Source organism: Solanum lycopersicum, chromosome 12 (genome assembly GCF_036512215.1).
Source record: "Solanum lycopersicum chromosome 12, SLM_r2.1".
In the NCBI taxonomy this organism is placed as follows: Eukaryota; Viridiplantae; Streptophyta; class Magnoliopsida; order Solanales; family Solanaceae; genus Solanum; species Solanum lycopersicum.
Genome location: NC_090811.1, coordinates 59,135,994 through 59,196,941, shown reverse-complemented (window position 1 = coordinate 59,196,941; position 60,948 = coordinate 59,135,994). Strand labels below are relative to the sequence as shown.

At 37.9% G+C, this 60,948-nt stretch overlaps 1 protein-coding gene and 1 pseudogene across 1 annotated transcript; both read left to right on the top strand.

Moving 5' to 3' along the window:
* Nucleotides 1-979: 979 nt before the first annotated feature.
* On the top strand, nucleotides 980-25,511 carry LOC101250871 (ADP-ribosylation factor GTPase-activating protein AGD3-like; annotated as a pseudogene).
* A 34,514-nt stretch (nucleotides 25,512-60,025) lies between these two features.
* Nucleotides 60,026-60,655, top strand: LOC138340469 (uncharacterized). The gene has a single exon (XM_069292194.1). The coding sequence runs from the start codon at nucleotides 60,026-60,028 to the stop codon at nucleotides 60,653-60,655; it is 630 nt and encodes a 209-aa protein (XP_069148295.1).
* The last annotated feature ends 293 nt before the right edge of the window (nucleotides 60,656-60,948 follow it).

The window sequence follows — 60,948 nt, the reverse complement described above, 5'->3', positions numbered from 1 at the left end:
ATCCTATCGTTTTGTTCACAAAGTGGGAGTACCAAGGGAAAAATGGGGAGACTACGTCTCGACCCACGACCCCCACCTACGGGGTGTGGGTCCACCCACGATTCGTGGGTGCCCATTATGGAGCATGATGCCTTTTGACAGCTTCTAGGGCCTTCTCTTGGGTCCTCCTCAAGGACCCATGGTTAATCCTTGAGGTCTTCCCTTGACGTCTAAACCCAAAAACAACTATATTAAGCACACGTGGCGTATTTATGACTCTAATCATTAGATTAACCCCATATAGGTCACTAGTTTGTTAGATTCTAGTTTAAGCTTACTAGTTTTTACTGGCTGTTACAAAAATTCTTTCTTCTCCTAGTTAAACGAAGATCCTTTTCAATTTTGATTCAAAATTGTTAAAAATTTTGAGATTCAAAATTCTTCTCCTCGTTTATTGAAGATCCATTCAATTTTGATTCAAAATTATAGAAAAATTTGAGAAGATACATCATGAATATCTTTGTTACTTAACATTTTACTATTTATGTATCTTATTTAAATTTGATAAGTATTGTATTTATATTAGATATATTAAATAAATAAATATTGCTCACAACATGTTAGAATTGAGATTGATACATTATTGTGTGGTAACTGCTATGTTATTAATACATTTAGTATAAATTTAAATTTACATATCATGTCTAAAAAATTAGTGCATGATACAATACTATTTAAGTATCTCGTTATTCTAAAAAAATAAAGTGAAACTTAACTATGCAACGTAATATTAAAATAACAATAATAGAAATATAACATTAGATTTTATATATACTTTTAACTTATAAAGCTAATAAACTTAAATAGTTATAAATATAAAGGTTAATAAATAAAATAGATTTGTATAGGATAAAAAAAAAGAAAATAATTATTGAGTTTAATTTTTAAACCAAAATTGTGGTTGTAAATGATTTCACCTTATAAACCAAAATCGAAAGAAGAAAATAAAGTGAAGAAAGCGCATGGCGCGCATTGGGTTTCATATTGAATGCATTAAAAATCAAAACCAAACCCCAAATGATGATAGATAGCGATGTGGATGACAACCATGAAATATCGCACATTGGTCCCCAATTGCTCTCCAAAATTTGCCTCCTTCATTTTCGTGAACATTCCTCAAAACACTAATCTCACTTTCCGTTTTCAATTTTTCCTTCTCTCTCTCTTTTTTGAATTCAACATATCATACAAAGGGTGTAATTTTTTTTTTTGGCGGAATCATGTATTTGATTGATTTGTAGTTCGAATGTGGGTCAAGAAATTAATAGTGGGTATAGTTTTTCAGTGGTTAGAATAAGTGATATTGGTTTGGCTAAGATGCAGGGTGGAATGATGTTTGCCAGGCTTGATGATTCGCCCATGTTTCGTCAGCAGGTTAAAGAAAGATTCAATTTTTAAAGTTTAGCATATTGTGTGTACCAAAGCCAGTTGCTGTCTTTGGTAATGATGATGATTTAGTGTGCTTAATGAACCAGTAGTAATCAATGATTGATTAAACACCCTTTTTAGGTTTACAATATGATGTAGATGAAGGATGAGTACTCTTTATTTTATGTCATTATATCTTTAACTCATATTTATGCACACTGAAACTGGTACATGACAATTTGAATACTACCTGGTGTTACGTGTATTATGCCACTTCATAACTTTATCGAGTTGTACACACTCAAAATTGAATGACATAAACATAGAATAAGACCAAGTTAATGCCTTATTTATTTGGGGAAACTTTTGACATTTTGAGGTTTATGCTTGTCAATATCAATACAAATAGTTTGGTTCTTAAATTATGTAGGCACTTCTTTGTTTCCTTTTTAGTTTAAACTGTTTACGAGTTCAGGGATTGTATGCTGAGAAAGTTATGTAATTATAATTGGGCACTGTAACGGGCGTTTTTTTCTCTCTCTCTCTCTCTGTACATATAAATGAGCATCAGTGGATGCTAATCAAACAAATTGATTTACCTTTTCCAAAAACTGATGCTATGGACACTATCGAGAGCCTTGTCTTTGTTGGAGTGCATTTGCTGACACTGTTTTTTCTGATGTGATATAAGAAGTTATATATCACAATTAAGGTGTTTTTGAAGAGGGATCCAAGATCCAAGAATTCGTGGGCTATAGAACATGAATTTTGCGAGGATGATCTTCGCTTTAGTGGATATTCTTCTTTGTAACTGAGAAATCTTGACAGATTGGCACACTTGTTTTCCTTGTTACCAGCATGAAAACATATCGTCCAAGGTTCAAATGCAATGTATTATACATGGGATAGATTGGATTGGTATTCTATGTGAGAAATAGCATGTGAGCACCTTTAAGTAAAATGAGTCGTGCATACTATAGAAGTAGTAGTAGCAGTTTGATGTGTCTTCTGCAATAGAAGTTTGGAAGCCTTTTCCATGGCTAAGAAGTATGCTAATCTATTCTTACTTTTCTCTGACCACAAGTGTGGGTCCTTAAGTTTGTACTTGTCTGAACAGATCCAAGCTTTTGAGGAAGATGCTGAAACATTGAGGGATAAATGTCTCAAGTTTTACAAAGGATGCCGAAAGTACACGTAAGTCTCTTCATCTTCCTCTATCTACTTGTCTTCATATTTTATGTTTCATGGAACACTTCATTATTAAGTCATTCCATGTAAAGAGGGATCAACAGAGAAAGAGGACAACAATTGGAAAAGAGGAGGACATGTATATGATAACAAGAAACTAGAAAATAAAGTTCTAGCAAATAAAAATATTATAACTTTTTCGCACATATTTTATGGCTTTTTGTTGACAACACATACTTAATCTTTAGATTATAAGATCACATACACCTTGAGGGACTACATTAAAAAAAAAAAGAGAAATGAAAGGATTTTCCACGTAGAGACATGACCTGAATGGAGGTTCTTCTGAGTGGATGATTTTGTTGTGATTAGGTATTGATGAGGGGAATAAATAGCTCAATTATATAGTAAAAGAAAATGGATAATCATGGATCCCAAGGGTGTGGCCTAGTGATGAATGAAGTGTTTGAGAGTCATGAGGTTTCAGGTTCGAATTTCAGCAAAGACCAAAATACTAGGTGATTTGTCCTACCCTTGGTAGACAGAGATACCTTGTACTTGTTGCTGGTGGGAGGTGACAAATATCTCGTGAAATTAATTGAGGTGCGCAAAAGCTGATCCAAACATCATGACCATGATTTCTTTTTATAAAAATGGATAGTCGTGGAAGTGCAACAGAGAAGGTTTGATCCCAAAGCCACACTTCATCATCTCCTACGATTCCCATTATGTTTGATGTTTATCAATCTGTATGTTACTCATCTTCTTTTAATAGTTTTGAAATATTCACCGTAATAAATTCAGTTAATGTTAAGTCTCATGCAGTTACACTATCTAGTTATATCAATGTTGCATTCCTTAAATAATTTTTTATAACATGAGGTGAATAGCTATTGCATAACTGTCATATGTTTTTTTCTATTCATCCTGCAAAGCATATCATGGCATATCCTGCCTGTATTCATTTGACAGTGCTTTTACTCTATCTTTATATATTCTCCTCACTTATGCTATGTTGTTCGTTGTCGTCGCGGTTTTCCTTGTTTCTTTTGGCAAGTGATCTTTTACTTCCTTTTCTAAGTGTCTATCTGTCTACCTTTGGCTCTTTTAACTATTTAAGCTTAAAATTAAATATTGCAGTGTGTTCCACTTTACGAGTAGAAAAGATAAGTTGTGCCATTATTTGCTATGCTTAATCTTAATAGTTATACAGTCTTCTTTCAAGGATGTATGATTTTATTCCACAGATAATCGTTTAACTCTTGCACAAGTATTGTGCTATTTGTAATACTCATTCATTCCTTTTTTATTTTTATAGAGAAGGGCTTGGGGAAGCATATGATAAAAACATAGCTTTTGCCAGTTCTCTTGAAACTTTTGGAGGAGGGCACAATGATCCTGTTGCTGTTTCATTTGGAGGTTCTGTTTTCGCTTGATCTTTTCAGACAACTAGTCATATAATTGATATGTTCTTTTGAATACATTAAATCATTAAGCATGAACAAATAAACACAAGCATCAAGAGAAAGTTTAATCTTATACTTACAGAGCTTGAAGTTGTGGAGACATCATTACAAGCATCATCTAGAGTACACTTTTGACCAACAGAAATAACATTTTTCATCAAACGTATTTTGTTAGGACGTACAACTACTTATGCACAAAAAGTGTGTATGGATTTTCAAATTCTAAGTCATGAATCTATCTTAATCAAGTTCTGGTGTCTCTTCCCTAAAAATAAAAAGGGGAATGGAACAGATTTACATCTTCTGCTACCCTTATCAAGCTCAATTAACTTTTATTACAAACATAGTATTCAATTCCCTCAGAAAGTTGTACTTACTACGTAACAAGAATTTAGTGTCAGATTCCTCAGCCATTGTATACTGATACACATAAATTTCCTTCTTAGGCCCTGATATGGTACAATTTGCTATCGCTCTGAGAGAAATTGGAACATACAAAGAAGTTCTTCGATCACAGGTAGCAGTTGCATTTCTATGTTTTCTGTAGTTTAGCTCTTATGCTATTTACCAAAATGTTAGTAGTGGTTTAGAGTCTTCTTTCCTGCTAGGTCATGTTCAATTCCCAAATTTCTATGCATAAATTTTTGGTTAACATGCTGCATTACTTGAAGTATCTCGACTTTCTTATGTGAATCTGACTTTAGAAGTGTATTTTATTCTAGAATTTTGAAGTCTAGCTTACTTTTTCTTGTGACACGGTCTAAGTTACTATTGTGTGACTTCTGAAATATCATTGTCTGCTTGCGATCTTCTGCTGACATCGTCAATTTTTTTTCTTAGGTAGAGCAAATATTAAATGATCGATTACTACATATGGCTAGCATTGATCATCAAGTACAGGTATCACTCATATCTTTTGCTTCAAATCTTCTATCTACGGCTAGTTGGCATTGACAAGAAAATTGATTCCATTGAAATTTTCTTTACTCTCACTAGAGATCTTTTGTTGGGGCCTACTTGTTTTTGAATCATTTTTACCTGATATAATCAGAAAACACATACAATTTTAGAAAAGGATTTTAATGAAAACTTGTTATCTAGAATAGAGTGTAAAAAGTCCCATTATAATAAAAGTAAAAAAGTCGACTTTTATTTTCTTAAATTTGAAGGACATTTGTTCATTCTCGATAATTAGCTGTCTCTCTAGAAGATTTTAGCTTATTGGGTCTCTTAAGGAGTTTCATTAGGCTATTTTGGAGTTTTTTGTTTTCCTGATTTGTTTTAAATGAATAACAATCAACTAGTCTCAACAGACAAATCATTTTCATTTTCCTGAGGCATTCCATTTTCTTGGTTAATAGGTTTTCTTATTTATTGAATGGTGCACATTGGGATAAATGTGAATTTAATTAAAAAATACATACATTTCGATGAAAACCTGAATCATCTAGAATAGATCATGTAAAATGTCCCGTTATATAAAAAAAGTAAAATATCGACCTTTATTTTTCTAAAATTTGATGCACATTATTCCTTCTTGATAACTAGATGTCACTCTAAAATATATTATCTTCTTGGGTCCCTTAAGGAGTTTCATCAGGCTACTTCTCTATATATAATTAGGTTTAATTTTTGAATGAATACTAATTTTAACGGACAAATTATTTTCATATTTCAGAGCTATTGCCTACTTTTTCTTGGTTAATAGTTCTCTTTATTTACTGAATGACATAATGGATTAAAAGTGATTTAGAACAGTGCATTTAGAATGGAAGTTAATTATCAGTGGGTTGAATTGAATCCATTTTACCCACCTATAACATTTAACGAGTTCGTTTCTTATGCAGTCTATATTTTATAATTCCGATCTAATCATAAATTTTCCCCATATCATCCGTAAATCCCCAATTTCTTTATACATCTTCTTTTGCATTTCTCCCGCGCTGACCTTGCACAATACATATATACATGCATCTTTAGCTTGATGTTGCATGGATTTCCAATACTTTCAGGAAGCTCGGAAGCGTTTTGACAAAGCTGATGTAGCTTATGACCAGGTGAATATATCATTCCTTAAGTCACATTGTATATTTGTCTTGTCTCGACTCGCATGTTTTTGTGATAATAACCCATTCAATTTGGCAAATGCAAAATCTTATAACATAGTGATTTCCTATTGAAACTAAATGTAATTGTTGCCTAATTTGATACATGATCTTTTCCTTTGAAATTGGGGACTTAACTAGCACCCAAAAATACCATTGTTAAAAGGATAGTGGGTGGCACCCAAGGCCTAGCTCGAGTGGCAAAAGGTGGAGGATTCGTGACTTAAGTCACAAGTTCAAGCCCCACACCATGCAAAGCGAAAGCTAGTATTTAAGTGGAGAAGGGTAGAGGGGCGGGCCCATTATTCACCGAGTTTAGAAGGCTGTGATTGGTCTGAAGGGCGGGTCACAGGCAGATTTCTCGGTTATCAAAAAATAAAGATAGTGGGTGCGAAGTAATAGAGTTGGTTTTGCTGTTCGTTAGAAAAGAATCCTTTTTAACATTGACATTTTGTCCTCATTATCAGACATTTACAGGATTCGATCTAGTAAATTATCCTTTCATAATGGAGGTTTTCAAGAAAATGGATCTTTGGTATTTGCTTTCTGCAATTATGTTCAAGGTCCTAATATCCTTGGTTACAAGGATCCAGCACAAGAGGATCGCTTTTCCCCTTATTACTTCCATGTCTAAACATTTATAAATATCTTTATATTTTTTTACAACCTACTGAAAAATGAAAATCACCCTGTACTGTGTAACATTCCCTTTGTTCAGGTCCGCGAGAAGTTTCTATCATTGAAGAAAAATACTAAACTGGATATAGTTGTAGCCATTGAAGAGGTACACACATCCGTTCTTATAATTGAAGATCAGTTTCCCTATTTGTGTTGTTGATTGACCAGTTTTACTGTTAAAAGTTTGTCATTTTAATTTGCTGGAGATCTGTTATAGGAACTTCATTATGCAAGGTCGACTTTTGAGCATACCCGCTTTAATCTGGTAAACTAAGTTAATTTGCAATCATTCAATTCCCTCCCTTCTCCCACAAACCAAACACACACATATACAAATATCTATACATGTTCTTAGGGACTCAGTAACTAAATAGTGATTCAATAACAAATAGCAATGATATAATATTTGCAATATATCAAACATAAGATCAGGTTGGAGCTCTTTCTTCCATTGAGGCCAAAAAGAAGTATGAATTCTTGGAATCAGTTAGCTTGACAATGGATGCTCATCTTCAGTATTTCAAACAGGTCATGTTCTGTTTTCTTTCGAGTGTCAAACAGGTCTTGAAGTAATTGAATATAAGAGTTATTCATACAATGGAGTGCATCATGTCTGAATCTGAGATACTATGTCGTTTTACAGGGGTATGAACTGTTGCATCAGATGGAGCCTTATATCAATCAGGTTACTCTCTAGTTCTAATACTAGTTCTGATATAATGTTTTTTGTTACATATATGGTAACAAATCATAGAGTGATTGCAGAATATCACAAAATAATAAGAGTTATTGTAGAATATTTTCTTTTATTTGTTTTAATTGATTTCTTTTTATAGAATTCCTGGAATTGTATAAATACCTTGTATATTCATGAATAGAACTACAACTTCTTTCATTAGATTACATGGTAGCAGAGCCTAGGCTAAAATTTATTTAAAAGTTCGACTCTTTTCCTGGTAGCCTAAGAAAGGGTTGGGTCACTCATTAGGAGTGACAAATTTATCTCACCAGCACCATAAGAAGAGACAGAGGGAGATTTTTTGGTCGGAAAGGACATCTAGTCTAAGTGGCAGCAAGTGAACCTCACGCACTACCTGCACCTCATTTCTGTCTTCCACTCGCTGGCGTTTGGTCCAGCATATCTGTTTTTGGCTTACTGCTTCGGCATCTTCTCATCAATCAGGACACATTCTGGTATTCTTAGCGTTGAATCTCTATTTGAAGGTTTGTACTTCGTTTTCCCTTTTGGTATTCGTCTTTTGTTGCTGCTGAGACTCAGAAATCTGGTTCGGAAATTGGTTATAAAACCGTTGATCAGTCAAATTTAGACATTTCTAGTTATAGATCTTCTGTTGCTCGTATCAGCTCTCTCACATGGTTGAATATTGTTTGGTTTGCTGCCCCGTACTTCTAGTTTGCTAATTTTACAACACATTGTGTGTTTGTTCAATCTGGTACACTTGTTTGAGAGGAACTGGTGGATTAGACTTGCTGAACTCCTTTTGTTTTCTGTCAAGACTTACACTAGATATATTTGCGAGAAAAATGATTAAGAAGATTTTCTTGTTTCGACTGATGAGTATGCAAAATACTCTCATTTTCAAAAATCACTTAAAGAATCCATTTCAGTTACTACATTTGCAGAGTCAAGGAAAACATGTCTTTTATCCTCATGGAATAAATGGGTGATTGATTCAGGTGCCACAAATCACATGACATGTAATTCTATTATGTTTTCTAGCTTTCGATCACATAAAACACTTTCTCCTGTGACGCTAGCTGATGGTTCAACTTGTAACATTGTGGGATCAGGGACCGTTAAACCAACCTCCACTATCACCTTGTCATATGTATTAAGTCTACCAATGTTGGCCTTTAATTTGATCTCTGTTGTAGAATTACCATAGACATTAATTGTTATATCTCATTCTTTCCCGATCATTGTTTGCTTCGTGATCTTACGATAAGTCAAGTAATAGGTAAGGGGCATATTATCCGATGATCTCTATATTCTTGATGAATGAGAGCCTCGATTGGGTGCTTACTCCTGTGATGTGTCTTCATTCAAAGCACATTGTCAGTGTGGACATCCTTTATTACCTATGTTAAAGAAGCTTTGTCCCCAATTTCAAAATGTTTCTTCCTTTGATTGTGAGTCATGTCAATTTACAAAACACTATCGCATCTCGGTAGGTCCAAGGGTTAATAAACAGGTTGGGTAAGCTTTTGAATTAGTTCAATATGATGTTTGGGGACAATGTTGCTTCCAAAACTGGCATAAGTATTTTGTTACTTTTGTGGATGATTTCTCTCGAATGACTTGGATTTATATTACGAAGAGTTGTTCTGAAGTGTTCACTCACTTTTGTGCTTTCCACGCTAAAGTCAAAACTCCATTCAGTGCTTTGGTACGTATTCTAAGGAGTGATAATGACAAAGAATGCATGCCAGAATTGTTTCGGTTATTCATGAGATAACACGATATTCTCCATTTGTCTTCATGTGTTGACACACTATCTCAAAATGGAGTTGCTTTGAGGAAGAATAGACATTTACTTGAGACAACTCGATCCCTTCTATTCCACAATTCTGGGCAAATGCAGTCTCTACAACTTGTTTTTTGATTAACAGGATGCCATCTAGTGTGCTTGTTGGTAACATGACTTATAGTGTTCTTTTCCCGAATAAGTCTCTCTTTCCGGTGGAACCTAAGATTTTTGGTAGTACATGTAATGTTCGAGATGTTTGACCATCTTACCAAGTTGGATCCCAAAGCATTGAAATATGCTTTCCTTAGCTGTTCTCACTTCAGAAGGGATATTGTTGTTATTCTACTGAACTTGGAAAATATTTGGTGTCAATCGATGTCATATTTTCAGAGAGTACCCCATTTTTCTATGCACCTCCTGTTTCTACTAGTCAGGAAAATGAAGATGAGTGCTTAGTCTATCAAGTTACCCATGCTTTGAAAGAACAGTTAAATGATGTTCCTCCATCTCCCAGTTCTTCTATTGAACACCAATCAACTATTGTGCCTTCAGAGTCAGCTCCGTCTGTACTAACAAAACCTCCAATTGTTCAAGTTTACTCGAGGAAGAGAGAGACCAATGAAACATGTTCTGTGCCAATTCCTTCATCATCATATCTTTCGCCATCTGATTCTTCAGAAAACCTTGACCTCCCTATTGCTCTTCGCAAAGGTACACGTACTTGCAAATCCACATATCACATTGCTAAAGTTGTTTCCTATGACCACTTATCCTCTACGTCTAGATCTTTGACTATCTCTCTAGACTCTATCTCTGTGCTTTGCATCATCTTGGATGATCTAAGGCAATACTCGAGAAAATACATGCCTTAGAGGAAAATCACACGTGGGATATGGTGGATTTACCGAAGGGAAAGAAATCAGTGGATGTAAGTGGGTCTTCATAGTTAAAGTCAATTGAGATGGTTCTGTGGCCAGACTTAAGGCAAACTTGTGGCTAAAGGTTATGCTCAAACTTATGGGGTGGATTATTTAGACATCTCTCTGGTGGCCAAACTCACTTCTGTCCGGCTATTCATTTCCCTAGTCTTCTGAGAATTGGCCTTTACATTAGTTGGATATCAAGAATGCATTTCTTCATGGTGATGTCCAAGAGGAAGTGTATATGGAGCTACCATCCAGTTTTGTTGCTGGGCGGGGGTGTACTAAAGTTTGTTACTTGAAGAAGTCTTTGTATGGCTTGAAGTAGAGTCCTCGAGCTTGGTTTGGCATGTTTAGTGAGGTAGTTCAGGAGTTCGAACTAAAAATGAGCAAATGTGATCATTCTGTATTCCACCGACACTCCATAGCTGGCACTATCCTGCTTATTGTATATGTTGATGACATTGTCATCATAGGAAGTGATTATACGGGAATTTCTTCTCTCAAGTCTTTCTTGCATACTATATTTCATACAAAGGACTTGGGTCAGTTGAAGTACTTCTTAGGAGTATAAGTAAATAGAAGCAAGAAGGGAATTTTTCTATCTCAGTGAAAGTATATTCTTGACCTGCTTGTAGACACTGGAAAGTTGGCTGCCAAACCTTGCACTACTCAAATGGTCCCCAATGTGTATCTTATGAAAGATGATGGCGATCCTTTTGATGATCCCGAGAGATACATGAGGTTAGTTGGGAAGTTAAACTACTCACAGTGACTCGTCCGAATATTGCCTTGCAGGAAGTATTGTTAGCCAGTTTATGTCAATGCCTATAGTCAAATATTGGGAAGCTTTAGAACAAATTCTTCGTTACTTGAAAGGAACTATTGGACGTGGCCTATTGTATGGCAATCATGGTCATACTTGTGTAGAGTATTTTGTTGATGCTGATTAGGCAGGATCCAAAATTGATTAGAAGATCTACAATAGGCTATTGTGTTTTTGTTGGAGAGAACCTAGTATCATTGGAAAAGTAAGAAACTGTGTTGAATCCAAATATAGAGCTATGTCACAATGTACGTGTGATATTATGTGGACTAGGGTGTCAAAATGAACCCAAATATAGGTAACCCGGGCTCAAGATAGTTTGAATTGGGTTCTATCTCAACCCATTCAAGCCTAACCCATTTTAAGAGAATCCTCAGTTGAACCCAATTAAATCTCCAATTTCAACCCGTTTTAAAACTAGATATATTCCTATATTAAAGGTAAAAATTATTATATATTTAACATCTTTTAGAATTTATCTATCCATTTATTATTTATTTTTAAAAAAATATCTTGAGCGGAAATTCAATTGTGATTATAAAAGTTAAATATCAGTGTGTTAAAATTATTGAAATTAATCAGGTCAAATTGGCGGGTCAAGACCCAACCCGATTTCTATCTCAACCTAATTTAATATCTCCAATTTCAACCCAACCCGCTCATTTGACACCCCTAATGTGGACACATCATCTATTATTTGAAATTTGAAGTGAAGCATTATAGACCAACAAAACTTGGGTGTGACAATCAGGCTGCTCTTCATATAGCCTCAAATCCGGTGTACCATGAAAGGACTAAACTCATTGAGGTTGACTGCCATTTTATTCGTGAGAAGATTTAGGAAAATTTGATTTCCATAGGCTACCTGAAAACCGGGAAGAGCAATTAGCTGATTTGTTCACCATGGCATTGAATGGAGCTCGAGTTAGTTATCTTTGTGACAAGCTGGCATGATCAAATATCTATTCTCCAGCTTGAGGGGGTATTACAGAATATGGTAACAAGCAAATCACAGAGTGATTGTAGAATATTACATAATAATAAGAGTTATTATAGAATATTTTCTTTTAGTTGTTTTGATTGATTTCCTTTATAGGATTTCCTGTAATTGTATAATACCTTGTATATTCATGAATAGAACTACAACTTCTTTCATTAGATTACATTTGTGCACTCTCCTTTTTCAATGAGGGCATTCCACCTTTTTAGATTGGCGGGGACGGTAACTGGTGCACCTTCATTATATTAATGCAATAGAAGGCTTAGATGATATGCTGAAAACTCTTCAAGAAAAACTCTGGAATAAGGGCTTCAACGTATGAAATAGTCAGGGCTGATATAGAGATAACACACCTTCAGTATGCCGATGATACGCTGGTCTTTTGTGATGACTGTAGAGGTTAACTTAAGATACTCAGGGTGATCTTTGTTCTCTTTAGAACAATCTCTGGGTTACACATTAACTGGAATAAAAGCTTCCTACATTGGCTCAATCTGCTTTGATTTGCTTGAGCGGAAGATCTTTCAGAAACAACCTCACTACCTAGAAGAGGTATTGGTAAGGTATGCGTACACTTTACGCTACTCAGGCCCCACTTTATGGGATTTCATTGAATCAGGTTAATGAGGCTACTGATATAACTTCATTGGCTAGGACTTTGGGGGGAGGATTGGTGAACACCAGTTGTATACTTGGGCATGCCCCCCCCCCCCCCCCCCCCCCCCATAAAGCTGATCCATAGGTATATGGAATGGGGTGGGAGAGAAATGTGAAAGAAGACTAGTGATTTGAAGATCCATTACCTTTCATTAGGGGGAAGATTAACTCTCATTAGTTGTGTTTTGGATGTCATGTACACTTTCATGATGTCCCTTTTTCCTCTACTTGATAGTGTTATTGAGAGGCTTGATGTTTTGAGAAGGAATTTTCTCTGGCAAGGCAAGAGTGACTCTAAAAAAAATTCATTTTCTCTGGCAAGGCAAGAGTGACTCTAAAAAAAATTCACCTGGTCATATGGGATGCACCATTAGAATAGGCACGGGGTCTAGGAATAAGGAACCTTAAAAACAATAATCAATGCCTCATGATGAAATGACTTTGGAGACTTGCATTCGTGAGCAGACTTTATGGAAAGAGGTGATCAAATTAAAGTATGAAATGAATGGTAATTGGACAACCAGAATGGCACAAACACCTATGGAGAGCTCCTGAATGTCTGGGAGATCTAGAGATCAGTAGATTTCTTCAAAATTTTGGGACAATTTAAAGGGTCATCTGAGTTAGAAGAGTGTCTTGTATGGCAGATCACAAGCATGGCAGATTCAATGTAAAGGAGGCTTACAAGAAATTCAATATTTTCAACAATCAAATTGATTGTCGGCCATGGAAGCTAATGTGGAAACAAAAAATCCCTTGTAAAGTTTCATGTTTTACTTGGCTACTTGCTAAACAGGGGGTGTTGACTTTGGAAAATATGAAAATGGGCTTCCATTTGTGTTCAAGATGTTTTCTATGTGGAGAGGAGGCAGAGTTAGTCACCTCTTTCATCACTGTAGGATTACTAGCCAATTATGGAAAACCATCATCAATATGAAAGGATTGAATTGGGTGATGCCAACATGCCAAGGATGATTATATTGACTCGTAAAGTTTGAAGTAGCTATGATAACATGAAGATGAATTACATAGTTTTGTTTCATTTTCGGTGTAAACAAGAGTATATGAAAGATTTAGAATAAGTTATGGATGTCCTAGAAAAGAAATACTTTTTTCTTATAGGGCTAATGCTCTTCCTATACTCTCTTACCATCTGCAACAAGGTTGAGGATTTGCATATTGAAGTGAAAAAGTCAAATTGATCAAACCATTTCCTCTTTTGAATTTCCTCTATTTGGTAGTGCAGGGAATCTCATGTTTTGGAGAAGTTTGACGGTTAATATATTCCAATTAATTGAGCTTAAGGATGCATAGACACACTAGTGAGGAGGTGCGAGAGGTTGATTCTAGGGGGTCCGAGGAGAGGCAGAGGTAGGCTGAAGAAGCATTGGGGAAAGGTGATAAGACATGATATGACACAACCGGAGGTTATCGAGGATATGACCCTAGATAAGAGGGTGAAGAGGACATGTATTAGGGTATAAGGTTAGAAGGTAGTGTAATGTTGTCTTGTTTAGGGTGGCTAGGGTTTGCGATGGTACTAGTTGTATCATTGTAGTTCTTGTTTCTTTTTTTTTTTTGAGAAGGTAACAGTCTTGTATTATATTCCAAAAAATCAAACCTGCCACAACTTGTTACAGGTTAACTAATTACAAATGAGTATCAGGAAGATCTTCAATCCTAAATTAAAAATTACAAGGTGCCTAAAGCATTCATTACTGATTTTAGATCTTCCATATACTCCTGTTTGGACCAAAAATGAAATTAAACCAAGCAATTCATCTTGATCTTCTGGATGCTGTTACTTTTGTTCTGGAAGCGTATGAGGTTCCTCTCTTTCCACACAGACCACCAGATACAGGTGGGGATGATCTTCCATCTTTCTTTGTGACCATAAATGTAGGCAAAGCTACTCCATATCTTCAGGGCCTGGACAATATTTCTTGGCATCACCCAAAGTAGGTTCTTCGAATTGATGAAAATGCTCCACAAAATATTAGTGATCCTACAGTGAAGAAAGAGGTGGTTGACTGTTTCAGCCTCTTCTCCACACAGGAAACACCTAGGACTCAGTTGGATACCCCTTTTCATGAGGTTCTCCTAAGTTAAGACAGCCTGCTTCGCTAGTAGCCAAGTGAAGCAGGACACTTTAGGAGGTATTTTAACTTTCCAAATAAGTTTCCATGGCCAGCTAGTAACCTGATGGGTGAAAGAGTTGAACTTTTTGTAAGCTTCCTTCACTCTAAAATTTCCGTTACAGTTATGATTCCAAAACAATCTATCTTGGGAGGTGGAGGTTCCTTTGAATTGTTCAAGGATTCCAAAGAAATCTACTAGCCTTTGGATCTCCCAATCATTTAGGGGTCTTCTACAACTCAAATTCCATCCTTGATTTGACCAAACTTCTGCCATAGTGCCTTGTTGTTGTTGGTTCAGAATGTAGATTCTGGGAAGAGGGTTTGTAGGGAGTCTTGTTCTAACCAGTTGTCCTCCCAGAAGAAGACCTTCATGCCATTTCCTACTCTAATGATGCAATTTTCTCTTAATTTTGGCCAAAGGTTTCTGTTGGCCCTCCAGTTCCATAAGTACTAGTGACCATTTTGGTACACGTCTTCTTGATAAGTTTTTTCCATAATGCTTGTTCACTAGATGCTAGTCTCCATAGCCATTTCATCATAAGGTTTTGGTCCTGAATCTTCAAATTCCTTACCCTAAGCCCTCCTTTCTGTTTGCTCCCAATCAATTCATCCCACTTAACCAAGTGGAATTTCTTAGTGTCACTATTTCCTTTCCATCTCTGTCAATGACCCCACCTGGGATAGGAAAGATAGACATCATGTAGGTAGGTATGGAGTCGAGAACACTATTGATGAGAGTGAGTCTCCCGCCAAGGGAGAGATATTGACTCTTCCAGTTGACCAATCTTCTTTCACACTTCTCGACCACCTCATTCCAGATTCCTGGAGGACTTGCTTTCTGCTCCTAGTGGCATACCCAAATATACGATTGGTAAGTCACCAGTCCTTCCCCCAAGTGTACCAGCCAGAGAGATTAGATTGGTGACGTTATTCACTGGGTATAGGAAGCTTTTTTCCTAATTGATATGTAGTCCTGATATGGCTTCAAATAGCACAAATATAACTCTGAGAACCATCAGTTGATTTCTGTTGGCATCACAGAAAACCAGAGTATCATCAACATATTGTAAGTGTGTGGTCTCCATGTCACAATCCACCCTATTTGATACTCTGAAGCCCCTTAACCATAGTTTCTCTTGAGCAATCTTCAACATATCATTGAGTCCCTCCATAGCTATAATGAATAAGAAAGGAGACAGGGGATCTCCCTGTCTTAATCCTCTTCGTGAATAGATGAAACCTGTAGGAGAGCCATTGATGAGAACAGAATATTTCACAGTACTGATACAAAACTTTTTCCATCTCATCCATCTACCTCCAAAACCTCTTTTAGATAAGGTCTCCAACAAAAAATTCCAGTTGAGATGGTCATATGCTTTCCGAATGTCCAGCTTGCATAAAATGCCTGGCACCTTGCTTCTAATCCTAGAATCCACACATCATTAGCCATCAAAATAGCATCCATGATCTGTCTTCCTTTAATGAAAGCAAGTTGTTGTGTGTCCACTAGCTTGTGCATAACCTTTTTAAGCCTCTCAGTTAACACCTTGGAGATTATTTTATACACACTACCAATTAAGCTAATGGGTTTAAAATCTGTGAGTTTCTTTGCACCCATTTTTTTGGGAATGAACGTCACGTAGGTGGAGTTGAAGCTTTCTCAAAGAAACATCTCTCCTGGAAATTTTTTGCTGCAGCAATGACTTCCTCCCCAACAACCTCCCAACAGTGGGTATAGAAGGCCAAGATGTAACCATCAGGGCCTGGAGCTTTATCTCCAGCACAAAGCTTTACACACTCCCATATCTCTTGGTTCTCAAATCCCCCTGTAGCATCCTATTGTCTTCTTCAGAAATTTTGTGCCCTTCCCTGCAGCTACCTGAGGGTCTCCATGTCTCAGTTTCAGAATATAGCTTCTGGTAGAAGTCTATGATTTCTTTTTTTATTAACTCTGGATCTTTGATTGCTTCACCATCCACATTTAATTCGTCAATGTTATTGTATCTCCGGTGAGAGTTAGCCGTTTTGTGAAAGAACTCTGTGTTCTTATCTCCCTGCTTCAACCAATTAACCCTAGATCTTTGTCGCCAAGATATCTCCTCAAATTTTGCTAAATTTTCAAACTCTATAAGGAGATCAGCCTTCAGTTGAATCTCATCTTCATGAAGAGCTCTTTGATCTTGCACATTTTTATCATTGTTGATTATTTGCTTATGGTGTTTCAATTATCACATGATTTTATTGTTGTTTTGGCTCCTCTTTGGCAGACTTTTGCTCTGTTTCCTTGTCATTTGCTATATTCTTTTCTTTTCATTATCTCCTACTTTATACTGGGATTTGTTGCACTTGAGCCGAGGGTCTTTCGGGAATAGTCTCTCTACCTCCATGAGGTAGTGGTAAGGTCTGCATACATTCTACCTCCAGACCGCACTTGTAGGATTTCACTGGGTATGTTGTTGTTGTTGTTGTATCCTAGGGATGTTATTATTTTCTCTCCAAAAAGTTTAAAAGATATAAAAAATAAAAATAGTCAACAGGGTTCAACACATACACTAAAATCTCATGAATTGATCTTTGTTAAATTGATTTTGCAACCACATAACTTCTTTCAAATACTTGTCTGTCTGTGGTTATACTAGGTCCTGACCTTTGCACAACGGGCTAGAGAGAGTTCGACACATGAGCAGGTAGTTCTCAATGAAAAAATGCAAGAGTATAAGAAGGAAGTTGATCAACAAAGCAGGCGGTCATTAAATAGTCCTCACAATTCTTCAACTGCTGAAATCACACAACATTCTTCCAGAAGTTCCCAGAAAGTGATAGAGGCAGTAATGCAGTCAGCTGCAGAAGGAAAGGTGCATGCTTTGAGGCTTCACCCCTACTAGCAAATACTCCCTCTGTCCCAATTTATATGAGGTAGTTTGACTTGACACGAAGTTTAAGAAATAAAGACGAACTTTTGAAACTTGTGGTCTAAAATAAGTCATTGATATATGTGTGGCTATAAATCATCTCATTAAAGGTAAAACATGCATTTTAAGGTTAAATTATTACTAAATATAGAAAAGGTTATTCATTTTGGGACTGATAAAAAGGAAAGTGAGTGGTATAAATTGGGACATAGGGAGTACCATTCTGGCTGTTTTTGAGATTCTTGTTATTACTTGCAAGAGCTCTTCTGATTACTATTTCTACAGCTAAGATTTCAAATAGTGTAGGTAGAAACTATAAAACAAGGGTATCTCTCAAAGCGTTCCTCTAATTTAAGAGGTGACTGGAAGAGAAGATTCTTTGTTCTAGATAGCAGAGGAATGTTGTACTATTATCGAACACTAAGGAGCAGGTCCTCTGTAAGTTATCAGATGAAATATTTATTGGTATACTGCATAAATGTGCCCTTTAGCTTGACTTTAGCTATCATGTACGCCCTCCAACTTTGGGTGTGCATAAGTAGACACCATATAAAGTTGAAAGTAGACACACATTTCCTATGTGGCATAATATATGTAGGATGCGAATTGTCACATGGATGCATGTGTTTACTTGTTCAACTTTTAAGTTCCTACTTGTGCACATCCAAAGTTAGAAGGACATGAATGTCGGCCGAATCCAAGATAAATGACACATTTTGTATTATGCCATGTTTGTTTGGCAAGTTCTTCTGGTCACTATTTATGCTTGCTCAAATGTGGATGATGCAGTTTCAGGGATCTTCCAATCCACTCTCTTCACATTACCATGGAGGTGTACATGATGAAAAACCTGTTGCACATCGCACGGTGAACCTACTGACATCAACAATAAAAGCAGATGCAGAGCAATCGGATTTGAGATTTTGCTTCAGAATAATTTCACCAACAAAGAGCTATACTTTGCAGGTGAACTAAGCAAGAACTGTATTGAGAGAACTTGTTTTCAACATAATATGTCGTTAACAGTTCTCAGTAAAGTTTTATCTTTTGGCATTTAGGCAGAGAGCATAGCAGAACAAATGGTGTGGATAGAAAAAATAACAGGAGTTATTACCTCGTTACTGAGTTCTCAGACACCTGAAAGGGTAAAATATTAACATTGATATTGTTAATCCAGTTCCGGTTTTGTTGTTTCCTAATGATACTGGTTCATGTTGTCAGCATTTTTCTGAGTCCCTCTACCAAAAGTAGATCCATAGGAAGTCCCATGAGTCAGGATCAAAGAACAATTGAAGAATGCACATCTGGGAGGGATTTCATTGCTAAGAGTTCCATACGTCAATCCAAAAGTGTATCACACCTCCCGAGCATGAAAGTAGAGAAACCAACTGATGCACTGAAGAGGATACCTGGGAATGATAAATGTGCTGATTGTGGTGCTCCTGATCCAGACTGGGCTTCTTTAAATCTTGGTATTCTTATATGCATTGAATGTTCTGGCATTCACCGTAAATTTGGTGTACATATATCAAAGGCAAGTCAACTTTCTTCCTTGTACAACCAAGCTTCTTACTTTTGTAGTATAATCTTACTTTTAAGTTTCTCTACTTTGTCTTATGTTTGGGGCAGGAAGCCTTACTAAACTTCTCCCTAGTGAAAGTACTCGCCTTCATGTCAAACCCCACATGTTTCCTGATATGCATCATCAGATTATGTGTTCGTGTAGTGTTTCTATTCTATAATTGTTGATTGATTGATTAGCAATTTCCTAACTTAATTATAGGAGCAGATTGGTATTGTAATTATAAAAAAAAGAATTGTTTTTGGATTGGTAGGCTGGCTACCTCCAAAAAGTTACAAGCTAAATCCATAATTACATAGATCCTAGGAAATCTACCAACTGTGCTACTTCTTCTATACCATCTTCTTTACACCAAAAAAAACATGTTAATGCAATTTTCTTTAACTTTCTGAAAAGTGTTAGTAATATTCTCATGACACCTGAGGTTTCTTTCTCTCCAATTAGCCCACCAGAAGCAAGTAGGTACTATAGACCACCATCATTTTTGGCTCATCCAGCAGCTCAAAAGATTGGTAGTATGTTCTGGGTGTCTCTTGAGAAATGCTGAGAACCATATGCCACACCTGAACGGTAACCCTACAGTTTAGGAATAAGTTTCTTCGTTCTCATGACGAAAAAGAACATCTGGAAGCCTCTTTTCTTGAGTTTTTCCTGAGTGAGACATGCCCTTCTGGTGACCAACCAGGTGAGGCATTTCACCTTGGTTGGGGTGTTGCCCTTCCATATTTGTTTCCATGGACCACAAATTCCCCCTGAGTGAGTCATAATCTCTCTCTTATTATACAGTCTATTATAAGTATTGATTGTGTTATTTTGCCTTTCTTCTTTGTCAAGAAGTATTGTATTTTCTTATATAGTTTAAAGACTCATTGTATAAATACTCATTCTATTGGATGTAAATTCATCAAGAAATATATAGAAGCTTATTCTTCTTCTTGAAATCCTCATGTATCAGAGCCATTGCTGCCTTTTTGAGGTGACTTATCTCCCTTTGCAACACACTAGGGTCCTGTTCATATCAAAGTGATCAAACTTTTTCTCCTCCTCGTGGTTGTCCGGTTACTCAGAGACCCTTTTAGTCAGTTTTCTAAAATAACAACTCTGCCACGAGCTTCCTCTACCTCCGACGACTAAACCCCAGTCAGCAGCTCCATTAAAGACCTCGTCATGCGCCCCACACGCCACGCTCCAGCCACGTGTTAGGAACTCGTATCGCTACCTAGACAGGCTAAAGGTTAGGTGAGAGTGGGATATGATCGTTAAGATACTATAGTTTATACAATTATATTCAATCTCATTATGTTTGAACTTATGGAAGGGGTTGTCCACTTGATCATTCCTAGGTTAATTGTCATTGTTCTACTGTTTCCTAGTTTAAAATTTTGAGATTTTTTCTATGTTGTTTCTTTCTCTATTCTCCAAAACCTTACACATTTCCAAGGAATAATGTTCCGACCAGTTGTCCTTAGCTTCAAATAAGTCCAGATCTACATGGCCTTTAATTTTAATATAAATGGTGATTATTGGAAAGATTGAGACAGGTAATTGGAAGTGGAAAAAATGAAAGAGCTTAGTCGTAAATTTTGGAGTATCTATTCAATAAAAACCTAATGTAAGTTGGATTGCAAAGTCCTTCATCCATTTCCCTTTTCTAGTTTGGATGGACTATACTTACACTGCTTCATTATGCACTGTGGACTTGCTCAGAACATTGCTTTTTTGTATGATTACACAAAAGTTGAAGTGTTTCTTACAGTTCAACTTCAACTTTGTAATTAGGTAAGATCCTTGGCACTTGATGTTAAAGTGTGGGAGCCTTCTGTCATAATCTTATTCCAAGCACTTGGTAATGTGTTTGTGAATTCTATTTGGGAGGGTTTGTTGCATCCAAGAAGAAATTTCCAGGCAGATGAAATACCGATGCGGTAACTTTGAAAATTCATTACTATGTGAATTATTTTCGTTATTGTTCCTTAATGGAAAGTGTCAACTGACTGGTGTAGGTCTTTGGAGTCCCATAAGCACAAGCAGTTTTCTTGCAAACCGAGTGAGGATGATCATATTTCAGTGAAGGAGAAGTTTATCCATGGAAAGGTACCACTAAATATAGCTAACATGTTCTGCAAGCCGCTTCTCTGTCTTAACGGAATAGCTTCACATCTTATATAATACTTCTGTTCCATGGCAATATTTCTTTCTTGTCAGTTCCAGAAAGAATGACAGCTTTCTAGATTCAGAAATATTACCTTAACTTCTCATTTATCCCTAACAACAAGCTTTTATAGCCATAAATGTTGTGGAATGCTTACGACAAGTTCCAAAGTCTTATAGCCACACAAATGTTACGGAATGTTCTTTACCACTAGTCTCAGAAGTGTTCATTTCTTTGTTGAACTCTGTAGTATTCAAACTTTGCCTCTTATATTGAAATGGAAGAAGTATTTGTTTTCCCTATTGTCATTATTTTTGTTTATCCCTCCAGTTCAGTCATTTGATTAGCCGTTAATGTCATCAGATTGGTGGATATTGCACATTATGCTCCTCCTGTTGACTCACTATTTATGTAGGCATTCTATCAGTACTTATTCTCTCCCACTTCTACATCATACTGTAACTCATGAGCCTTCTGCTGTACGGCTGCCGCAGCTGATCAGTGAACTAGCACTGCACATTCTGCCCATGTGAGCAAACGTGCATAGGTCTTATCTGGGACTTAATTCTTACCTACCTAAAATTCTTAGCATAGCACATGGAGCCTTCTATGGTATGGCTGCTACAATTTTCAGCACCGTTGGGCCAGGGTTTGGTTTGAGTTGAACAATTGATCAAAATATTCTCTCCGTCTCTCCTTGATTTCATTATCTTCTGTCAATGCTTAATTAGAATCATCTTTAATACACTTCACCTGGTTTAACTCTTTACCGTTCTTCTTTGCTTGCTGAGTCTTCTTATGGCTGCAGTATGCAGAAAAAAAATTTGTTCACAAAGTGGAAGACAGTGAGCATCTGCTTTCTGTTGCACAACAGCTATGGGAAGGTGTGCGTAAAAATGACAAGAAAACTGTATACCGTCTCATTGTTGTTTATCAAGCAGATGTTAATGCAGTTCACGGGCAAGCATCACTTGGTACGTCTTTATCTAGTGAGTTATTGAGATTGCATTGACTTGAAAAACCTGATCATAACTTTGGTTTCTTAGGCAGTGATTGTGCGAACTCTTTGAACCCACGAGGTGGAAGTGCAGACCTTTCCTCTGATGGATTTTTTGATGGCTGTTCCCTGCTTCACCTAGCCTGCCAAACTGCTGATATTGGCATGGTGGAGCTGCTTCTGCAGCATGGCGCTAACATAAATGCTTGTGATTTGCGTGGTCAGATCCCACTGCATCATAGTTTCTTAAGAGGAAGAACTGAAATTGCCAAACTATTACTTTCAAGGTAATGGTTTGTTTCTAAGAACAGTGGAGTTCCTTAGTTTCTTAATTGTATCCAGTCTGGTAATATAGTTCTTGCAGTAAGGCTGATGCCCGGCATGTGCATTTGGATAAATGTTTCTAAGGAGCTTGACAATATAGGTTAACATGCCTTGTATATATATATAGTTTAAACCATTGGGAGGTCCACACTTATTGTGCTTACATTCAGATCTAGCAGAGAAAGAGGTGCTTTTACTGGGTAATGCCACATATCTTGTTGGTCGTAGTAAACTAGTAATTATTGGCGACATGCAGTTGTGAGAGCGAGAGGCATACAAAAGCCACATTTGCAGATGGCTGCTAAATAATAGAATAGCAGAAGATAATAGAATAACTACAGAGATTGAAGCCAAGTAGTTATTGAAATTTAAATACAAGCATATTATAGGGAATCCTATAAAGCAGTATGGGTAGCTTCTGCACTTTTGATTGGTTTTAGGACAGAGAACTAGTTAGATCAAAGCTATGAGTGCATGATCATCAATCTCCAGCTGAATTTCCAGGCACAACAACGATGTTTATGCTTTTCAGAATCAGAGGGAAATTATTGACTTTCTATAAAGGTGTCTGACGCTTAACATTCATATATCTCAAAGGAGTTTGGAATTATTGAATGTTTCCTACAATCAATCACTCAACCGTAATGTTTCCAGCGTGGGAAAGACTTCATAAACAAGCAAACAAACAGCAACTGTGTCTCAATCCTAACTAATTGGGGTCAGCTATATGAGTCCTCTTACTACCCCATTTGCACATGTTTCATTCCACTATTCAATATATGTATATGATTAGACTAGTTAAGTTAGGATTCTCTATGTGTATCCTTACACTGTCATATATCTCTAAGTCAACTTAAAAGACTCATGTAGAATACCAGGTTAATGTTAGTGTGTCAATAAGGATTGACCTTGATCCATATTGGTTGACATCACCTATATATGATACTTGCTTCCATTGTATTCTTCTCTTGCTAAATCTGCATTGATCGAGAAATTAAAGGTCTTACAAGTTTCATCCTCCTGATATTAGATCTACCCTAGTTTCTTTTAACACCTTCAATCAATGGTGTTCCACCTACATACTAATGCATTTGGAGGTCTACAGAGAATATGACTGACAATCTTAAGCTACCTTCTTTCCTTTTTTTCATCTACATTTCTTACCTTGCACCTTTCTGTTGTATGTGACCATTTCTAATCTTGTCTAAACTCGTAGACCATGCATCCATGTTAACATCTGTATAACGCTGATGGTCTAATAACTATTCTATAGAATTTGTGTTTCACTGTTAAAACAAAGAACTGTTTATTGATGCTAATGTTTTGTTATCTTCTTAGTTTTACAAGGGATAAACTTAAAGGTTTTAGTTCAGTGTAGTACAAGATGAGGAACTGAAACCTGTCCTCGAGGAATTATAGAGTATATTAAACAGTTTTACCACGCACAAATTGTCATACCAAGCTAGGGTATAACAAATCTGTCTGAAATTTTGAAACTGCTCCAATGAATCTGATTAAGGCCCAACAAATGGTAGTTGAATACTGTTTTACTTCATCAGATAGCAGGAGAGTAGCCAACTTAACAGATAAGTTCTATCCCTTGACTTAGCTAGAGGATTCTGCTCTTTGTAAAGATGAATGACATTCAAGTTGTATATCTTGAATCAAAACTTTCTACTGCTCCCGTGCTCTTTCAATTTTTTGTGGCCTCAGATTTAGAGGAGAATTGATGTTTTCAAATGATAATTAGTTAGTTCTTATATTAATCAATTAAGTAATGTTGAAGATTAGTAATGCCACTGAAATTGAGAAAGGACAATTTTAATCATTTTCATAATGCTGCTGAAATTGAGAGCTTACTTTTATAATAAGTTGTATAACTTCTATGTTGTTTAACCAATATGATTTCTTGCAAATAGGGGGGCCAATCCACAAGCTGTCGATAAGGAAGGCAAGACTCCTTTCCACCTTGTCCAGGAATCAGCTCTCGATGATGTGGAGATCATTGCCCTGCTGAAAGTTGCCATAGGATAGCACCACAACAAAGATCAAACTGAGGTAGACAACTTAGTATTGCATCCCAGTAAAAATATTTTATCTTCAAGAACGAAGTTTGGAGTTATACGGAAGTGCTAAAGCTTGCTCAAATCCTTAGCTTCATTCTCCCAGCAGAAATTCTGTTAAGGCTTTTGAAATGAAAGATCCAGAGAAGTGCTTTTTCTCCGCGAATCTCAGAGGTTAGGAATTACATATCAAGTACAACATGGCTTCATGCATGTCATTTGTACAAAATGCAGTAATTTTCAGTGCGATGCATCAGGCTGCTTCTGTTGTGTTTTTCATTATTAATTCTTTTGCCACTTTGGTTTCTTTTGTCATCCAAGTTGTGCAGATGTTGAAAGTAGGCAGTGGAGCAGTTGTACATGTATTTTGAATTGACTGTGAAACAGAATTAGCTAAGTAGAACTATATTTAAGTGGGAAATTGGCTCAGTGATGAAGCTGAAAGAAATTGGGGAGACGTGATGAATGAGGCTATTTATTATGGTTTCATTTTAGAGGAGTAAGAAAGAATGTTTATCACCAATAGGCAATATATAGATTTCTTGTATTTGAAAACTATTTGTATTGCAATAAGAATTGTAAATATAAACTAGAGAACACAGTCAAATACCCTCTCAATTTATTATCCGATTCTCAACTACACACTTATACTTCACGGGAGTCCTATTACCCCCTAAAGTATTTTAAACACATATATTGACACTCTTAAAATGTCACCCCCAAAACTTTGTTGGAGAGTGATAGACACCTATTTTTTTTAGAATAATTTTTTTATAAAAAAAAATCATTACCAAAATACATCAATTTTGATGTCATTTTTCTCTCTACCATTTCATTCATCTTCCTAAATCATCCCAATTTTTCTCCATTGTTTCCCAATGTCGAATCTCGTCTAATTCACCTCCAGCCCCATTACACCCATCATTCTTCATCTTTCTTCTATTTTTCGATCATTTATTTGCACAAAATCTAGTTGCCATTATTGAATTCAATAAATTGGACATGAATATTGAATCTTTTTATTATGATTGTTGTCTTGTTCTACATCTGTTGGTTTTTCCGTTATTTTTTTTTAGATTAGAAGATGAAATTTTCTTGGCCAGATATCAAATTCTAATACCCGCTTTCAATTCCAATCAAGAAACTCACAAATTTCAAATTTTAAAACCCACCTTCAGTTTCAATTTGAAGGGGTTGGTCATGAAAAGTTTATTGTGAATTAAAAGTGAAAAAAAAAATTGAAAAAATAAAATACTGTATAGGTGCTTGCCATGGCAGCCATGTTAATATTTAAGCACCGAGGTGTAATTTTTAAGGGAAACTTTTACATATGGCCACTTAAAAACAAATAAATTATTTTTCATAACTATAGTTTGATAATTACAATTTGAAGCTACATGTCATATGGAGGAGAGAGGCGAGCGAGACTGGGAGAGAGAGGAGAGAGGCGAGAGAGAGGGGAAAAAGAGTGGGAGAAAGATGAATTGTATATGTATATTCGTTAGATAATTGTATATTATACATATGTAATTGTATATAGGGAAAGAGAGATTGGGAGGAGGAGAGAGGCGAGCGAGACTGGGAGAGACAAGAGGGACGCGAGCAAGATCTCGAGAGAGAGAGAGAGGCGAGCCAGAGAGGGCAGAGAGTGGGAGAGATGTGAATTGTATATGTATATAGTTGTATATAACTGTATATTATACATATACATTTGTATAAATGGCAAGCGAGATCGGGAGATGGAGGAGAGAGGCGAGCGATATTGAGAGAGGAGGAGAGAGGCGAGCAAGAGGGGGCAGACAGTGCGAGAGAGGTGAATTGTATATGTATATAGGCTAAAAAACTGTATACTATACATATTTATTTGCATATCCTGGCGAATTATACATATACAGACATGACTAATTACACAAACTCGAAGTCAGCCCACGTAATTAATGTATAATGTTAGTCGCGAATGGTAATTATAGCAAACTATAGCTATGATGAGTAATTAAATAATATAAGTTTCCTTATCCGCATAATTTTTTCAACTTTTAAAGGAGAGGAATGGTTAGAGAGAGAATGTAATTGTAATTAATTAAATTTATTTATTAATTATATTGAATTCAATTAAGAAATGATAGATTTCAAATCATTTATTTTGGCCTATTTATTTGCCTTACAATATCCTTCAAGAAAGTGAACACATTTGCTGTGCCACATCAACACTTAAGGGTGTCAATCTATCTGTTTAAAATATTTTAAGGGGGTAATAGGACATTTATAAAGTATTAATGTGCCGTCTAGAATTGGTAATTGGTTAAGGGGGCATTTGACTATTTTCTCTATAAACTACTATCCTCAATTTTAATTTATGTGACAACATTTTTTTAAATTCAAAAAACAGATAAAAAAAAGGTAGTTTTCTAAATATAGAAACAATTTAATTTGATTTCATTCATATTGATTAACTTTACCTCTTAATGATAGTTTTTTTCTAGCCCCAGATAAAAAAGTATTGTGACTGTATATAACACTGTAAGTTGTAAAAAATCTTAATCTTGTAGCAATTGGTTTAAGGGGCGTGTTAAGGGGAATTTCACGGGTTCATATGAATTTATGCTTTTCGGTATGCTCAAATTATATATTTTTGTTCAAATATACTCCTCCTGCCTCTAATTATTTGTCCACTTTTCTTTTTCTAGTTGTTTTTAATCACTTGTCCATTTTGACAAATCAAGAAAGGACAAAATAATTTTATCTATTGTATCCTTAATTAATTACTTTTAAAAATGTAGAATTTCTTGAAAATCTTAAATTTTTAATCCATCCACTTCATATTTAATAGGGTATAATGATAAACTTACTGTGTCAATAATTATTTTTTTAACTAGGTAAATTACCCTTGCTTCGCAAGTGATTGAACTATGTTATTAAGCTTTCATTGATCATTTGGTAATATTCGAATTTAAGATATACAAACTACATTGTCAAGATCATTTTATCTTAAGGTAAAAGACAATTCAAAATCTTAAAAGTGCTATATTTTTTAAAATTTTAATGTTTTATACAAAAATTATGAGTCATAGAGATACTCTAAGTATAAGAAATAAGTCTAAGAAATATCCATGGAAATAGTTGGTCAGAAAGTTGAGATTTTCTAAATTTCAAGAGCTTATAAAGAACAACATCAGATGTTAAAAAAAGACCAAAAAATCTCGAACAACAACACTCCCAAGCAAAGTGGAACATCACGTTCATACAAGAACATAATTAACTAACTCAAATGGAGGACCTTCGACTCCTTTCTTCTGATCCTAAAATTGTTAGTATTCATAATTGTTTTTTCTCATCGTCTCAGAAAGTCATTACTATTGCTTAGGTTTCATATCACCAGCCCAACTTATTGGAATTGAACCATACTTATTGTTATGGTTATATTATGCAGTTACAAAGAATTAATGTTATCATCAATCAAACAGTAGGCAAAATCATTCATAACTGGATATTTTTAATCAAATTTTTTACACATAACATATTAAAATCTCAACGCATAATTTTCTGAGTGTTTGAACTCTCAAAATATATCCACAAAAAATAATAAAGGCAACTTTACTTTCCTAACAATCAAGAATAAAAACGCATGTTGCTTAACATATTTTTCAAAAAGATAGCCTTTCAGTGTGTATTCGAGTTTACAGTTCACAAATTTAATTAAAAGAAGCCAAAAGAAAGGGTTATTACTTCTTTATAAAAAAAACTTTATGAATAAAAAGAGTTATCACTACGACAAAAATGATCTTTAGCGACAATTATAAGTGTCCCTAGAAAAAGTCCATAGCAACATTAAATCTAATGACAATTAATTAATGTAGGAAAAGACTCTAGCGCTCTTTGTTACTGTGCATATTCATTGCCGATAAAAATATTTTTGTTATAGTGTATTTTGAACATTTGTTAAAAAACTTGATTTGTTATTATGCCTAAAAAGAATAGATGAAGAAATATGACAATTAGTTAACTTGTGCTAAAAGAAGTGAACTAATTGTCTCTATACTAATATTCTAGGAAGGGTGCAATGACATATAAAATGTTTGTACCTAAGAATGAGCAATCAAAATAATATACTAATTGTGGCAAAGAAGAGAGCAATCTGTTTGGTTCTTTTAAATAAAAATAACACCATATACACATTTAAAGCTTTATATATCGAGTTATAAACATATTTTTGAAAGATAAATCACTTATAGTAAATTATTATCGAGTTATAGCATATCAATTAAAAATAAACTATAAGTAAATATTTAAATACTAATTAATAGGTTTAAATATTTATTTTTATTTTCACAGTAACCTTTTCTAAAACATTCTTTAAATTTTTAAACATATTATAAGTATTAATAGTTGACATTTACCTTTTGTAAAATAAATAATAAATTAATATTAATAGTATAGTTACCTTTTTAAATCAAAAATTAAATTTTAGAGATTATTTTAATCAACTTCCTACTTTACCATTGCCCAATAATAACCCACCCCCATCATAGCCTATACACGATCACTATTCATCTTCTCCAACACGCCTCACTCATCACCCATGACGCCTCACAAATCACTTTCTTTTCCAAACCCATAACTCAAAGATCCACAATTACTCTTCCACAACACGATTCAACAATATTGTACGTTTTTACGACCTTCATAAAGTATTTTAGTTAAGTTCATATATAATGTGAAGAAAATTAGTGGAACACCCCGTAAAAGTTGAAGATTGGTTGAGAAGTCATCATCTGATGATTTTCATGTTCCTTCGTTTAATATTTTGACTCAAACTCCACCGCAGGAATCCACTGAAAAAGAGTCGGGTAGTTCTGCTAAATCGAAGCTTAAAAAAAACGAGTCAAAGAAAAGAGGGTCTCTAAAGAAAGGGAAGAAGAGGAAAGGAAAAGCTATTCGGATATCTTCAAAATCAGATTCTGGCTTTGTTGATGAAATAAAAAATAAAAAATCAAAAAAATCAACAAATGTATATGAGTTTAATTTTTGATTTTGTTTGACAATTATATTTTGTATGAGTTATGTATGAATTGATTTTGTATGCGTACACTTTATGAGTTTCATAGTCACAGTGTTGAATTTTGACAATTATAATATGTACTATCATTGTGTAATTTATGTATGATTTTGATGTATGAATTGATGTATTAGTCCTGTATGAGTATCATTTTGTAGTTTGAAAGTCACAGATTTTTTTTTTAATAATTGTAATATACATTAATCTTGTATGAATTCTGATGGATTGATGTATTAGTTTGTATGACTTGTGTATAAATGTTGTATGAATTGATATATACATTGATGTATTACTGTATGATTTGTGTATGAAAGTACCTTAGAATTTCATTTCATGCTTTGTGTATAAATTGATTTGGTTGCCCATTTATATGACAATGTTTAAATGATGTTTGAATTGATATATAAATTGATGTATTATTGTTGTATGATTTGTATATGAAAATACCTTAGAATTTTATTTCATACTTTCTGTATGAATGTCACGACCCAAATGGGGTCGCGACTGGCACCCACACTTACCCTCCTATGTGAGCGAACCAACCAATCTAAACCTTAACATTTCAATATAATATCAACAGAAGTAATGCGGAAGACTTAAACTCATTAATAAAACCCAATTCAATAACTTCTAAAAACTCAACAACTATTATTATTATCCCCAAAATCTAGAAGTCATCACCACAAGAACATCTATGATCAAATTACTAAACTAAGAGTATTCTAAAAAGCTAAAACAAGTAAAAGCTAGTCCATGCCAGAACTTCAAGGCATCAAGACATGAAGAGGAAGACCAAGTCCAAGCTAGAAGCATTAGCTCACCCTGAAATTCGGTGTGATTGAAGACTGGCTAGAATTATGGTTGAGTTGAAGACGACGACACGTTTGCTGCACTCCACAAATAACAAAGAAGAAAACATAAAAGTAGGGGGTCAGTACAAACACAAGTACTGAGTAGGTATCATCGGCCAACTCCAAATAGAAAACAATATATATCAAGTAATATCATAAATCAACTACAATACTCTACATGTAGCAACAACAAGCACTATAATCATTACCAAGTACCGCCAAGTTCACACATGAGGTCTCAAGCCTCAATACCATACTCATTTGGGAATTAGGTTCATTAGATTGAGTATATTAACATCTTTCGAGATTCATTATGTTTATTCCTCTTGTGTCGGTACGTGACACTCCGATCCCCTAAATCTACGTGTCGGTTCGTGACACCCGATCTCCTAATTCTACGTGTCGGTTTGTGACACCCGATCCCCTAATTCTACGTGTCGGTTCGTGACACCCGATCCCCTAATTCTACGTGTCGGTTCGTGACACCCGATCCCCTAATTCTACGTGTTGGTTTGTGACACCCGATCCCCTAATTCTACGTGTCGGTTCGTGACACCCGATCCCCTAATTCTCATTCTATTAATTCATCAAGCCTTCTCTTATACCAATGCATCATCATCTCATTACTTTAGTTCATCAAGCCTTCTCTTATACCAAGGCATCATCAATAACAAGAGATTTTCAAGATTTGGGATTCAATAGCTTCATCATGCTTATTTCATCACAATTATATAATCACATTCATGCAAGCATACAATTAAGCATATAGAAGACTTTACAATACAACCCAACACATATCATTCGGTATTAAGAGTTAACTACGAATAGTATAAAAACCATAACCTACCTCCACCGAAGATTCGTGATCAAGCAAGAAATTTCCCAAGCCTTTTCGTTTTCCTCTTCTCGTTCGATCCTCTCTTTCTCTTTGTTCTTTCTATTTTCTTTATTCAAACCCTCTTTCTTTTACCCTAATTAGCATATAATTAAGAATAAAAGATGGCAATAATAACCCACTAATTTACTCAAGGTTACCTCTTTTAACCCCCAAGTAATTAGACTTATTAACATTAACCCACTAACTTTATAATTAAAGCCGGAATAGTCAAAAACGTCCCTTAAAACCTTAAAGAAATCCGACTCCGCCTGGGATTACGCAGCCTGTGACGGACCGTCGTGCCTGCAACGGTCCGTCCTGCTGCTCCGTCACAGAGTTCAGAGACTTAATTCTCTGAAGAGTCTGTGACGGTCCGTCACGCCTGTGACGGTCCGTCCTGCCATTCCGTTACGAAGTTCAGAGAGTCGATTTCAGTACCCATTTTTCAGAATTTCTAAGTGTTTTGAAACGAGACCCCTCGACGGTCCGTCGTGCCCATGATGGTCCGTCGTGGGTTCCATCGTCTCAGCCTGTTTTTCTAGAAATAAAATCTGCTGCTCAAAACGACTAAATAGGTCGTTACAATAGATACCAATTTACCCATCGTTCGTCCCCGAACGATCACAAGAAGGAAAACAAGGGCGAAAGGAGTACCTGAATCTGTAAACAGGTGTGGGTATCTTTCTCGCATATCAGCCTCTTTCTCCCAAGTGGCTTCTTCGACTGGTCGATTCTTCCATTGAATTTTGATGGATGCAATCTCCCTTGATCTCAACTTGCGAATTTCTTTATCTAGAATGGCAACAGGCTCCTCCTCATAAGTCAAATTTTCATCAAGCAAGACTGAATCACAACGAATAATATAGTTTCCATCCCATGGTATCTTTTCAACATAGACACATGGAATACCGGATGCACTTCGGACAGCCCTGGAGGCAAGGCTAACTCATAAGCCACCTCCCCTATGCGCTTCAGAAACTCGAAGGGACCAATATACCCTGGGCTTAGTTTACCCCTTTTTCCAAACCGCATCACCCCTTTCATGGGCGAAACTTTCAGTAAGACTTGTTCACCCTCCATAAACTCCAAGTCTCTAACCTTTCGATCTGCATACTCCTTCTGTCTACTTTGCGCCACTAGAAGCTTTTCTTGAATAGATTTCACTTTATCTAACGATTCCCTCAGAAGGTCAGTACCCCAAGGTCTAAATTCAAATGCATCAAACCACCCAATGGGAGACCTACATCTTCTCCCATATAGTGCCTCAAATGGGGCCATATCAATGCTTTGAGTGATAGCTATTGTTGTAGGAGAACTCTGCTAAGGGTAAGAAGTTATCCCACTGACCACCAAATTCTATCACACATGCACGAAGCATATCCTCCAACACTTGAATTGTTCGCTCAGACTGACCATCGGTCTGAGGGTGAAATGCAGTAATAAGGTCCAACCTAGTACCTAATTCAGCATGCAATGTTCTCCAAAACTTAGAAGTAAACTGCGTACCTCTATCTGATACGATGGAGAGTGGAACCCCATGCAACCGAACAATTTCTGAGATATAGATTTTGGCTAACTTCTCTGCGTTGTAAGTCACCTTGACCGGAATGAAGTGGGCAGACTTCGTTAACCTATCAACGATTACCCAAATAGAGTCAAACTTCCCCAATGTCCTTGGAAGACCAACCACGAAGTCCATTGCAATTCTTTTCCACTTCCATTCAGGAATGGGTATTCTCTGAAGTGTTCCTCCGGGCCTCTGGTGTTCATACTTTACTTGCTGACAATTTGGACATTTGGCAACAAAATCAACAATGTCGTGTTTCATTCTACTCCACCAAAAGTGTTGCTTTAGGTCACGGTACATCTTGGTTGCACTAGGATGTATAGAATATCCGGAACTATGAGCCTCTGTAAGAATGGTGTGGATCAAATCATCAACACGGGGCACACATACCCTTCCCTTAATTCTCAAAACACCTTCCTCATCCATTACTGCTTCTTTAGCCTCTCCTCGCAACACTTTATCTCGGATCCGGATCAATTTCTCATCATTAAACTGCTTTCCCTTAATCTTGTCAAGAAAAGAAGATCTTGCCTCCACACAGGACAACAATCCTCCCTTCTCATTTACTTCTAACCTCATAAGGTCGTTAGCCAGAGTCTGAACCTCTCTAGCCAATGGACATTTAGAAACTTGCAAGTGAGCTAGACTTCCCATGTTCCCTGGCTTTCTACTTAAGGCGTCTGCCACAACATTAGCGTTTCCCAGATGATACAAGATGGTAACATCATAATCCTTTAGTAGTTCCATCCATCTCCTCTGTCTCAAGTTCAAATCTTTCTGAGTAAAGACATACTGTAGGTTACGATGATCCGTGTATACTTCACACTTAACCCCATATAGATAGTGTCTCCATTGCTTTAAGGCAAACACTACCGCAGCCAATTCCAAATCATGGGTTGGATAATTACGTTCGTGCACCTTTAGTTGCCTTGAAGCATAAGCAATTACGTTCTTCTCTTGCATTAACACTGCACCCAACCCCGAATAGGATGCATCACAATAGACAATGGAATTCTTACCTTCCACTGGCAAGGTAAGGATTGGTGCGGTAGTCAACAAAGTCTTGAGCTTCTGAAAGCTTTCTTCACACTCGTCCGACCATACAAATGGAACATTCTGTTTAGTCAAGTTCGTCAATTGGGAAGCAATGGAAGAGAATCCCTTGAAAAATCGGCGGTAATAGCTAGCTAAACCAACAAAGCTCCTTATTTCTGACACATTAGTAGGTCTTACCCAATTCTTCACTGTCTCAATCTTAGAAGGATCTACCATCACCCCATCCTTCGAAACCACATGCCCCTAGAAGGACACTGCATCTAGCCAAAACTCACACTTGGAGAATTTGGCATAAAGCTTTTTCTCCCTCAACATTTCCAATACCATTCTCAAATGCTCTTCATGTTCCTTCTTGCTCTTTGAGTATACCAATATATCATCAATGAATACGATCACAAAGAGATCCAGATATGGCTTAAAAATCCTGTTCATCAAGCTCATGAAAGCAGCAGGGGCATTCGTAAGACCAAAAGACATTACTACAAATTCGTAATGCCCATACCTAGTTCGAAAAGCAGTCTTTGGCACATCCGTTGCCCGTATCTTCAATTGATGATAACCGGATCTCAAGTCAATCTTAGAGAAGACACAAGCACCTTGTAACTGATCGAACAAATCATCAATGCGAGGAAGAGGATACTTGTTCTTAACCGTTACCTTATTTAGTTGTCTGTAGTCTATGCACATTCGAAAGCTGCCATCCTTTTTCTTCACAAATAATACCGGAGCACCCCAAGGAGATGCACTTGGTCTAATAAAGCCTTTGCTTAGCAACTCTTGAAGTTGTGCCTTTAACTCTCTTAACTCTGCGAGAGCCATTCTATAAGGGGGTATAGAAATGGGGCGAGTACCCGGTTCAAGATCGATGCAGAAGTCAATATCTCTATCCGGTGGCATGCCAGGAAGGTCTGCGGGAAACACATCTAAAAACTGACGAACTATCGAGACCGACTCAATTGGAGGTACTTGGGTAGTATCATCCCTGAGATGTGCCAAGAACGCTAAACAACCCTTACTAACCATTTTATTAGCACGAAGAAAGGAGATGATACGAACCGGATTAGAAGTGTAGTCACCCTCCCACACTAGCGGATCTGTCCCAGGCTTGGATAATGTCACAGTTTTAGCATTACAATCCAAGATTGCAAAATTTGGAGAAAGCCAAGTCATACCCAGAATTACATCGAAGTCAACCATTTCTAAGATAACCAAGTCTACATGAGTATTGCTCCCCATAAAAGTTACAAGACAAGACCTATGCACCTTTTCAACTATCACAGACTCACCCACCGGAGTAGAAACACGAATAGGCATGTCAAGCAATTCACAATGTAAATTAAGACCATTAGCAAATGCGGAAGATACATATGAAAATGTAGAGCCAGGGTCAAATAATACAGAAGCCATACAATCACAAACCAAAAGATTACCTGTGATAACAGCATCTGATGTCTCCGCTTTTGACCGCCCAGGGAAAGCGTAACAATGGGCCCTATCCCTGTCTGCCCATTTCCCCTACCATGTGGTGCTGTAGTGGCTCTAGTTTGCCCGTCACCCCGGCCGTTTTGGTGACCACCATTACCTCGGCCACCACGTCCCCCAGAATAACGGCCTCTGCCATGACCACCTCTACCTCTAGCTATTGGGGGTCTATAACTCTGGTTTGGACAATTCCTGCTAATATGTCCAGTCTCCCCACATCCATAACACTCTCTGGAGTCAAGCATAGGTCTCTCAGAGAAGTGTTGACCGGTCTGAGGTGGACCTCCAACTGCAGTCTGTAGTGAAGACTGAATTGGTCGGACTGAGTAACCTCCTGAACCCTGTCCTCTAGAGTAAGAACCATTAAACTCACCCCCCTTTCAAAACCTCTTTGCTGTCGTTGCCATAGTGAAGTCATCTGGCTTCACTCCCTCTACCTCTATCACGAAGTCTACCACTTCTTGAAAAGATTTTGCCGTAGCTGCTACCTGCAAGGCTGAAATCCGCAATTCTGATCTCAACCCCTTCACAAAGCGGCGAATCCGCTCTTGTGGACTGAAACAAAGTTGGGTGGCATACCGGGATAATGCACGAAACTTAGCCTCATATGCAGTAACCGACATCCTACCTTGCTCTAGGCTCAAAAATTCATCTCTTTTCCTATCCCTCAAGGTCCGGGGGATATACTTCTCCATAAACAAGCTAGAGAATGATGCCCAAGTCATAGGTGGTGCCTCGGTTGGTTGACACTCAACATGTGACCGCCACCACATTTTGGCGTTCCCTTGAAACTGATAAGTCACAAACTCAACACCAAACCGTTCTACTATACCCATCTTGTGTAGTAGCTCGTGACAGTCAACCAGAAAATCATAAGCATCCTCCGATTCAGCGCCCTTGAAGACTGGAGGTTTCAATTTCAAGAACTTACTGAAAAGTTCATGCTGATCATTTGTCATTACAGGCCCCGTAGTTAGACGAGGAAATGTGCCTATTTCCAATGAGGCATCCATGCGGGGAGCCACAGTAGCCGCATGTTGTACCTCCGGAGCCTGAGGTGCTGGTGCAGAAAACACTGGAGGTGCTTGGCCTTGATCAGATAACCCGCTAAGATAAGCAAGAACCTGATTGATCATCTCTGGGGTAGGTTAGGGTGGTAATTCCTCATTCTGTACTTTTTCATTTTCCCCACCCTCCCCTTGTTCATTTTCCTCAGTCGGTGGAGGAGTAACCGCCCTAGTATCAGATGGGCTAGGTGCTCGTCCTCTTCCTCTAGAGGACGTCCTCGCACGACCTCTTCCACGGCCTCTTGCCGCTACTCTTCCTCTAGCTGCAGCCCCAGTGGCTGGTTCAGACGCACCCTGTCCCGCTGGTGCTGGTGTTGGCGTAGTTGTTGCTCTAGTTCTAACCATCTGCGAAATAGAGTGAAGATGGTCAGATACCAATTTGTATCACCTAGATACCAATTGGACCCAAGTAATAGCACGAAAGAAAGAAAGAATGGAATTTTCCTAAAGTCTTATAGCCTTTCAAAGAAAAGTAAAGGCGTCCCCCTACCGTTCCTTAAGACTCTACTAGACTCGTTCTTGTGTGATGAGACCAACGAACCTAAAGCTCTGATACCAGGTTTGTCACGATCCAAATCGGGTCGCGACTGGCACCCACACTTACCCTCCTATGTGAGCGAACCAACCAATCTAAACCTTAACATTTCAATATAATATCAACAGAAGTAATGCGGAAGGCTTAAACTCATTAATAAAACCCAATTCAATAACTTCTAAAAACTCAACAACTATTATTATTATCCCCAAAATCTGGAAGTCATCACCACAAGAACATCTATGATCAAATTACTAAACTAAGAGTATTCTAAAAAGCTAAAACAAGTAAAAGCTAGTCCATGCCGGAACTTCAAGGCATCAAGACATGAAGAGGAAGACCCAGTCCAAGCTAGAAGAATTAGCTCACCCTGAAACCGGTGTGATTGAAGACTGACTAGAATTACGGTTGAGTTGAAGATGACGGCACGTTTGCTGCACTCCACAAATAACAAAGAAGAAAACATAAAAGTAGGGGGTCAGTACAAACACAAGTACTGAGTAGGTATCATCGGCCAACTCCAAATAGAAAATAATATATATCAAGTAATATCATAAATCAACTACAATACTCTACATGTAGCAACAAAAAGCACTATAATCATTACCAAGTACCGCCAAGTTCACACATGAGGTCTCAAGCCTCAATACCATACTCCTTTGGGAATTAGGTTCATTAGATTGAGTATATTAACATATTTCGAGATTCATTATCTTTATTCCTCTTGTGTCGGTACGTAACACTCCGATCCCCTAAATCTACGTGTCGGTTCGTGACACTTGATTTCCTTATTCTACGTGTCGGTTCGTGACACCCGATCCCCTAATTCTACGTGTCGGTTCGTGACACCCGATCCCCTAATTCTACGTGTCGGTTCGTGACACTCGATCCCCTAATTCTCATTCTATTAATTCATCAAGCCTTCTCTTATACCAAGGCATCATCATCTCATTACTTTAGTTCATCAAGCCTTCTCTTATACCAAGGCATCATCATCTCATTACTTTAGTTCATCAAGCCTTCTCTTATACCAAGGCATCATCAATAACAAGAGATTTTCAAGATTTGGGATTCAATAGCTTCATCATGCTTATTTCATCACAATTATATAATCACATTCATGCAAGCATACAATTAAGCATATAGAAGACTTTACAATACAACCCAACACATATCATTCGGTATTAAGAGTTAACTACGAATAGTATAAAAACCATAACCTACCTCCACCGAAGATTCGTGATCAAGCAAGAAATTTCCCAAGCCTTTTCGTTTTCCTCTTCTCGTTCGATCCTCTCTCTCTCTTTGTTCTTTCTATTTTATTTATTCAAACCCTCTTTCTTTTACCCTAATTAGCATATAATTAAGAATAAAAGATGGCAATAATAACCCACCAATTTACTCAAGGTTACCTCTTTTAACCCCCAAGTAATTAGAGTTATTAACATTAACCCACTAACTTTATAATTAAAGCCAGAATAATCAAAAACGTCCCTTAAAACCTTAAAGAAATCCGACTCCGCCTAGGATTACGCAGCCTGTGACGGGACGTCGTGCCTGCGACGGTCCGTCCTGCTGCTCCGTCACATAGTTCAGAGACTTAATTCTCTGAAGAGTCTGTGACGGTCCGTCACGCCTGTGACTGTCCGTCACGCCTGTGACGGTCCGTCACGCCTTTGACGGTCCGTCCTGCCATTCCGTTACGAAGTTCAGAGAGTCGATTTCAGTACACATTTTCAGAATTTCTAAGTTTTTTTGAAATGAGACCCCTCGACGGTCCGTCGTGCCCATGATGGTCCGTCGTGGGTTCCGTCGTCTCAGCCTGTTTTTCCAGAAATAAAATCTGCTGCTCAAAACGACTAAACAGGTCGTAACAATGAATTGATTTGTCTGTCCATTCATATGGCAGTGTATAAATGATGTTTCTATGAAATTATATATCCCATTAAACGTTTAATTAATATAAATACAATATTGTCCATCACAACAAATCACATTTTTTCAACAGCAAAATATCTTCAATCACTAAAATAATGAAAATGCAATCTGCAAACAAGAGATAGAAACACGATATCTGGAAAAAAAGTTAGATTTTAATGTGATTTCGTTTATTTGAGCGTCTTAAGGAATCAAATTACAATTTAATTTGGTTTCAACTAAATTGATCTTTTTATGGTAACTAATAATCTGATTTTTTAAAAATTTCTTAATAGGCGCTAATCAGTTATTATATTTATTAAATGTAATTATTTAAACTAATGAAACTTGATATTTTCCATTTAAAAATTGATTCGTTATTTTTCTTTATTTCTTTTTTTTTAATAAAACAAATGTTTTAAATTATTTAGAATCAACCTTTAATTGATATAATATGCTATAACTTTATATATTAAGTGTTATATACTGAAAGACAAACTCTAATGCTATAGCTTGAGAATATTACTATAAAAAATGCGATGTAGCTAATTTTCACTTTAAAAAAATCACCAAAATAGATAAAAGAAATTATAATACATACACGAATTACTAGGACTTACATTAAAAGATTAAGCTTCATTAAAAAGGAGGGCAAAAATTTTGAGGGATGAAATACACTTCACAAGAAGCCTAATTAGTGTATTCAAATTGGCTCCCTATTGCGAAAAAAAATCTACAAGTAATAGTGACAGAAATAAAAGTTTAATTTGTTATTAAAGAACCTAATATAACGAATTGAACCATTTCATCAGCTTTATGAGTTGTGGACTGAGAGGTGCAAGATTAGTAATGGACATTGCGACTAAAATCATTTTTCTTTGTTTATATGAAGAAACCTATAGGAAAGGAAGAAAGAGAAGATCGATTTTTAATATCCTTGCTGAAATTTTTAACAGAGTTTTAAAAAGGTCACCAAAATAGTAAAAAGAAATTGTCATAGTTACATGAAGAATCATGACTTATAGTAAAGATTAATCTCCATGAAGTAGGACGAAGAAAACATTATGGAATGAAACAAACTCCATAAAAAGCATAATTAATGTATTTGCATTTGACTACCCGATAACGAAAAAAAACATACAAATAATAGTGGCAGACATTTCTCTATTTATATTATACAAAGTGTAGGTCGCAACTCTTTGGAAAAGTTACAGTCCGTTCGAAAAGGTCACAACCTTACATAAAAATCGCAACTCTTCGTAAAAGTCGCAACTCTTCATAAAAGTTCTAACTCTTCCTAAAGGTCGCAACTTTTCATAACGTCACAACTTTTCATTAAAAGTCACAACTATTCACGAAAGTGGAAGACTAGTTTTGGTAATAGATAAATTTAAAGGGGAATCCTTGTTCGTATATATATATATGTCAATTCAAAAGTACACAAGTAGGGACAGAGGCAGTAGAACCTAATATGGTTAGAGTTGAATCACACATAGAATATGGTGTGAATATAACTCTTAGTTGTAAGAATTAATCAATGGTACGCAAAACAATTGTGGAAAATAAAATTTTAAAAAAAATATCGTGTTATCAATTAGTGACAAAAAACTTAGTTGTTTATCAATAAGAGTGTGAAACTAAGGTTGTGCACTCTTATTTAAGGTTACAACGTTGCTCTAGTTGCTTTTATGAAACTCTAGTTAAGTAATCCTATGTGTAAAATGGTTACTTTTTTAAGTACAACTAGTCCATCTGAAAGATATCACTTTAAGTCCTAGCGACAGTTGGGGTGTTATCTTAACAACTGTTATGAAGTTTGAAGTAGATTATCACCGCTAGGTATCAAATCATTAGATTGAACACGATTCTCAAATCTCTGTTCTCAGTTATTTTCTTTCTTTTTTCTAATCTTAACTTGTTTTTCAATCAAATAAAGAATATAGCCTGATTCTTATGTAGGACTTCATTAACATTCATACAAAACAAAAGAACTAATCATATACACTAAGAATTGTCGTCTAGAATTTCTATGTACACAACTATTTCGATGTTACTTTCCTTTTAGGGCCCCCACGAGCTATAGAGTTAGTTACCCATAAAAGGTAGAGAAACAGAACTGTAAATAAAATAAGACATACTTGCGATGGGTGAAGAGGAAGAACGAAAAGATCAACTTCAATAATCGACAATGTTCTCTATCCCAAAACATATTATTTTTGCACAAAATGCGCCAAGACTAAATAGAAAAGTCAGTGTTCTGAATCTCATGATGAAAATAATCCTAAAATTAGGTACTTATAATTATTAAAAATACCAAATAAAAATCTAAATAACAATAAACTTTCATCTTTTCCCAGAGCAATATATATATATATATATATATATATATATATATATATATATATACACGACCGTCAGATGTGTTTTTTGCCATTTTTTCCTATATATTCCTAATAAAATAAACAAAAGTAAAATTGAAAATTAGAAGAATATATAAAGAAATATACCAATGTACTTGAGAACTCAAGAACAAGCGAGCACACAGTAAAGCATGTTTGGCCAACCTTTTGAAATGTATTTATTAAAAAAGAAAATATTTAATTTGTTATAAATATGTGTTTGACCAAGATTTGGTGTAAAAACAAATATTTTGGAGTACTAGTAGAAACATTTAAGTAGAGTTGAAAAGAATGATGAAATTTAATAAATATTTTGACTCAATCCTGATAAAGACAAAATATCAGTCAATTAGAAATAAAATATATTGAGATAGATGAGATCGAAGTAAATGTTTTTAGCTATTTTTATGTAAAATATCATGTACTTATAAATCAGGAAAATTTTATTAAATAGATAGATACTAACATTAAGTAGAACTGAAAAAATTATGAAATTTAATAAAGACTTCGATTCAGTCCTGATAAAGACAAATAGGTCAATTCAAAACAACATGTATTAAAAGAAATGAGGTCAAAGTAAATGTTTTTAGCTATTTTTAGGTAAAATGTCATGTATTTATATATTAGGAAAATTTTATTATATAGGTTTTAACATTTTTTTATTTTCTATCCAACTGCTAAAACAAATAATGATTTCCATGATATTTTAACAAAATCGTTGATTGTATGCAGAAAAATATTTGGGATAACTCGTTAAGAGATATTAAACAACAAAAATTACTTAACCTAAGTGAACACACAAAATTAAGATGGACTGGTTAATTACTGAACCCTTAAATTATTACATTTATGAAGATCAATTAGCATCTTCAACACATGATAAAACTTAAAAAAACAAAACAAAAATGACAAATCTAACCTCTAGTAACTTTGTTAATGGATGATCTGATTATAGCGATGCTTCGAAGATGAATGTAGGAAGAAGAAGGGAGAGTTTTGTTTATTTAAAGGTAAAAAGGAGTAGGAAGAATATGTATTGAAATTTGATATAAAATGTGTGTTTGATTTATAGAAGTTAAAACGGCTTAAAAAGAAATATTAATTAATAGTTGAAATGTATTTTAATAATCTTCTAAATTAGTCAAATTAAATTTAATCTCCTCACTAAAAATATTGTTTCCTCCCTCCAAAAAAAAACATTTAAATTCAAATTATAAGACTTGATCGATAAATCTAATTTTTTGTGTGAACTTATACGGTGTTTTTTATGTTTTCGACAAATTATCAATTGGAACTAATGATATTATTTATAAACCAACAAGCACATCATTTTTTGAACTAATGATATTTATATTAAACATAAAAATATTTAGAAAGATGCAGCAATACAAAGACATAAATATAATTTACAGATGAAAATCTTTTGTTTACAAAATTCATTTCAGAGTTCATGTCGAATCACCTTCAAAATCGCTCTCCTGTCTATCTCTATGTGGATAAATCCACTGAAGCCTTCTCCTGTCATATTTTACACACGGATCGTCTTCATAGTGCAGACGGTTCAACCCACCCTTTACATCTTTGCTAAGTTGTGAATCGGAGATTTCCTCAACGATAAATTGTGAATACCTTGCCAAAACACAAACGTCATCTCTAGTCCCAACACCTCCGGGCAATCTAGCAGCTGCATCTCTTACTAAACAGTGAAGAGAGAAATGAGTCGGTCTATTAGACTTAAGAATATCGTGATGACGAATCCTTTTTAATGGTTTGCCTCCACGCCTTTTTAGCGGAGCTACAATAGATTTATGACCGTCAACAACTTAATATGAGAAAGCCGTTTCAGGTTGTGTGTACCTTAGAGCTTCTTCTTTACGGAAACAAGCTCTTATTTCCTCGTTGCAGGGGTGAATCGCTTCAAGACTATTCACATTTCTTGATTCTTTTGACCTTTCGCCATGATTGAATGACGTGCATGTTATGCTTTTTGCCATTTGCATTAGAATCTTTGCTGCACGATTGACTTCCTTTTCCGGCATGTCATCAGATGTGTTTTTTTTCATCTTTGTAAAGTGTGAAGTGTTTGATCAAAGTTATTGGTGTAGAAACAAGTCTTTTTCAGATACACTGTGTGTTTGATTTATAGACTATGGAGATAGAAGCTAAAAGGACTAAAAAGGTATATTGATTAAGAGATAAATAGATTTTTGTTATAAAATCAAGCTCATGGCAATATAAATATAAAGAGATGAAGACAAGAGAAGTAAGATGGAACATAAGACTTTATTCTTATTCAAGTGTGTTCTACAAAAGGTGAATGATATCTCTATTTATAGAGTTGAGATATCATCTCAAAGGCCTCCATGATAAATGCCCAATTAGTAGGTAAATAGTTATCCAAATGGTTCTTATCACCTCGGAAACATGTATACATGAATACAATTAAGTCTTGAGTATATCTAAAGGACAATCCACACAATTCAATGGATTTATAACACTCCCCCTTGGATGTCCATAGATAATGTGCCTCGTTAAAACCTTACTAGGAAAAACCCTGTGGGGTAAAATTCTAGTGAAGGAAAAAGAGTACAAATATCTTTTGATACGCACAATTTGTTGCCTCATTAAAAACCTTGCCAGGAAAATCCAGTGGAAAAAAAAACCTCAGTCAAGGGAAAAAGAGTGCAACGCGTATTATACTCCTCCTGATTAAAACATCACTTAATTTCTTGTGATGATGTCTCCAATGTTCGTACATTGTGGTTGGTATATTCTTTTTTAAAGAAAAACCACACATTTCTTGAATATGGTGTGTCATTTATCTCAACCAAACGCACTTTCGACTTGCTTCATGGAGGACTTTTATTTCTGCATAGCAATATTTGTTTGCTTCATTGATCGTCAGGATATTATTGTGCCTCCACATGCAAAATACATAGCGTGCTTGAGATAGAGCTTTATGTGGATCAAATAAATATTCTGCATTTGCATAACCAATCAATTTTGTCTTGGATTCCCCGGAATAGAATAAACCCATAACTATGGTCCTTCGAGGATATTCAATCATGTGCTCAACACCATTTCAATGTCCTTTTATCGGGGAGAAACTGAATCTTGCCAGTAAATTTACTGCAAAACAAATATCTGGTCAAATATTGTTAGTAAGATGCACTAGTGCCCTGATTGCACCAAGATAGAGTTTCATCACCAAGAAACTCTTCATCCTTCTTTTGAGATCAAACGAATCATCATTTATGTCAAGTGATCTCATAATCATTGGGGTACTCAATGAATGTGATTTATCTATATAAAATTGCATCAAAACTTTTCAGTGTATGTGCACTGTTAGACAAATATTTCATTTGTCAAATTATCAATCTATAGGTCAAGACAAAATTTTGTCTTACCAAAACCTTTTCATAAAAATACAAGGACAATTAGAGTCATTCTTTTGTACCCTTTTTCTTCCTTGACCATTTCAATCCATATAAGGATTCTTGAAGCTTTATTGAAAAAGTTGCTTTCAAACTCTTATATGCTTCAGACACCTCGATTGTTTCAAGGATTTTCATATAACCTTCATTGTCTAGCTAGACATTACAATTATTCATTACATGCATTCAAGTTTTTCATATGTTGCCAGATCAAAACAAAACTCATTGCATCCACAAAAAAAAAAGAACATCTCCAATAATGTCAGGATTTTTGCGATAAACCTTTATGCCCCAAGGCACAAATCGTATTTGATATCTTACGGTTATAGTATCGCATAATAATTTATTTGTACTTCACTGACATTATACCTTGATTTATGGACTACCAGTCCAAAATGTCACTTTTCTAAGTGAAACAAATATACTTGAATTGTGAATTTTATTTGGCCAACCATTTATCTGTCCACACTATATGACAGATTTAAATTCAAGATCCTCGTCACAATTTATATCATTGAGCGCTACCTCATATCAAAGATATCGTCGACGATTATTTGATATCGATTCCAACAAGACATAACTTATTGAGATCTCTTCATTTTTCATTATTTTAGGTACCTGAACCATTTCAAGATTTTATGAAGTGTTATGTCAATGTGCTCTTTTATAGCACTTGCCTCATCATCATGACCATATTGATCATTTGCTCCTTCCTTCTTCAAGGAATTTTATATTTGGAATCGATTGGTCTATAACGCTTCCGGCGTATCATAGACTCTGTCCTTCAAAGACTTCACATTGGAGCATTTGCAGCTGAATTATCATAGGGTCATTCATCTGGCAACTGATTTGCAACATTATGCAACTGAATTATTCCTTGAACTTTAAGTTCGCATATATATTTAACAAGGATCTAGATAATTCATAATTAAGCTCACACATAATTTTCAACTTCAAAATCATCTCTCCCCCTAATGTTAGAAAATCTAACATTCATCCCAACTGTTGACACCCAATTTTTGACCCGTGTCGGTATAAATTAATTATCGAGCCTCCTAAATTTTCTGAATACTTTTTAATTAATCAGTTTTATGAATTTTACGAATATAATAATATAATACATGAGAGTTATGTTACTTCGAATACCTTTTGCCATAATTTTAGGTGATATACATATTTACATAATTATGTATATAAGTAGTATATCTTATGAATATTCAAAAACTCATCAAAGTATACACCTGAGTATTTTATTAAACTAGTTTAATTTAAATTATAATTATACTTTTGAATCACTTTTATTGCCAAATAAATAAGCTCGCCAATAAATTTATACCGAATTCATTTTGTTTTAAATCGATTTGCTCATGTTAATTTAACTCTTTTTCCTTTAATCCTTTTTGAAGAACTGAATTTGGACCCAATTTATTCCCAGCCCATCTTAATTCCCGCCCCAATCCCTCAGGCCCAATCCTCTTCCCTCAATTAACCCCCACACCTCAGCCCATTCCTTTTCCACTTCAACGGCCCAACCATGTTTTAATTTTAAAACCCCAACCCAACACTTAACAGCCCAACTCCCTTAAACTCTAACCCAACCCATTTAATCCCGATCCGACCCAGCCCATACCAGTCTGACCCGACCCACGTTTCTCCTTCCCTTCTTCTCCCCTCACACCACGCTAGAAACCCAGAAAAAAACAAAAATTTTTCCAGGAAAAGCGAGACAGACCTAAAAATGGAAAACCCCTCTCTCGCTCCGCGTCTCTCCCCCACGCACAGCCCCCCTCTCTCACCACGTCTCCTCACACGACCTCTCCCACGCGAGTTGCAACGGCTCTTTGGAGCCGTTTCTCTTTCTACAGATCGTACGCTGGCAACTATGAGGCTGAAGATTTTGTCCGTAGTGCCGAGATCGCGCCACGTAGCTCACTAGTACCACGGAATCATCCTTACCCTCCACCTCGCCTCAAAATCTCTTCCCGCTCGAATTGTGCTTCCGGATAAGGGAGGGAATTCGAATTTCAAACTCGAAATGGGCCGAAAACTCACCTGCCAGGCCCCTCCCTCGAAAACCCTAGGGATTTTTCTATATAAACCCCCATTCTCGTCAGTTTGGGGGTTGGAATTTTTTTCGATATTTCTGGGAAAATCCTTTCGTTGGCTGTTGTTTTTCTTTGGCTGAAACCTCCACCCGTTACGATAAACAAAGGATCATTGAAATTTCGGGCGAAGAAGGAAGAATCCCATAAATAATTCACACCTGTCCCCTGTTAGTAGTTTCCCTGTTTCGCAAAGGCACCAACAGAGAGTTTCTCATAGCGGTTCAAAAAGGAAGAAGCCATTTCGTCGAGAGTCGGTGTGACGTTCCACTCAAAACGTGCGAAGCGGAGGTGTGGTTTCGAGTTGGTTGAAGTCTCGCTGCTTCCTCGCTCGACGACGTTCCAGTTCGCTGCTTTCGAAGAGGTAATTCCCTTGCTCCATCTTCTTTTTTCGTTTTTTTCTGCTTCAAGAACGACTTTCTCTTGTTGTTGTGTGGTCTGGGTGTTGCTGTTCATACTGATGTTCTTTGTTTTACGCTGGATCAAACCTGCTAAGTATTCGAATGTGGGTATAAGGCATATGCTACCATGAACATGAAAGTGTTATATCTGTCAGTTGCTCTATTTCGAGGTGTATTGCGTGCTGTAACTCTGTTAATTGTGCCTGCTGGTTTTGTACTGTTTCTTTGTTTTGAGTTAACCTTGGCGTAGCAGCCATCTCCTTACCGTGTTAGGTCCAACTTCTATCATTTTGAGGGGGCATCGCTTGATAACGCGTTGCTATTGCCCACGGTTGAGGGTGTCTCTCAATGACACTTATCATCGTGGAGCCACGTTTGGCTGCTTACGTTCCATCTCTCTTGAATTATGAGTTTGTTTTGCTAAGTTTCTTGATACGCCATGTGCGCCGAAGATCCATTTCGAGCAGCCTCTCTGTCTTATATGGCAGAGGTAAGGCTGAGGCTTCCATGGCTGGATGATTTGACATTGATGAAATGCTGTTATATGGTGTGTATGTTGGAATGATTAGTTGCTAGGTGCTGTTATCTACCTGTTTAGGTCTCGAAAGAGTCCTACTGTTTTTGTTTTGCTGAAGGTTATTTTCTATGTCAAAAAGGTTTTCTATGCCAAAAAGGTTTTCTATTTTTATCAAGTCCAAAATCCATACATGTGTTTTTCACATACTCGTAGCTCTCTTCCGTTTGGAAATATTATGCTGTATAGTTGTTGTTGTCTGCTTGGAGTTTGTTGTATTTGGCTCGATTTAACTTTCTCTTCTCAGCCCTATTTGGTTTATCATAAATATTTGCATCTCTACTAGTCTTTCTTTTATGTCATTTTCTAGTCGTTTAGAGTTTGGGGTTTTATGTGTGAGTTTGTTTGGTGATTCCTTAGATCGAGCATGAGGTGGTTTGTCCACACAAATCCAACTACTTGTCTATTTATTTGTGGTGACATACTGACCTGCTATTTATTCGATTCAGTAGTCACTAAGATCAGTGTATGACTTATTTGCTTATCTTGTTGATACCTAGCGTGCTCTCTTCTTTCACATGGTTAATCCAATGCTATGTTAATTAAGGCTTGTTAGAATCTTAAGATTTGATATGTCTTTCGTCCCTTTAAGTATATAGCGGACATTTGCTTAGCTGAACCTTGCACTTTAGTCTGGATTAGTGAGTTGTTTAAAAAAAATAAATAAATAAATATATATATTTTCAAATCAAAATTATATTAATCAATGTTGCTTCCCTCAATGCCAGAGTATAACTTACAGTTTCATTTTAAAATCATATAGGATGGTTCATCATTGTGCATCTTTCTTGGATAAAAGCGTGTTTTCTTTTATTTTGTTTTTCTGGTATACTTGACAGTTAGATTATGTATTAATTCTTTTCATTTATTTTGTGACATGTAAATTCTCTTGAGTTCGTTGTGAACTTTCCTTCTCCTCTTTACATTTCAAGAGGGAGCCACAAAGGCTCAAAACTTCTTTCCATCGAGTAAAGGCAAATATGCGAGAGTCAAATTCCAAAGTTTGGAAGATTGAAGAGCTTGAAGAAATAGATTAGAAATTTCTTTACTTTATATTCTTGTATTTTATTTGTAATGGGCCTAAGCCCTTGTCGTTTTTTTTTATATTTAGTTTATATGTGTAGTCTAGGACAGATGGAAAATGGGTTAAAAAATCCAAAAACAGGTGGGTCCAAAACTCGGTCAAGGCGAACAGAGCCTGAGTTTGGACCCAAAATCTCTCTCTCTCTCTCTTTCTCTCCCTCCCTCTCTTTATCTCGTTTTACTACTTGCTTGTTTTGAATTTTGTTAGTTTTAGGGTTAGAATTACTCCAAACCCCGCCGGACACCTTTCATTTTATCGAACTTTAAACATTAAAACTGAATCTTAAAAAATAATAAATTTCAAATTCGCAAGTCTACTTAGAGAGTTATGGTTTTAAAAGTTTAACCAAGACGGAATCTCAAAAGATAAATATTTCAAAATTTGCAAAGTTTGCCTAAGTAAAAACTTTTACAAGTTCAACTTCAATTTGCAAAGGTTAAAACGAAATAGTCAAATAAGTTAATCGCCGGAAAATCGTAAGTTAGCGGAGTGTCTTAGGTGCCTTACACCTTCCTAAGACACTAATAGGAATCCCGAACCCCTTGAAATATTTTCAAAATAATTTTTTCTGTTTAAGTTGTTTTGGAAATAAGTTTTCTTGATTTTTCTTAAAAAATTAAGTGGCGACTCCTAAAAGTCGAAAATGCTTTAAAATAAAACAGACTCTTTTGAAATCAAATTTTTCGATAAAACAGAAATGGCGACTCCGCTGGGGATTTTGGAGGATTCTAACCTTAAAGACTAACTCTATTTGACTATTTGTATTAATTTTTTAGTTTTTTAAATACTTAGTTTTCTAGAAATTGCATTTCATGGCATAAATTCCGTCAAACGGCAACTAGACTGCATTAGGAAACGGAAGTTACGTGGCTTACCACGACTTCTCTCAGAAATACCCCAAGAACTTATTTGGGAGTATCGAATAAATAGTCAAAATGCGGTCATTCGGCGTTATTCGATAGCTCCACCCCGATGTTTGTCCGACTCGGGTAACCGTTTATTTGAAAACAATTCTAGAAAAGCCTAAGTTAGAGCGAAACCAAAACCAAAATTAGGCATCAGCCTAGAATGACTTAATACCCAAGGCGTATTAAGTCCATTTTAGTAGAATACCGCCAAAAATCGCGTCTACGGTCTTCGACTTCACGACGCATCACCCCAAATTACTATGTGGCACAACGACTTAGACGGAGATCATAAGCAAACTCTCAACAAATATGTAGGGGGCCTTGACCGAGCTAATCAATATGGACGGTTGGCCAGAGTTGATCGAGGTACTTACGGGTTACTAGGACAGCCAAAGAATGGTCTTCCATTTCGGAACGGTTGAAATCACGCCTACATTAGAAGACATAAGGGATTGCATAGACACCGTGGGCACGGGTCTAGAAAGAAGAGCCAGAAAGCAAGAGGACGTGTTTATCCCCAACAAACCTTCCGTTGAGAACATCTCGAATTGGTTAGGGCTAAGAAAGGACTTCACCTATTGGTGTCAAGACTCCCACATAATGTTTAGGGACTTGTACGTTAGATTTGGACACGCGAGTTTCTATGCCGCGTATAATCGGGAATTTAGAATTTCCTACAGGGAGTGGAACGAGCTCCGCCCGTTGGCGTTTTCCATAGCCTTGTTGGGAACAATGGTCTTCCCGCACGGCCCGAGCCTGAGCATCAACACCAGAGTCATAACATTCGTCCAGACGCTGTTCAAAGGGTACTAGAATCAGGGAACGACAAAGTACTACTCCGTAGCCCCGGTCATATTGTCGGACATATATTGCACTTTGGGTAAGTGCAAAGAGGGACATCGGTACTTCCAGGGTTGTAATCTACTCCTCCAATGGTGGATTCTCAGCCACTTGGTGAAGGGTGCTGGAACTCGAGAATTGCACACTCTCGACAACAATAACACTCTCAAAGACCTGAACGACTTACTATTCTGGGCCAACATGAACAATCGGAGAACGAGAGGAAGATGGGCCCAAATTTTCTCCGAGTTGAGAGAAGAGGACCTCCAATGGATGCTCGACCGCTTCATATCCAAAGAAGTTTTCATGGAGGGTCGTAGACGTGCCGTGCTCCCTCTACCCGGCATTCGAGGAATTCGCCCTTACGCGCCATTCCGAGTCTTGCGACAGTTCGGAAGAAAGCAGACTGTGCCTAGAGAAGCGTATTATGGTGCTTATGTATATGACATTGGGGACGACAGGGTGGACGAGGCTACAGAGATGCTCAGAGAATGGAAGAACGCCAAACGTATGGGTAAAGACACTATCGCTCCTGACCGATTTAATGCTGGATACGATGAAGGTTACAAAGCATGGTTGAAAAGAGATATACAAAATATCTCCTTTCAAATCCCTCGTAGCTTCCGCAGTGTGACAGACAAGGAGGCCAAAGCAGTGGCCGAATTGCGAGAGTTAAAGGAAGAGGCTAATGAGGTCTACGCCAAATTCGTAGAGAATCAGGACGCACTCGAGAGGGCAACTCTAGAGATCGAGAGACTGAAGCAAGGGTATGAAGAGTTCGACAGCTGGATCCAATAGAAAATCGAGAGGATGCGATACGAGAGTCTGGAAGACAAAGGTCGTCTGGGTGAGGGGTTTCTGTTGATGCTGAGGTACATGTTTCAACAACACAAAAACCAGGAAGACGACGACGGAGCGGGACCATCCGGAGCAGCATAGTGGATATCGCCCCTGCGCGGGTTTTGTTTATTTCCCTTTTCAAACATTTCACTCATTATTAAATATTATTTTGGGGGGAGTCATTTAATTGGTTTAAACTCACACGTACATCATTCGAATGCGCTAGGCCTACCCTTGGCACAAAAGGGTCCCCATGCATGATTAGGACGCGTTATCTATGTGTATTTAAATGCTTATGTGTTACGTTGCTTTGAATGAGGATATCGTAAACCCACTCCTAGCCAAAATCCCAAAGAGTATACAGAAGCCACTATCACAAATGTCCGACCAAAATTCCCGAGTCTCAAGTTTCTCACGCAAAATCCATCTCCCACCACAAATCCTAAATACCGCTCTGTCGTCTCAGGAAAGGTGAATCACCGCTATGGACAAAGGCAAGAACGTCCAGACGCAGCTCACTAAGAAGGAAGTGCGAAGAAAAATCAAGCGAGTCACTCGAGAAATTCAGAAGATTAAAGAGGAAGGACTTAAGGTAGACATGACCACGACGATCTACAAAGCTGTGGTCACGACCTTGGATGAAGATCTGGCATCGCAGATAAAAAGAAAGTAGGAGGTTGAGATGGAAACCAAAAGCCTAAGGAAAAGGTTGAACTTGCTTCGTTTGGAGATACACGAAGGAAAGGCGAGAGAAGCGAAGATAGATATTGAGACTGCCGTGTTGTCGGCCAGAAGTGCGGCACTCGACGAGGAATTGGAGACCCATAGCAACTCAAAGGGCGGAAAATACCTCGCCCGTGATCAGGGAGCAGATAACAGTGGCCCCGGCTGTGAAGTAATTGAGGAGGACGATGAAGAAGAAATCGTCTACAAGCCTCCATTTTCGACTGTCTGAAAGGAAAGGAATGACGCAGCCACAAGACAAGAAATCGCCAAATGTTGTCTTCTAGAAATTTCAATATTGTTTTTCAATTCCCTTGTAATCGCAATGAAAGAATGAATGAAAAATTTTTCATCCTAAAACTCGAACTACGTTGGGCCTGAATTCTCCTTGTGAGATACATAGGCAGCCTTCCCAGCCCGGCCCCTATCACTGAAAATTTTCATTCTCCTCCTTGTTTTGGAGATACGAAGATAAGATCAACGGACATCGCACAACAGCTGCAAGAAGACCATAGCTCAACGTGATTCAGCTTTCCCGAGATGACATCAAAACAAACAAATTCCTGTTTGTTCAAAATATATTTTCATCCTCGTTCGTGGGTTAAGATATCCTCAAACAAAGTGACTTGTGTGTTTATCTGTTTTTGTGCGATATTATGCATTTTGTACTCCGGATTTGCGCTAACAAATTTGCCTTTGAGTTGTTTCACCTCTCAGGTACCTCTTACTGATCTGTGTCGATAAAGCTGGTAGATCACCCCTATTTCACCAGATTAAAAGGTCCCGCAGATTCCTTCCCCGGACCAAACGCAAATACATACATGGGAGACAACAATGAACAAGTCATCCTCACAGATATCGTGGTGGCTCAGCCCACCGTGGCAGAGCAGAATGAGCTTATTACGCAGCTGATGCAACAAATAGCTGACATGAGGGTAGAGATGCAACGGAGGCAAGACACTCCTCCGCCCGGGTTTAGCCCCAACTTTCTTGACGCAAGACCTTCTACATATTTCCCCTCGTCCAACTCGGATCCTACTCAGCACCGTCCATCGACACCCGTGCACAACCCGTCCGGGATAGATATGACCACCCTAAACCCCCAATACGCTTCAATCTCCTATCAAACTCCCTCACCACTTCCAAACAATCCTCCATAAATGCCACCACATCTCCAAAATACTCAAACAGCCCCATTACCCCAAAATCCCACCGCCTTCAATTCCCAAACAGCGCACCCCCACTTGACCCAAAATACCAATCCCCAAAATTATCCGTAAAACTATCAAACCGCACAGAACGTCCCGAGCCCTTCCATAGCTCCACCCCTCCTCAAAAGAACCACTTTTCAAGTCCCTGTCCCGGCCGAGCATGAGGTGCACGGCTCCGAGTTGGACCATTATGAGGAGCAAGAAAGAGAGTGGAGGGCGAGGGAAGAAGTGAAGGTAGACATAAAGGAGGAGATCAAGAGGGCAATGAGAGAATTGCAATGCACTCCAGACGTCGCCGGGTTAAGCTACGCAGAACTATGCATCCACCCAGACTTGAACCTACCTGAAGGGTTCAAGATCCCGAAGTTTGATACCTTCGGAGGGGTGGGCAACCCCATGGCACACCTAAGAGCGTACTGTGACCAACTCGTGGGAGTTGGCAAAGATGAAGCGTTGCTGATGAGGTTGTTCAGCCAAAGCCTGTGCGGTGAGGCCTTGGAATGGTTCACATCCCACGAGACTCGACAATGGCCCAGTTGGAGCGCACTGGCTAAGGATTTCATCGACAGATTCACATACAACGTCGAGATAGTCCCTAATTGGTACTCCTTGGAGAAGAGGAAACAGAAGCCCACAGAAAGCTATCGAGAGTTCGCGTACAGGTGGAGGAAGGAGGCAGCGAGGGTGAGGCCTCCGATGACAGAAAAAGAGATCGTAGAGGTGTTCGTGCGGGTGCAAGAGCCCGAGTATTATGACAGAGTCATCTTATTAATCAGCGCCAAGTTCACCGAGATAGTCAAGGTAGGTGAGACTATTGAAGATGGCCTGAAGTCGGGAAAGATAGCCCGAGTGTCTGCATCGCCTGGGTCTTCCGGACTGGTAAGGAAGAAAAGAGAGGAGGTTAACGCTATCTCACACGGGGGAAGAAAGGCCCCCAGAAACTTACCACGTCCCCAAGGCCGCTCCAACCCTCCGTCAAAGCCTCATCAAGCCTACCGTCCATAATCAAATCATTACAGCCACTACAATGCCGCCCTCACTTATCCAGATGCCCATATTTTGTCATATAAGAATCCACCCCCAATTTCCCAAAATTTTCCATCCATATATCCAAACTACCCCCAAGCTTATCAAGTCCCTCCCCATTACCAGAATGTCGCTCCCAGCTGCGCTAATGTACAACCAAGTTATCGAGCGCCTTCCCCTGCATATCAAATACAGACCCTAGCATATCAAAGCCCCCATCCAAATTACCAAGCTCCAATGCCAAACTACCAAACAAAGCCCTACCCCAGAACCCAAGCTCCATGCCCAAATGCCTGCAATTACCAACAAGTCCCTCCCCCTCAACAGAGCGGGTATGATCCCTCTCGCCCCAGGTTTGAGAAGAAACCCTCCAGAAGCTTCACCGTGTTGGCTGAAAGCAGAACCAAGTTGTTTGAAAGATTGTTGCGGCCGGATACATCCCTCTTGTGGGGCCCAAGCCCGTGGATGTCAACTCCAAATTCTACAGACCGGAGCAGAGATGTGCTTATCATTCCAACAGTGTTGGACATGATACTGAAGACTGCATCAACCTCAAGCACAAGATCCAGATCTGATTGACCAGGAAGTGGTCTCCCTTCGGCCTGCGGCTCCAAACGTCAACACGAACCCGTTGCCAAATCATGGGGGTGGGAACATCAACATGATAGAAACTGACGAAGATGAGTGTGAAGCCAAGAGAATTACTCCTGTTGTTCAGGAAGACTTGGAAAAGGCTGTCGCTTCTTTGAGCATCAGGGAAAAGGGAGAGTTTGTCATTCTGACACCTGCAAGGGTTGTTGCCTTGGTGCCCGCAAAGACTCTCGCCAAGCCCAAGTTTGTTACTGAAACTGCCGTGGCTCAAGGCATGACCAGATCTGGCAGATGTTACATTCCTGACGAGCTTGCTCTCGGAGGACAAAAGAAAGATCATGCCAAGAGACCGATCAGCGAAGCAGAAGCTGAGGAGTTCTGGAGGAGAATGCAGCCCAAAGACTACTCCATTGTCAAACACTTGGAGAAGACTCCAGCCCAGATTTATGTGTGGGCCCTATTGATGAGCTCCTGGTCACACAGACAGGCTTTGATGAAAGCCTTGGATGACACGTATGTGCCCTCAGGTATGAGCAGCGACAATGTAGCTGCTATGATTCACCGAGTCATTCAGGGACACCGCATCAGCTTCTGCGATGATGAACTGCCGGACAAAGGGAGGGCCCACAACAAAGCTCTACACATCACCGTGGTATGCCGCGGAAAGATCGTCAACCGTGTTTTGGTAGACGATGGATCTGGCCTGAACATATGCCCCTTGTCCTCACTGAAGCAGCTGAGGTTTGACCTCGGAAAGTTGGAGCAAAACCAGGTCAATGTGAGAGCATTCGACGGTGTGCAGAGAGCCACGTTGGGAGCTGTGAACCTGACCATCCAAATAGGCCCCGCAGAGTTCGAGGCAAAGTTCCAGGTGTTGGATATCGACACCAGCTATAACCTTCTTTTGGGAAGGCCATTCATCGACATGGCTGGAGCCGTCCCCTCCACTCTTCATCAAGTGATGAAACTAGTATGGAGAAATGAAGAACTGGTTATTCAGGGTGAAAAGGGCCACTTAGGCAAGCAGATGCCGGTCCTGGATGAGATGCCGCAAAGCTCGGATTTTTACACGGTGGAGTTGGTAAATGCCACCGATGAGGGCTTGGCCCCACAGACTCCCATGCCGGCCGTGTACAGAATGATCGCCACGGTGATGCTGCAGAGCGGATTCGAACCAGGTTTCGGATTAGGAAGGAATGCACAAGGGATCATCGAGCCAGTTCCGGTCCTTGCTACAGGATCAAATTATGGTTTGGGGTACATCCCCACAGATGATGATGTGAAGATGAAGAGGAAAAAGGATCAAGGGTTGAATAAGCCGATCCCGCATCTCTATCAATCCTTTCCAGTCCGGGAGCATGCCGAGCCTGAAGACGATGGGGAAGGAATCTGTGACCTTTTCAAGGAGATCAACACCGTTATTGAGGAGAAGGTCAACCCAGCTGGCATTTGCGATGTGGAACCAGGGGAGATGCTGCAGAATTAGACCTCTACGCCAATCCTGATGTCTCGGACTCTTGGGTAGAAAGGAATTATTTCATGCATAGTAAAATCGGTGGTCATTTGGAAGAGGCCCGAGACCCATCATTTCTGCATTGTTCTTAATTTTGAATTTTGTTGTGATGTTTGAAAAGCGAGATGGCCCTGCGCCATGACCCAAGTTCGCATTTTGTTTGATTTAAATGGAAGCCTCCTTATTTTGACTTTGTTTATTTAATTGTTTGTGATATTTTACTTTCCCAATTTTGTCTGTTCATGATTTTCAGTAACGTAAGTTACAAACCTGCCAATGTCATGTCATGATATGAGCTAAATGAGCAAAATGAGGCAAATGACGATGAGGTTGACGACTATGAAGAAAGTGGGGAACCAGACCATGTTGAAGAAGAATTTTGACAGTTCGAGAATCAACATAAACCGAATCTGGAGGAGACTGAAACGGTGAATTTGGGAGATTCAGAATGTGTCAAAGAGGTTAAGATCAGCACCCACCTGAATGAGACTCAGAAGGAGAGCCTGGTTCATCTACTTGCCGAATACAGGGATGTGTTCGTTTGGGAAGTCGTTGACATGCAAGGGTTGAGTACCGATGTCGTATCTCATAAGTTGACTATCAACCCAGGGTTCGAACCAGTGAAGCAAAAGACTCAGAAATTCAAGCCCGAATTGAGTCTGAAGATTAAGGAAGAAATCACCAAGCAGATAGAGTCTTGACTGGTAGAAGTAACGCAATACCCAACCTAGTTGGCCAATGTCATTCCGGTCGCCAAGAAAGATGGAAAAATCAGGATTTGTGTCGATTACAGAGATCTCAACAAGGCTAGTCCAAAGAATAATTTTCCGTTGCCAAATATCTATATTCTGATTGACAACTGTGCCAAACATGAGATGCAGTCATTTGTGGATTGTTACGCGGGTTATCACCAAATTTTGATGGATGAAGAAGACGCAGAAAAAATGGCATTCATCACACCTTGGGGGGTATATCACTATAGGGTAATGCCGTTCGGCCTCAAGAACGTCGATGCTACTTACATGAGAGCCATGACGACTATCTTTCATGACATGATTCACAAGGAAATTGAAGTGTACGTGGATGACGTCATAATCAAATCCCGCGAGAGTTCGGATCATTTGACGCACCTGAAGAAATTCTTTGAACGTTTGCGTCGGTACAACTTGAAGCTAAACCCCGCCAAATGTGCTTTTGGAGTCCCAGCTGGGAAGTTGTTGGGGTTTATAGTCAGCAGAAGAGGTATTGAGCTCGACCCTTCCAAGATTAAAGCAATTCAAGAGTTACCTCCGCCGAAGACGAGAAAAGAAGTGATGAGTTTCTTGGGGAGGTTAAACTATATCAGCCGGTTTATAGCATAATCAACAGTGGTATGTGAGACCATTTTCAAGTTGCTGAAGAAAGACGCCCCAACTAAGTGGACTGAGGAGTGTCAGACCGCTTTCGACACTATCAAGAGCTACTTGTCTAACCCACCAGTATTAGTTCCTCCACGAGAAGGGAGTCCTTTGCTACTGTATTTTTCGGTTTCAGATAGTGCATTTAGATGTGTACTGGGTCAACACGAGGAGACAGGGAAGAAGGAAAGGGCTATCTACTACATCAGCAAGAAATTTACTCCGTACGAGTCTCGCTACAATTTTCTGGAGAGAACATGCTGTGCTCTGACGTGGCTTGCCCAGAAGCTGAGACACTACTTGTCTTCATACACCACGTATCTCATTTCTAGAATGGATCCATTGAAGTACATTTTCTAGAAAGCGATGCCGATGGGGAAGTTAGCTAAATGGAAAATGCTGTTAAGTGAGTTTGATATCGTGTATGTGACTCAGAAGGCAATAAAGGCACAAGCTTTGGCTGATCATCTCGCGTAAAACCCCGTTGACGAAGAATATGAACCACTTAAGACGTATTTTCACGATGAAGAAGTGTCATTTGTGGGTGAAGATATCTCTGAAGCTTATCCACGTTGGAGATTATTATTTGATGGAGCGGCGAATCACCAGGGTAAAGGTGTTGGAGCAGTCTTGGTATCAGAATCTTGTCAACACTATCCTATGGCAGCCAAACTGCGATTCAACTGCACAAACAACATGGCTGAGTACGAAGCTTGCATTCTCGGTTTGAAAATGGTCGTTGACATGAACGTTTACGAATTACTGGTTATTGGAGATTCAGACCTTTTGATTCATCAGGTTCAAGGAGAATGGGCTGTGAAGAACCCGAAGATTGTACCTTACGTACGGTATGTACAAAATCTGTGTAAAAGGTTTTGCAAGATCGAGTTCAGACATACTCCCAGAATACAGAATGAATTAGCTGATGCTCTTGCCATCATCGCTTCAATGATCAAACATCCGGATACGGATTACATCGACCCGCTGGATATAGATTTGAAGGAACATCCAGTCCATTGTTCACACGTTGAATCAGAACCAGATGGTTTACCTTGGTATTTTGACATAAAGAGATACTTGGAGTCTGGGGCATATCCAGAAGACGTTACATCTAATCAAAAGAAGTCGATACGTCGCATGGCTCTCAATTTCTTTCTGAATGGAGAAGTCCTGTATAGGAGGACTCCAGATTTGGGTCTTTTAAGATGTGTAGATGCTGCTGAAGCTGTGAGGCTTATTGAACAGATACATGCTGGAGTTTGTGGTACACATATGAATGGGCTTACCTTGGCTAGAAAGGTCCTTCGAGCCGGTTATTTCTGGATGACTATGGAGAACGACTGTTTCAAATTCGTGCAAAAATGCCACAAATGTCAAGTGTACGGTGATTTGATACGGGTGCCGCCTCACAAACTTAATGCTATGAGTTCACCTTGGCCATTTGTAGCTTGGGGAATGGATGTCATCAGTCCTATAGAGCCAGTCGCTTCCAATGGGCACAGATTCGTTTTGGTTGCCATCGATTATTTCACCAAGTGGGTGGAAGCAGCCTCTTACAAATCGGTAACCAAGAAAGTGGTGGCCGATTTTGTCCGCAACAATCTGATATGCAGATTTGGAGTTCCAGAATCCATCATCACTGATAAGGTGCAAATCTCAACAGTCATCTGATGAAAGAGATATGTGAACAATTTAAGATTATTCACCGGAGGTCAACTTCTTATCGCCCTCAAATGAACGGAGCTGTAGAGGCCGCCAACAAGAACATCAAAAAGATTCTGAGGAAAATGATTGACAAGCAGCGAGGTTGGCATGAAATGTTGCCATGCGCTCTACTAGGTTATCGAACAACGGTCAGAACATCGACTGGGGCTACTCCATACTTGCTAGTATATGGAGTAGAAGCAGTCGTGCCTGTTGAAGTCGAGATACCGTCATTAAGGATCATCCAAGAAGCTGAGTTAAGCAACGCTGAGTGGGTTAGAAAACGGATGGATCAACTAGCTTTGATTGATGAGAAGAGAATGGTCGCCGTCTGTCATGGCCAGTTGTATAGACAGAGAATGACTCGCGCTTTTCACAAAAGAGTAAGAGCAAGAAATTTTGAAGTTGGTCAGTTGGTTCTTAAGCGTATTTTTCCTCATCAAGACGAGCACAAAGGAAAGTTCGCACCAAACTGGCAGGGTCTCTACATGGTTTGTAAAGTACTATCTGGAGGTGCTTTGGTCTTGTCCGAGATGGATGGCACTGTATGGCCCAAGCCTATCAACTTAGATGCTGTTAAGAGATACTACGCGTGAAGTTTCGCTCTGCATTTTTCTATCATTTACTTGTAATCATTCTGTTTGCTTGTATTTGTTCGAATTTGAATTATTATCCCTCTTGTAACGAACTACGTCTGACCTGAATTCTCGAGAACGAGATACGTAGGCGGCCTATGTCGGCTTCGGTCACCCCATTTACCCCCTTTAATTATTTCTTTGTACCTGAACTACGTTCGACCTGAATTCTCAAGAATGAGATACGTAGCCGGCCTTTGTCAGCATCAGTCGGTTTCTTTGTAAATTTTATTCTTTTATTCTTGTTAACCTTT

Bases quoted from the DNA above. Each gene is read 5' to 3' on its own strand.
- LOC138340469 (XM_069292194.1), top strand. From the start codon at position 60,026: ATGAAAGAGATATGTGAACAATTTAAGATTATTCACCGGAGGTCAACT.